Source organism: Gouania willdenowi, chromosome 16 (assembly GCF_900634775.1).
Source record: "Gouania willdenowi chromosome 16, fGouWil2.1, whole genome shotgun sequence".
NCBI lineage: Eukaryota > Metazoa > Chordata > Actinopteri > Blenniiformes > Gobiesocidae > Gouania > Gouania willdenowi.
Window position 1 is genome coordinate 16602423 of NC_041059.1, and position 61481 is coordinate 16663903.

The following is a 61481-nucleotide window of genomic DNA, read 5'->3' on the forward strand; positions in this document are numbered from 1 at the left end:
ACCCGTTGCCCTGACCGCAACAGGAAGTAGATTTCCACTGCGAATATGTATTTATGATACAAATAATTGGAAGTTGTGGAAAAGGTCAATGTCTGTTGACCATTTTAGAACAAATAATTTACTCAGTAATGCTTGGGTGTAGAAATGTAACAAATGATGTTACTTCTTTTAAAACATACTTAAGTACAGGTCAGATAGTAGAGCCCAGAGTGCACAGTAAACATGATGATGCTGCGTTTAGTTGTTATGCTGCAAAGAAGTGGAACAAACTGAAGTCAGCATCCAATGTGAACAATTTTAAATCAAAGTTAAAGGCACTCTTTTTCTCTACTGCGTATGATTGAAAGGGAGATTTTTGGTCATGTTGTTTGTTGATTTTAAATGATTTACTGATGATTTTAAATGTTTTGTTGCCTACTTCAATGTTGTTATTGATTTTAAGCTGTTGTCTGTTGCACTTTTTGATCATGTAAAGCACATTGAGTTGCCTTGTGTATGAAATGCACTATTTAAATAAATCTGCCTTACCTTACAAGTAAAATTACTGATTTAGAAATATACTAAAAAGTAAAAGCACACAAAAAGCAACTCAATTACAGTATTGTGAGTACTTGTAATCAATTACTTTCACCTCTGATCATTTCTATGACTGTCCCTTAGAAAGTTTGTCATCAATTAATCAAACCTAATAACTATATAGTTCTTCAGTAATGTCTGAGCAGGAAACAGCCCTTAAACAACCCATTCAAAGCATGTACTGGAATACCAGGGGCTATGTGAATACTCCTGCTGTAACCCGAAACCCTCACAGTATAACTGAGGGACTGCCGGGGCCCCATCGAGTCAATCTTAGCCTGACCCACACAGAGCCCCATACTCACTCCATCCACAGCCCCTCACAGCAGGATCCAGCCATCTGGACTTATTTCTGCTCTGACAGGGTGACTCTCAGGGCCCATCTGTATTCAGCCTATATGTTCACAGTAAGTTCAAGGAATGTGCTCGTCTGAAAGGAAACATGGTAGATTTAGGGGATGACGGCATACAGCGATTTATCTTTTCACCCTGTACACCGGAGCATGTCGTTTCATCAACATCTGTATTTCATTTTTAGTGCCCTGGTCAATCTTGGGTTTAGTTGGTTTGCTTAGAGAGGCTTCAAATCACCTAATTATTGCCTGTTGCTATTATTCCAGACATTAGGGGCCATGAACTATATTTATAAAACATCTTAGCTGTTTTCCCTGGTCAAAGCCTTGTGATTCAGGCACCAATTAACTGTTGAAAATGTTATGTAATGATTCGAAAACTCAGAATTATAAGGTTTTCCCATTAGATTTTAAATTATCCTAATAATAATAATAATACATCAGTTTTATATAGTGCTTTTTAAGGGGCTTAAAGTTGCTTTACAGAATACAGGAAAAAAAATAAAGAAATAACAATGAAAGTAAAAGAAAGTTTAAGGAAAAACAAGTTTTAAAAGGAGAGTTTCAAAGTACTGTAATGAGTCTGCGTTCTTGATGGGTTGAGGGAGTGAGTTCCAGAGGGCGGGGGCCTTTATTATCCTTTATTTATCCCTTATCCTTTATATTTATCATTATTATTATTATTATTGTTGTTGGTTTTTTGTTCCACGCACCAACTACCAAGTCAAATTCCCTGTTCTGTTTTAAAACTGTACTTGGCAAATAAAACGTTTCTGATTCTGATCAATATTCTATACCGGCAAATAAATTTGCACTCATAAGCTAAAAGAGTGTAGGCTTTTCCACTGCTGTTGTTCATTCATTAACTTTTATGAACTTTAAGGTCAAAACATAGCCTTTAAGGGTTATTCATAATACTAACCTCCATGTTTCTTTGCTGAAATAACACACTTCCTGTGTTGAAGTCATATGAAAACTAGTCATACTGTAAATCCACATATGCCCTCACTGCATGGTATGCATCACAACATTTCTGTGCCTAAAGAAACACCTCGGCCCTATCTGCTATTCAGTTACTATGACAACCAGTACTAAAGCTCAGAGGACAGGAAGAGGTCAGGCTCTGAAACACGTCCCATTGCTTTAAACCTAAACCTATCATGCTTTAGCATTGACATGTAGCTTGAGGTACACAGTGTTACTTATTATTTAAAGTGAAACTACACTGAAAACTTTTGGTAAAAAAAACAATAATAATCTAACAATGAGCTACCAAGTATACAGATAAGTCAATTCACACATGTCAGATCATGCAAGAAAAAGCAACAAGATGTGAGCCCACAACATTCTTGTCATGAAAACTATTGCTAGCCACTATACGCAGCTCATTGGATTGTTTCCTTAAAAGCATTTAAAAAATAATAATAATAATACTTATCACATCACAACAAAATCTTCTTCCATAAGTTTTGACTTCAATGGATTTTAATTTGACACCATTAAAAAGCTTAAATAGCCCAAGTTAATGTCATCTTGGATCTTTATTTATTCTACCATTGCATGTACCTGCCAGCCTTTTAACTGGAACTTTATAATTTTCAATCATTTAATGCAATCCCATATCCCTGTAAAGTGCAAATAATGGTAAATTATACTTTGCATACATGTATAAAGCCTATACAGCATGACACAGAAAGCAGTAATGGATTCTGCTACATTGAGCTTTGACCTGTTGGTCATTCTCTATTGGCACACAGCGCCCCCTGTCTGTAAAACGTACAACTGTGTTTTACAGTTGAAAAAAACAAAAAACAAAAAGTCTGACCAATCAGCAGCTTTGAGGTTTCTCATTGGTTCAAATGTAGCTGTCAATCAAACCCACTGTGGGCTGTTCTCCACAAACTGCCTCAGTTTGAGTTTGAGTTTGAGGAGAGCAGAGCTCCATTAGGAAAACATTGTCTGAAGACGTATTGAATATAAGACTGAACAACTTTACAAGAGAAAAAGTATTATCAATAAAATATAACCAGAAAAAGCACAATCAAGCCTGCTTTCATTTTTATTATTTGGCTTATAAATAGAAAAAAAATTTCAATAAGAAATTTGCATGCAGTATTTTTAACTTTGTATATTGATTGTTGTGATCAATTAAAATTTAAATATATATTATATTATTTGTAAAACACTTGATTAATATTATACGTTATTATTTAAAGTCATGGACAACATATAACGTTGTGGTTAAAGCAATATATGAAAAATAGAAAATTATGCAAATTTAAGAAAAATGAATTTACAAGAATAAAAGTAAGAAATATAAATTAGTGAAAAAACGCTATCAAAAATATATTAATAAAAAATATTTACAAACAATTATGGAGAAAAATACACTTTATATTTAATTAATTACTTCATTCGTGCATTTTATTGTAGATACAAAAATAATTAACCTATTGGCTTTGAAAGAAGATGATCATAATTAAAATAATACCCGAATAAAAAAAATTTAAACATCGTGAAATTGACTGAATTGAAGCGTCTTTCGTTCCTATTGTGTCGACATTTTTTAGCCCAATTTGTTGATCTGTATGTATTATTTAGTATCTATGATCTAAAATATTTGACTTATTTTAATAACTTTTAACTGCAGGTGTTTAAATGTCAGACATGACCTAAAAACATGTGTTCCTGTCCTCCTCCTCCTCCTGCCATAGCCTGCAGACACCCAGGGGTGGCGGGGCTGGTCGGAGCCGGAGGAGCGGACTGCGCTCTGATTGGTCGCTACTGTGCGCGTCCCCGTCGTCTCCTCCCGGTTTTCCTGGCATGACCTTTTCCCTTGGCAACCACTTCCTCCGAGCATCAACGGCCATCTTTAATGTGAACTCATTCATGAAAAGTTCTCCGGGGCTCGTTTGAAGCTCACACACCGACACGGAGACGCACACAGGGGGACCTGGTCCGCGGTGTGTCCGGCGACGAGCAGCGGCTGTCCGCAGAGACTCACTGAACACCGGGCGCGTACGTGCACGTTGTTTTGTTCCTGTCTTTGTGCGTCACTCGCTCACCTACGTCTCGACGAGTGTTGTTGTTGTTGTTGTCGTCTGTGAACGTGCGTGTGTGCGCCTCGTGAGCTGCGGTAATCACTCACAGGTGTGTGCGTGTGTGTGTTAACACGTGCTGTGCGCGCGAGAGGGGAGCCAGCAGGTGGACGCAGACTGACTGATGTCTGAAGGACACCGAGGCACCTCTGCCATGTTGGTCCTGTCAACGTCACAGCAGCACGGCCTCCAAAGTCTTCCTCCTGGTTCTGGGCCAAAAACACAACAATACACGGAACTGGTTCAAGCCCCAAAACACCACAATATGAGTAAACACGTGTCTAGTTAAATTACAGGGAGGTGTTCATGCATATAACGAGTTAAACACGTGTTTTCAAGCTTTTATTTACAATCAGAGGTTTATAAAGAGTACTGATATATCCTACTCAATGGATTGAAATGGTACTCAAGTACAAGGTAATAAATCTTGCCACGGTTCCCTTAGATACAGTAAACACCTCATGTATAAACTTAAAATGGAAGAGACCCAATCTTGCACAATTGGAACTTAAGTTATTTTCCATGAAGTCCTAATAGAATAAACCTTCATTGATCCGCATAGGGGAAATGCCCACGTTGCTGCAACACCATAGGTCAAAATGTACAATTCTTTTATAAAGAGATTTTCACTTCTCTTTTGGCGCAGTGCATTCCTTTTAATCTGATTGGTCGGCTATGATGTGATGCATGTGATTGTTGTCTGGTCATTTCATTTGTTTGTAGTTTCACAATGTCCGTTGATCATTTTAAAACAAAAAATAATAATAATTTACTCAGTAACGGTTTGATGTAGAAATGTAACAAACTACTTGTTTTAAAATGCACAAGTAACATGATTTATTTAGAAATATACTGAAATAACTATCCATAAAAGCAACGCAGTTACAGTAATGTGAGTACTTGTAACTTGAGTACTTTCACCTCTGTTTACAATATAGGCTGATATTTTCTAACGTGAGCAACACTAAACCTTATTGGTTCCACCACGACTCGTTACCAAACATTAGCGATGCACTGTTATGGATATTTACGTGTCTCACATATTGACATGTATTAGAAAATGAATTTAATTTGTTGCATTCAATCAACAAGCATTTACAATAGATAGTTTTTTTTTTTAAAGGTCAATAAAGTCTCACTGTCAATATGAAACCAATCAAAACATGAAAACAAAGTGGCTTCCCTAAAAATGGACTTTCCTAATGCAGAACTGGACGTGTTCTGTCAAACAAATATCAACAAAAACATGCCTATTGCTAGTAGGTGTATGTGACAGGAAGCTGTTAAAATGTAGAGTAGAGAACAGCAATGACTGCATGTTTTCTGAAACAAAAGCGTTTGATTATTTAGGAAATGTAAATATGTTTTTCCTTTTTCTGGAAACCTATGTATGACGTGTTGCAATGTCAGTAAATGTGTTGTGTTCTTCTGAAACTGTGAAAAAACTACACACCAACAAATGGCCATAGAGCAGGTTTATGCACATTATATATATACATATGTTAATGCTGGGCGATATATCGATATTTAGATTTTTATTATATAATTTTAAAAACAATATCACACGGGGCAATATCGCTTATATCGATTTTGCGTTAAAATAGCAATACATTTATTTCCATTGGCCGCAAATCTGCATCTATTTCTCCTCTCCCTCTCCCGTGTCCATGTCTCATACTCACAGCCACTAGGCTCCGCCTCCCTCGCGCTGACAAAACAGCCCCTCCTCCCGCACTGTCTGACCACTGACTCTCCGCGGGTCGACAATGTTGTCAACAGGACTGAAAACAACCCGTTATAAGTAAGCAGGCGAAGCTCAAACACTGCATATGTCATTTCAGACGGGACGGTAACAGAAAAGTTACATAAAAAAGTCATGTGTGTTGTGTGTGTGTGTGCGTGTTAGTAGTGGTAACTGATTATATATTGTGTGTGCCACTTTGGATAATAGTATCTGATAAATTCACAATTGTCAGTAATAATAAATAAATAATTGATAGTTAATTATAATAATAATAAGCTGAAGTTGTTTTTGAAATGTGCACAAATGCCCATCATTTGTTTTCCACATGTTGATATTGTTCTCTACACCTCTGTTAATAAATGTCCCTGTGTGGCTTTAACTCACCTACCTTATTTTAAGCCTCTGAAAAAAAGGAACTAACAGGTACGCTATGCTATTATTGTTAGGGGAAACCAACCAATGACATCACAGAGAAAACATCAATTTATACAGTATATAGATTATTGCCATTCTGGTTCGATTGTATGCATCAAAGCATCATCTCAAGGCAAGGGCAAAATATCGAGATATATATCGTATATCGAGATAGGTCCTAATGCCCAGCCCTAATATATATATATATATATATATATATATATATATATATATATATGATGTCATCACATAGTTGCTTGCACCTCTTTTAAGTTTAAAACTGAGCATGAAAATGGAGAAGACTTCTTAAATCTTCTGATCTCTTAAAGGAGAATAAAAAACAGTTGCATGGACTGCGTTTTGAATGCCAGAGGTCAGAGACAACATGTCAGAATAGTAACTAATAACTACTTGTTAAAACACAGGAATGCAGAAAACCATGTGTGATCTGACAGTATATCATGGTATGTGTAGCTTCATGTGGATGAGCTACAGTCGTCCACGCTGAGTTCAGAGCTGCATATCACACAGTAACCAAATTTACCCAAGATTAAAAACACCCAGCATTTCGGTTTCTGATATTCAGATTTTAGGCTCAGAATTTCTGGTGTATATTACATTTAAAAGATATACTATTGGAAGTTGGGACACGTTTTAAAGAGCTAGACTAACCAATAGGAGCTGCAGTCTTTAAAATGTATCCTATATTTTGGTTCATAGCTGGTTTTACTTTGATTTTTAAATGACTGAAAACCAACAACACTTTCTGTTCCTTCTGACTCATGTTTATGTCCTTCTTATCACATCAGAATGAGAAAAAAGCAGACTGCCAAACAGAGGAAGACAGAGGATACTGCAGTGGTCCAGGAGTTTGCAGTTGAAAAGATAATGCGTCGCAGAGTCTATAATGGAAGAGTGGAGTACTTCCTCAAGTGGAAAGGCTTTACAGAGTGAGTGAAACATTGCCCGAGTTTCCCCTCTGTTGTTACTGTGAAAAGTCCACGTGAACTCCGTGCGCTCTCTTCTCCCTTTGATGTCCCAGCAGTGCAGAAAACACATGGGAACCCGAAGACAATCTGGACTGTCCTGAACTGATTGAGGATTATTTGAAAAACGGCCACAACTTGGAGAACGAAGACGATCAATGCAACGAGTTCACACCCAAAGAGGAAATCTCCATGCAGGAGACGGAAATTGTGAGTGTGTGGATGAGTGTGCGTGATTCACAGCATGTCTGCACCTTATTTTGGAAAATAAAGCTATGTGATCAGATTTAGATCCAGCACAATGATTCAGGTTGGCAGAGCTGCTACAGTTAAACTCAGAGGGTTGAAGTGAAACTGAAATGAACTGCTGTGTGGATGTGGGTCTTTCTGCAATACAAATGAAAAAAGCTAGCCAAATTTCCCTCTTTGCAAACAGGCGTGGACACAAAAAAAAACCACATGCACTCTTGTTTGCCTAATATCACCACACTTCCTCTTGGGTTTTTGTCATCCCTGCTGCAGGCCCATTCTCAAGATGTGAAGAGCGACAGCGTCGCTCTCCAGCCGCTAAACGACCCCACTGACCTCAGCACCTACCTCGAACCTGAGTGCATCATCGGCTCCACGGACAGAAAGGGAGAACTGATGTTTTTAGTCAAATGGTAATTTCCTCACTGCGTTTCACGTTGGCGTGCTGCAAACCTACATCATTAGCGGCATTTCCGTTACCCTTCACTCATTCACTGCCAGCCATTTTCAGAACAGCTACCCCCGCCTCTGCCAGCCATTTTAGAGCACTTTGACTGGTTTTTAAAGAATATTTTGTACTATGACAATCTGAAATCTGAAACCAGATTATGAAAGATTAGAGTCTCTACTTTCATTAGAAAAAAAAGTTGTTTTTAGCTTGTTTCGTTCTTCCGTAGTCAGCAGTTGAATAGAGACAAGTTTCGCCAGTTTCTGAGCAAAAAGCTGAAAAAACAGACTTTTTCTGAAAAAACCTGTCTGACTTTGAAACGGATAATTTTTTTTTTGCTTTAGTGACACCTCAACATTTGTTTCCTTCTATAAAACAACAAAAACAACACTGAGGCCGAGCGTTTGATGGCAAATTTATTATTATTATTATTATTTTGTCAGTTCCCACACACGCCACTTCCTGCTCCTCCGCGACATCCGAGTCCGCCGTTCGGCCCGGTTTGTTGATACTTTTCTCTCATCATTGAGATTCTCTCAATAGTCCACTTAGTTCCACATGCTCTGCTTGACTGTGAGCTGTTTTGAGCTGCTGGATACTTCACAATATCCCTTCGTAGCGCCATTTTCTGCCTCGTCCCTGGTTTCTCCCTCCCCATTGATGGAGTTAATCATGGCTAATCTCTCAACCAAATGTGCGCTGCTGCCACCAACATGGCACCAGTTGGTCACTACATCACACTAAAGCCCTGATACTCTATTCATAAGAGACCTCCACCAGAGTGATTCCTAGCAACCAGCGTCGAAAAACACAATTGATGTAAAATTAGGTCAATGGCAGCGAGGGAGTTAAAACTGCACAAAATCTAAATAGTGCAATAATAAAGCTGGTAATGGAAACACCTGTATTTCAAAAAAGCACTCATATATTGCTAAAAAGTTTTTACGCTTTCATGAGGGGGTATTTCAGACGTTTCAATATTGAAATGTGTCTCAAAAGCAACATGGAAACGCTTTTTTCGCAAATAAACGTCACAGAACGTGATGTATCTGGTCACATGACCACTTCTCGCTATGAAAACATGGTGCAGTACGTGTAAACAGAGGAGACTGGGACATTTTGTCGTGTTATACTTATAACGCTACAAAATTTTACATAGAATTGTTACTGCCAACTTTAGTCGGAAACAACAAAGGAATGTTATAGGGAGGTTCTGAGCGTCTGTCTTTCTGTAGCGAAGTCTCGCGGGATGAGATTTCACTGGAGTTATGAGGCTCTTATCCAAGGTTCAATGGAAACACGTTCAAAGCTCAATTACACTTTGTCAACATTTGGAAATATTGCTTTTATTTTGCCAAATTCTGTAATGGAAACGCAGCAACTAATTGACTTCTAAAACAAAGCCTAACCAAAGCGCTTCAGAGCACTTGAGGAGTAACAGACCATGGAGAGCACCTCCAACCACAGCAGATGCACTTTATTACTGTCGATACACTCATCCATAAAGTTATACTGTGCGCCCTATTTATTATCAGCTTCTCAGCAGTTAAACGTGTCTTTACAGCCACAGCTGGCCAACATCCACCTGTTGGAAACATGGGATGTACAGGAACCTTTACACATGCATGAAAAGTGTGTGAATAGAGTTTTACAATCGGGTTTAAGTGTTAAAAAAAAAACAATTGAAAAATCTGAATTCATGCTGTTCGAACTGTAAAAAGCCAGTTTTACTAGAATTCAGGGTTGGAGTCAATTATATTTTTCAGTTACAATTATGTTTTCAATTACCCATGTTCAATTACAATTCAATTATGAATATAGTGACCAGCATTTTTTCCAATTACAATTATTTTTTTATTTTCAGAAAGTTACAATTAATAATAATTACTGAGCCTGAAATAAATAACCTAATAAAAGTTAACTTTCCTCTTGTGTTAGCTTTCTGTTAGCATCTCGTATGATAATGGGTCCTAAATTAGCTGTAAAATACAGTAAAAACAAATAAATATCATTTCATTTCTTTCCTATCTATTGGTTACTTTGTTAGGCTTCCTAATCAATGAAAATATAGGTTTTTATATTTTTGGTGTAGGAGTCTGAGCCTTTTTTGTGTCAGTATACCCCTCTATATTTCTTTTAAATAGTAAAATGTGGGAAAGCTTGATATGAAACATGTTTTAATAATTGTTAACTACATATGTGTAGAACTGTAACATGGTTCCCCAGTTTTACGTTAAAATGTAATTGTAATTTTTATAGAATTTTTGTGTCAATTACAATTTAATTACGATTACGACAGCATCAGATTTTTAAAATTACAATTACAATTATACTTATGCCATAATTATAATTAATTATCAATTACACGATTACAGTTATAATTGACCCCAACCCTGCTAGAAATAGGTTGTCTTTGCGCTCTTGGTCAAAAATATGTAATTACATTGATTGTAGGAAAAAATATATTATAAATCTAATTCCAGCAAGTTAATTTTGTTTTGTTTTTTAAATAAAATGTTAAGGTTTCCTTAAAAATAGTTGTCGGAATAAATTAAACCTTAACATTTTATTCAAAAAGAAGACAAAAAGAACTTGTGACTGAAATTATTACGCGGAAGTCAAGGACGCATCAAAGCAATCACCAGACGCCTCTGAAGAAGACTGGCAGTTGACAGACGAAACATGTCGGGGGATCAAAGTCAATTTTCTGAAAAACAGTTGTCTGAATAAATGACACCTTAGCATACATTACAAAGCTGTTTAAAAAAGGAAATAGATATTTATTTTTATTCCACTGGAGGATTTGTTAAAAACTCTTTAAAAAGAAAAAAACACTTCTTTATTCTGCTCCGTTTTAAAGGTTAACGTTGTCCTGTGTTTTTTGTTCAGCAGTAACACCACATTTCATCGGGATGATCACAGCATTATACTCGACACTAGTAAATCTTTGGACTCACGACATCACGTAGTCCTTTGAGCATGGAGTTAAATACTATTTCACTTCTCTGCAGTTGTCTGACTCCGACAATGAGTAATCAGATTAAAAATAGTCCTGATGTATTTGTGCTTGTGTGCCCGTTAATCAGATTTGTTTTTCTTACGTCTGGGCTTGTGTATTCAAAAATATAGCAGCATTTTTAGGAAGAAGGTGACAATTTTGCCTAATTCAAAGCTGGATGTTGAAAGATAAACATTATTTTTTTTTTCGCGTAAATTTATTCTTCTACAGTTTGTTAGCCCCTGGATTAACACGTCCATTATCAACAAGACCTTGTGTAATACTGGTAATAATGAAAAGAAAGCATTTCCTCAATTTATTTGATTACCAAAGTTTATTGAAGCAAAGTGTCTGTTAAAATAATCAATGCAGAGCCCTAATCAGATGGGATTGTATATATATTCCATTTATTTAATTTAGTTTAAAAAAAAAAGCATTGCTGCAGATCGATACAGGTGAGAAGTTACCAGAACAACCTGTGTTCTCGTAACTTTTCGTTAAAGAAACACAAATCTACTGTAGATACTGACATGGGTATTTAATGATTATTTATGAATTCATTATTGTTAAATTGAAATTAGATTTAGATTTAAATACATATTTCAACAGAATGATTCAAAGCACCTGTGTCAAACTTAAAGCCCGGGGGCCAAATTAAGCCCTTACCAATGTGTTCCGCATGAGAAAGTAAAAAATGACAAAACACGACTCATTGTGTAAATTACAAACCAAACCCCTCCAATACAAATACACACATTCAGTGACACTCCAAGGGCCCAGTATCCCCATGTTTATATCACATGATGGCAGTCATTTTTAAGATGAAATTGTTGAACAAACTGTTTTTCCAAAATCCTGCAAATTTCCACAAAATATTTTACAAAATCTTCCAAAATTAATTTTAAAAAATTGGTCACAAAATCAAGGAAAATATAGGTGAAGGATCCTGAAGGGACTGATACAGTGGGTACGGAAAGTATTCAGACCCCTTTAAATTTTTCACTCTTTGTTTCATTGCAGTCATTTGCTAAAATCAAAAAAGTTCGTTTTATTTCTCATTAATGTACATTCAGCACCACATCTTGACAGAAAATCAGAAATGTAGATTTTTTTGCAAATTTATTAAAAAAGAAAAACTGAAATATCACAAGGTTGGTCGTAAGTGCTCATATTTAACTCACATGCTGTCCATTTCTGCTGATCCTCCTTGAGATGGTTCTGCTCCTTCATTGGAGTCCAGCTGTGTTTAATTAAACTGATTGGACTTGGTTAGGAAAGGCACACACCTGTCTATATAAGACCTTACAGTGGATGTCAGAGCAAATGAGAATCATGAAGTCAAAAGAACTGCCCAAGGAGCTCAGAGACAGAATTGTGGCAAGGCACAGATCTGGCCAAGGTTACAAAAGAATTTCTGCAGCATTCAAAGTTCCTCAGAGCACAGGGGCCACAATAATCCTTAAATGGAAGAAGTCTGGGACAACCAGAACTCTTCCTAGACCTGGCCGTCCAGCCAAACTGAGCAATCGTGGGAGAGGAGACTTGGTGAGAGAGGTAAAGAGGAACCCAAAGATCACTGTGGCTGAGCTCCAGAGATGCAGTAGGGAGTGGAAAAAAGTTCTGGAGAGGATCTGCAAGAAAGAATGGCAGAGGATCCCCAAATAAAGGTGTGAAAAACTTGTTGCATCGTTCCCAAGAAGACTCATGCTGTACGAGCTCAAAAGGATATTTCTACTCAGTACTGAGCAAAGGGTCTGAATACTTATGACCATGTGATATTTCAGTTTTTCTTTTTTCATAAATTTAATACATTTCTGTTTATTTCTGTCAAGATGGGGTTCTGAGTGTACATTAATGAGAAATAAAATGAACTTATTTGATTTTAGCAAACAAAGAGTGAAAAATTTAAAGGGGTCTGAATACTTTCCGTATCCACTGTATGTCACTTATTGCTTAGAATATTGTCGGTTTCTTACATATGTTGCGTATCTATTATTTTTTGGAAGTGTGAACTTGGGCCAAATAATGTTAAAATTGCAAAAAATCTGCAGCCCACTTTAGATAAAACTGGCCCATATTTGGCCCCTGAACTAAAATGAGTTTGAAGAAACTAATAAACCTACCCTGAATGAAATTATTTAGTTACACAACCTGAATCTGGAATTCACTGGAAGACTCAGTGCAGATCATTTCAGGGAGAAATTCTGCATTTAAAAAAGAAATCTGATATTGAATAATGTCTCCCTGTTCTGTCTACGGTGGGTTTTCCTTTATTTAACGTAAAAGCAGCAACAAATTCCTCCACTTCTATGCCTAATAAAGGCTTTTTAACTGGTGCATATATTAACATATTAAGCATTGCAACGGGCTTAATTTCCTGTGGTCACTTCACAAAGGAACGTCTTGAGTGTTCATTAACAGTGTTTAGTTAGCTGCAGGGATCAACACCCAGTCTGAGTAAACAGTTGGTTAAGTATTGTTCTACGGCTCTAAGGAGCGTTGGTAGGTCTGTCTAACAAAATAAACACAAGCCTGCAGCGGTGGATTTTTTGATTGAAGGTGTAGTTTTTAAACCAAACAGGAGGTGTGACGTTTGAGAGTCCTTGGCTATTATCAAATCGCTAATGGCAACGGCATTAAATAAAAAAAATAAATTAAAAAAAAGCCTGATCGTTGTTTAAACACAGTGAGTAGAAGGCAAAAACAAATGGTGTGAAGGAGAAGCACTTAGTCAGATCTGTACAGCCCAATCCATCTGTTTCATTTCCTTTATTGTTGTGGGGTTTTTGTTCACATTTCTCTGAACTAAAATGATGCAATGATGTGGAAGGGAGAACATTTGCAGAAATGAATCAAGCCTCAGAGTCTATGACTGTCCTTTAACACCACATTAGTATTAACCTACTCATCAGTTTAGGTTAAACTCATTCCAAATCTTTGGACCATATTAACAGGGTTCCCGTGGATCCTTAAAAATTCTTAAAAGGCATTAAATTCATGAATTTAAAAATAAGGCCTTAATTGCATTAAAAAAAAGTCTTAAATGTTAACACATACTGTAAGTATGATTTTATGATTGTAATTAGTTTCACATTTCAAAATAAATGGTAACATTCGTTTTAAATATATAATTTACCGTAACATTGCGCAATCACGACAGCGGAACCAACTACAAAACAGTGACGTGGTTACAGAGGGACAGATGCGTGTCATGTTTGTAGCAACTTTAAACAACATGGGGAAATGTAAATTTAAAGAAAATTTCCTGTCCAACAAAGATTTTTCTTAATGGTTTTAATTTTTTGTATTTTTTGTTTTATAGATTTCTGGCTATTTTTCTAGTCATCTCGTGTGTTTTAAGTGATTTTGATTATTTTAGTCTGTTTTTTTGTGTGTGCATTTTACTGTCATTTTGTGTATTTTTACATGTTCATTTTTTTCCATTTCATTTATTTATTTAGCACTCATTAAAAAAAAACACACAACATTTAAGATGCAAGGAGGGAACGAAGCCCAAAGAGCTTGTATAGGAGCTCCACCCCTTTTCTATAAACACAAACAATTTAAAATAAAGGCTAACAAGCAATTATAGAATCATGAGACAAAATACACAAATAATCTTTGTTATATGAGGAAATCTAATATATGAGCTAAGTTCACCCTGGCAGAGCTCGAGAAGTGCGCTGGCTTTTGTGCAGCTACCAGAACCACTTCTGTTTTGTTTTTGTTTTTTATATACATATGGTGATGTACATATCAGAAGTAGTGATATACATATCAAAAAAAAAAGCAGAAGTGGTGATTTACATATAAAAAAAAAAAACAGAAGTGGTTCTGGTAGCTGCACAAATGCCAGCGCACTTCCTGAGCTCTACCGAGGTGCCCTTGAGCAAAGCACCAAACCCCAACACTGTTCCCTTCATTGTAAAGTGACTTTGGGTACCCAGAAAAGCGCTATCTAAAATTGATGTATAATAATAATAACAAAATATTAATTGAAGTTCAAAAAAGAAATACAAATTTAAAACATATAAACATACACATGTGATTGTAATCATGGTGGCATAGCGTAAAGTGAGAGAGGGTATTAAGTAATTAGGTGTAATGTAGGAGGGGGCCGCCAGTTGCACGTCGGCACTAGACACTAGAAAAAATTGATCATAACGCTATGTAATCGATGCAACATTTTTCCCCCCAATTGTGTTCACTGTGAAGTCGGTCTTAAATTTCATTTCAAATGGCATTAAAAAGTCCTAAAAAGTTGTGAATGTAATTTGACTGAAGATGTAGGAACCCTGAATAAGCGTTTTCATTGGTGTTTTGTCACCACTAGTTTGTAATCATGGTCGCTTACATCCTCTTTTCTCCCCAGACGTGTTTACAATAATGTGATCTCAATGTTTTTTTTTTTAATCCCACGTCTCCACAGGAAGAACTCAGACGACGTGGCTCTGCTGTCGGCCCGCGAGGCGAGCACCAGGTGTCCCCAGGTGGTCATCGACTTCTATGAGCAGAAGCTGAGCTGGCACTGTGGAGACCAGGAACCATAGAACACCAGAGGACTAGAGGACATAAAGCGTCAGGTGTCACATCTTCAGCCTGGAGGGACTTAATGTTTAACTCCCAGTGCACCGTGCCTTAGAGGACACTGGGATGAAGGCTCAAACTAACCTGTGAATGGACCGACCTGCTGGTGTGAGGGACATTAACGAGTGGCAGCTAGTTCCTTGTTTCCTGATGTAGCAGACTCTAACACTGTGGACGTGGTTCTAGTACTCCTAGTTCTTTCTAGCCTCCTTTCACTGGGTGGATCGTTGTGCTTTGTGATGTGTGTGTGTGTGTGTGTCATGTGATCTACCTGATGTTCAATTAACCAAGTCTTTAGTTAAAGATTTCTAGACGTCTCGTTTGATTCAACGTGTTCTCTGAGGTGTTTACGAGCCGAGGTTTGACTGCGTTTTTACATTTTCTTAAGTTATAATTTAACTATTATGCTTTTTTCCCTTTAATCAGTCATTTCATTTTAATAGTTTGGTTATTTTACACCAAATACTGATTTGAATGAGATTTCTCTTTAGCCTATCTGCTGTGGAAACAATAGGAGTAGATTTTATGAAACATGACTGACTAGATTTTCACAAAATCTTCCCAACCACATGTTTGTGCTACTGGTTTGTTTTGCACTGGTTTTTATTTTTTATTTTTTTTAATTTAAGTTTAAAAGATCAGATGTACTTCATGTTTCAGCACCTTTACTTAAAGTGATGATCCAAGATTGTATATGTGATCAGATGCTGTCTATCTACCTTATTCTTGGGGCTGCCACTTTTGAGATTACATGTGTTTAAATAGACGAGCAACAGCAATTAGACACGTGAATTCACCTGTGCTCACTATCATACCTACAGTAGCAGCACCTGGAATAATAGGCAGGATGATTGGGATGTCACGTTGAAGGTGTATCTGTGTTTATGGAGGGTTTTGTTTTTTCTTTTTAGAATTATTTTTAACCAGGGGTGTCAAACTCATTCAAGTTCACATTTTGGTCATAGGCCGGGATAGAAAAATCCAAGCAATTCAGTAAAAGACACGTGTACTTTTAGCAGTTTATGTGTATGTTCCATTTTGATGAAAACTGCCACCTGCAGATCACAGAAAAACAGCTCGAAAGCAAAGCGTTCAATATAGATATATAGAACTAATCAAGGTGACAGATAATATGTTATGATGGGAGTTTGACACGTATGTATGCTTTATGTATTGTAGTCTCCATTGGATCCTGATGTCACTCTCCTCACAATGACCACTGTGGAACACTCAGATAAACCTATCACCTATACTTAACTACTGTACCTGTTGACCGTGGATCTGTGAAGTCTGTGAATGAAAAAAAAAAAAAAAACATCTTTTGTGACACTTTAGAGAAAGCTGTGCTTTTTTAAAACCCTTCATCTATTAAAAGTTGAGTCCTGCTATGCTTGGTTGTTCTCTTCCTTGAATTTGCAGCGTAGCAGCTTATCTTGGTCTTGTGATTTTGTTTTGTAACCTTTGAACCCTTACAGTGAAAGTGTGAAGTGAAAAGCCTCGGGAGCAACGTGAAGCTCCACATTATCTGTGAAGACTTCAGACTGCTGACAATCAGAGAGAGCGGGACATTGTGGACCATGAGAGAAGAAAGTGTCAAGTTTTTACCTCAGGTAGGACTGAAGGAATGTTACAGATGCTTGGTTTCGAACTCGGAAACAGTCACATGTTTATATCAGGATCACAACAGGATCTGTGTGTGATTTTCCGAATGTAGTCTGTCGGTCGCTGAACTTCCTCTAACTCTTTGAATAAAACCCCTTCCTCTTTTCATTAACTCGACACTCATTTTCTCCTCCATGCAGCCGATCAGCAGCGTGTGGGTGCGAGACCCAAAGATGCAAAAGAACGATTTTTGGAATGCTTACATTGACTATGAAGTTTGTTTGCAAGTAAGTAAAAACATGTTACTTTATTCTTTGTTATGATGGATTGTTTTCTTCGAGTGTGTGTTGTAATGATCTTCCTGGTTTGTATAGACGAACAGTGTGTGCTTCACTAAGAAGATCTCCAGTGTGAGGAGGCGATACAGTGAGTTTGTATGGCTAAGGCAGAAACTTCAGGAAAATTCAATGCTCATGTAAGTCCAATAGTGAATATATTAATTTAAAACCTGTTGTGTTTACTTTTCATGAAGTAAAAAAAAAAAAAAATGTTTGGTAACACTTTACTTGAAGTTTTATACATAAAGGCTGACATTACGCTGTCATTAGCATGAATAAGGTGTCATGAAGGCTGTCATTAGGTCAATGGTAATTTAACGCAAAACTGATTAACCATGTTACAGTTCTACTGTGTGTACAGTTCTACACGTGTGTAGTTAACAATTATTAAAACATGTTTCATATCAAGCTTTCCCACAATTTACCATTTAAAAGAAATATAAATAGAGGGGTATACTGACACAAAAAAGGCTCAGACACCCACACCATAAATATTAAAATTGATTAGGAAGCCTAACAAGGTAACCAATAGATAGGAAAGAAATGAAATGATAAATATTTGGTTTTAGTGTATTTTACAGCTGATTTAGGACCCGTTATGATAAAAGATGCTACAGAAAGCTAACACAAGAGGAAGGTTAACTTTTATTAGGTTATTTATTTCAAGCTCAGTAATGGTGATTAATTGTAATTGAACTGTGGTAATTGAGAATGTAATTGTTATTGACTTTCTGAGGATAAAAAACAATTGTAATTTAATTGTTATCAGGGGACAAATCCAGGTCACATGTAATTGTAATTGAACATGGGTAATTGAAAACGTAACTGACCCCAACCCTGACCGTAACTATACCTAACCCCACCATCCCTCCACCTAGCCCAAAAAATGCCAACACAGCTCCAAAGGTGTCATAATTTAGCCAACGACACTTAATGACAGCTTAATGAATGCCTTCATGACACCTTATTAATGCTAATGACCGATAATGTCAGCCTTATGTATAAAAGGTCAAGTAAAGTGTTGCCAAATGTTTGATCGACTGTTGATAACAGTGGAAATATGTGGTTCATTTACAGGGTGGAGCTACCCGCACTTCCCCCAAAAACCCCCTTTTTCAGCATGAACAACGCCCGGCAGGTCTCACACCGGATGAAAGGACTCCAGAGGTTTTTAGAACAGTAAGAAAAAGAAAAAAAACCCCAAAAGATCAGTAAATTATCTGACCTTTGACATCCATTAAACAAACATAACAAAACTCATATGCAGAGTTTCCACCGACGGTGGGAAAAATGTGACGGCATGTTTTCTCATTCACAGGCCATAAACTCTATTGCACACAATAACCCTAATGTGTTTATTGTCTCAATTTTCAGGATCCTTCAGAGCGCTCAACTGCTCTCCGACAGCTGCCTCCATCTTTTCCTGCAGTCCCAGCTCAGCGTGGCCAAGATGGAGGCCTGTGCTGCTGGTAGGACTCATTACAGCGTGGCTCAGGCTGTGAGCTGCTGTGGTCTGAGGAGGTTTCACTCAGAGGAGGAGCTGCACAAACACCTCGACGTGTCATGTGACTCTGAATCCGATTGGTATTTATTATCATTCCACAGAAATGATCCTCTTACTAAGGCTGCACGATTTTAGCTCAAAATAAAATCCCAATTTTTTACTTTGGAAACCCGATTTTTGATTCTGATTTTGATTCCCCCCCCCTTAAAAAAAGACACTGGGTTTAGGTATTGAAAGATTTTTATATTTTTTTATTGACAAAGGTGAAAACAAATTTCCGTATTGAGAATACAGTGCAACTGTAAAGCTTTAACAAAGAATATGGTTTGATAAAATAACCTGCTCAACCAAAAATGATTTTAAGTAATAAAGGTTGTAGTGGGGGTCTATCACGTTAAACATGTGTAAATGGAGAGAGACTCTTGCTGTGATCACTAATGATTAAATGGGAAAATTGATTTTTAAAAAACCCCCTCAATAAATAATCCAATTTCGATTTGATATCGATTAATCGTGCAGCCTTACCTCTTACATAAGAAGAAATCAATCACTTAAGTTCAAAGTACAGTATCTATTTTGTTCATTGATTTAACGCACAAACAGGCTTTTGCATTATGTACGACGTGGCAGTTCCAAATCTGAACACTACATTCATACGTCACTCTTTGTTGTCGTCTCTTGTTACAGCTCAGACTGCAAACATCCAGAAGACCAGAATGAGAATTCCAGTGAAGAGAAAGCAGAGGAGCCTGTTTTGTTTGATCTACTGCAGAACAGCCAGGAGGAAACGCTGAGCTGCTCCTCTGGTTCTACATGAGAACCTCATTTTCTGTTGGCTCCCATCCCTTAAAAGCCTGATGGACTGAGAAGATTGAAAAGCTGAACGTTACTCCATCACAAAGGTCCTTTCTCTGACATGATAGCCCCTCCTCAACAGCTTCTAAGGACACTTTACCTTGAAGGCAGAATTTATCCATCCCTGACACATGATGGTGGGAATCAGCATGTCAGTCTGTTGCAGTGGTAAATACATGTATGTATCAATAACTGTTCAAATGTCTTTGCTAGTGTTTCTCATATGGGGGTACACTGGGGCACTACAGGGGGTACTTGAGAGAGACAGAGAGGGGAAAATTAACAAATGAAAGCATTAAAATATGAGGTTTTATAATGATAAGAATACTAAATATTAACAGCAATTCACAAAATGACAACAAAACAAGAGAAAAATAATAAAAAGACAGACAATCAACAAAATACACAAAATGACACACACACAGAGAGAGAGAGAGAGAGAAAAATACTATTACCAGCAACACACAAAACGACAACAAAGACACACTTAATGAGAGAAAAACACACACAATCAAGACACAATACACAAAAATAAAAGAGAAACATACAAAATGACACCAAAATAATTTCAATAATACCAACAACAAACAAAATAAGAGAAAAATATACTGAAAAATAAAAAGAACAGACAAAAAACAAAAGACACAAAATGATATTTTCTATCAATATTTTGATTAGAACATGAGCTAAAAATACAAGAATCAGTTTTGGTTACTTGAGGGTACTTGAGCCAAAAAAAAGTTTGAGAACCACTGGTATGTGCTATCACTTTCAGCTACAATCCACCTGAGGAGGGCAGTGTTGCTACATTAGTTTGCTTTGTGCACTCACTGATCTCCTCAATGTATTTGCTTCATAAACAAGCAGAACAAAGCATTGTGTATAGTGCTCCTCCTACACTATGAGACTGGGAGTGTGACATGTGCAGATAACACTGCAGTACCCAGACAGTGGTGTGCATCTTCCCATTGTTCCCTCTGCTAATGATATATAGTCATGTGCTGCTGCTGCTGCTGCTGCTGGCCACTGCAGTGCTGAGATGTGTAACATGTGTAATAGGCTCTCTGCAGAGGTTACACACACACACACACACACACACACACACACACACACACACACACACACACACACACACTCCTGTGGGAACCCCAATGGCCTTGCTCATGGCTCCCAGGTGGACAGGTGACATTGTTCCCTGCTGAGCAAAATTCCAGCTGCATTGTCAGGACAACATCTCATCTCAGTTTCTTTGTGTTTGCATTGACCTATTCACTACAGCTGGAGCTTCTACGTGCACGTGTGATGTGTCTTCTCCACATATAGACGCCTATATGAGCTCCCACAGTGAGCAGCATCACACTTATGCAGAAGTAATGACCACTAAGCAGAATGAATGATGAACTGAGCTTCTGCACACATAATTAGATGAGTGGTGTCTCTGCGGCATGAGTGGGATTCATAATGAATTCAGAAAAAGAAGCAGACAAAAGGCTGGTGTTGTAGAGAACAGAGAGGTGATGTCACCTCACCGTGGAGCAGCTTCACTGAGATATATACATTCAACTGTCCTTCATATTAATGCTGCGTGTCTATCACTGTTGATTTTGTCAAATATTTTATAAATAATGAGGCTAAAATACATAAATAAAAGAGAACCTATTAGAACTCATGTGGTCTTGTGCATTGATCACCTCAAATCTGTCTGTGTTGTATTTACAAACATTAATACCATCCCATATCAGGTTAATCAATGGTAATTGAATCTTTAAATGATGCATAAACTTTTGTACTTAATATTTTAGTCGACTATATCATAACTGATTTAGTCAGCTAACATATTAATGTTGTTTAGTTGAGTAAAACTACGACATAACTGAAATGGTACTGATGACTACATTTTGATTAAAACTAAAGTTGCATTTTAGTCAGAAATCTGAAGGGGGACGAGGTGTTTTAATTATGATAATATTATGTATTATTAATATTTATTTATTTTATTTATTCAGTTTATCTTCGACATGGTTGCATTCACAGAAGTTTTGTTATTCCTTTTTTTTTTGTTTTGTCCATGCCGAAAAAGGAGACGAGAGAAGCAGTTTGCTTATCCAAGTCCCGTCCCCTATACTATATATATATATATATATATATATATATATATATATTACATTAACATTTGCCAAGGTGCCATTTAAGAATGAGTTATATAGTGTCTTGACTTAGATCACTGAACGAGTTATTAATACCTTGTCATTCAGGGTGTGAATTAATGTCAAACTGTCTACTCTTCAATAGCGAGCCATATTATCCATGAATAGTTGAGTTTAAACATGTATTAATCAAACAAGTTTACACAAACACACTGAAAGTATTATGTGCATGTTTGTCGATGTGGTACACGTGTATTCTTTCTGTCGGTGTTTGAAGTGAAAGCTCAGCACATACTGTCACTGCTGCATTGGGTTTGGACGGAAGTGGATTAAGGCCAATTTTGATGGAGAAAATGATTTTGGGCAAATCAAGAAGAAAGTCAAAATGTTGAGAATAAAGTAAAAATACAAAAATCGTGATACAAGCTGAAGGTTTGATGATGAAGTCAAAAACTACGGAAACTGACGTAGGCCAATTCACCATAAGTCAACAAGCAGTAGATCGTGGCCATCTACAATATGCAGTGTTTAACAACAAAGAGATTCTTCGCTTTTAGATCATAAACACAGCGTTGTAATCTCTTTAAGATGAATCTGTTCAGAAGTTAAAAACAGCCAAGTTTGGAAGAGGTGGAGCATTCAGTGCCGTCTGTGGCTATTGAGGAACTACGAGAACAGATTAGGGCCAGTTTGGATTAAGACTGTTGTTGTATATGGTGAATTGGCCCTAGTCTGTTTTTGTAGATTTGACTTCAGTACTTTGACTTTTATTACGATATTGTATTTTTAGTTTATTTTCAAAATTTCGACTTTATTCTCAACGTTTCAATTTACATTTTGATTTGCTCAAAATTATTTTCTTCATCAGATTTGGCCCTAATCTGCTTATCTGTTTCCCTAATTCGTAGATTTGCATAGGTTTACAGCTGAAATGGAACATATTTTACATGCGAGTACAGAAAACAGGAAAGCATTTCACAAACTCTTTCATTTCCTTATTCTCTGCTTCATTCAAATGTAAATTATTTATGAACAAACTCCAGATTGGAAACTCTAGCACCTTATATCTACAGACTCCCATCTGTCCTGCCCCATGAACCACTTTCCTATGACAATTCAGCAAAAATGTTCAATCTTCAGCAGAAAATGTCACCGAGAAGGTTTCCCGTGGTGATTTCCAGCAGCCTGTTTAAATCCTTAATCCATCGACACAAAAGAAAATTTGATGAATAGATGTGTTGGCATTCATTAATCACCCAAAGAGTTTTATGGAAAATTTATAGCACATGAACAGTTAATGAAATAATAAAATTCATAAATTTCAAGTAATTAAAACCCTTTAGACACCTTTGGTTTCTGCTCACACATTTATGACAGTGATGAGGGGTGTGTTTGGAAGACTCATAAAAATCCTGGCAATATTACAACCCTGGGGGGGCGAATGTGAGAGGTTGTTAAACCTGCTAAAAATGTACAAGCAAGGCAGTAATCTTGTCAGGCTCTGACACTAATAATGCCTCTTGTCTTTGTAATGCAAATCACACATATCACCAACGTGGTTCGTGACAGTGGTTGGTCAGGGATGGATTGGAACACTTAATGTTTAATGTTCAAAGTGGACTCCACTTGGTGTTCACTTTGTGCAGTTGGACCTGAGCTAGTCTGCGGTCCGACTGTCATTCAAGCTGAGAATTGGTGGTTTGGACACAGTGGTTCCGTCTACGGCCCCATGCACACAAGAACACATATATTTGCAATTTCATCAAAGATTGTATCACTTTAAAATTTTCACTCAATGAAAACTAAACAGAAATCAAGGTAAACGAACACAGGACGGCCACAATTAAGTCAAAATTGTTAAAAAAAAAAAATTCTGTGTGGTGTTTCCCCCTGCTTGTGTGGGTTTTCTCACACTATCCAAAAACCATAACATCAGGTGGATTAGAGTCCCTTTAAAGAGTGTGAGTGGTAGGGGTGTCCCGATTTCAATTCAATTCAACTTTATCTATAGCGCAAATTACAACAAAGTCATCTCAAAGCGCTTAACAAAAAATAGAGTCCATAGTAAGAAAGAAAGAACCCAACAAGATCCACATGAACAAGCATTTAGCGACAGTGGGAAGAAAAAAGTCCCTTTTTTTTTATAGGAAGAAATCTCCAACGGAACCAGGTTCAGAGGTGGCAGCCATCCGATATTCATATCGGTCCGATATCACCCAGAAAACACATCTAAAATCTCCGATATATATCATATTATATTTATTCAATTGTAGAATACCATAAATATTATGTTGAATTTTAAAATTCATGTAACCAATTGGTTAATAATAAATGGGTCAGTTTTTCTCATACCTACTGTTGCTCACTATTGGTCTCTGTTTGAGTAACATCACTTGATCAAGCCTTTTCTAACATTCCACACTACAAAATAAGTCATAAAAGTACGTATGATTCGTGCTGTTATAGTATCTAATCGATGTCGGTGACTGTCAATACTCAAGGCTGCAATATCGGTATCGTATTGGAAGTGGAAAAGTTGTATGGATACATCCATAGTGAGTGGTTGTCTGTCCACTTATGTTTGTCTTACAATGGACTGGCGCCCTGACCAGGGTGCTCTGCCATTGGCACCAGCAGACCTGAAAATGAACAAGCGAGTCAGAAAAAACTGAATGAACGAATTCACAATTTTTTATTATTTACTAAAAGCTGGGTGAAAATGCTCTCAGACTAAAAATGATCAACATTTTCAAAAACGATCAACGCTAGATTTAAAAAAAAAAATGATGTGATGTTTTTTGTTTTTCTGAGGTAAAGGGAAAGTTAGTGTGACATGAAAGTAAAGTAGCTACGCAAAGGCAAGCATGCTGTTTCGTGAGCTGTGAAAGTGTGTTTCTGCTGTAATAAGCAAAATAAAATATCAAAGTATGTCTGTAACATATTTAAAGCCATACCAAAACATACATCTCATTCATATTTAGTGTTTGTTAAATTTAGTCAAATATATCTAAAACATTTCAGATGCTTAAGGGTAAAAAAATTGCATTTACACAGAAGTTTTTAAACTATGCTGGTTTTTAATATAAAGACAGCACGTGGAAGAGTCTGAACAGCTTTGTGAGGAGAAATGCATTTTTCAAAAAAACTATGTTGACTGAATGATTCATACTTTGTCCCCAAAATGACTTCATGAAAACATTGCCTGTCATTCTGCCTCTGCAGCTCAAACCACATCTGTTATGTGAAGCATTTACAATCCCCTCTGCTCTGTAATCACCTCAGAATCTAAAAAAAAAAAAAAAATCAATGAAAGGTGTTGAAAACATCCAAATTAGCAATCAGGTAACAATATGAAATCCCCACCAGGGTTAAAACAAAGGGCTGCATTGAGGAAGGTTTGCTTCAGTGGAGACAAATCACTGATAAATCAGGGGCTGCTCATGCATTTTAAGTGCCACATTATACAAAATCCATTAGTAGCAATAGGAGCTCAGCACCATTGAGATATTAAATCTCTGTGGCTGCAAGTGTGCAGGATGAGTCGATATCAGACAGACAGGAGAGCCCATGGATGCTCTGTCACCGGATGAAAACAGGAACTGGTTTTAGAAGAATGATGCTAGATTTATATACCATAATAGCACAAGCTGGTGTGCAGACATGCAGCGAAATAGCAACACCCCTCAAAGCGGCTAAATGAGAAGGGCAATACCTGATGTAGAAATTACAACCTATTTGACTCTGAACATTTGTCAAACTCTGCCACATTTCATGCCAACTCTGAGCACTGATTTACATGGCCAGAGCAATTGTGCCACCTGACAGCCAGAACAGGACTTAAATTTGCTGCGTTTGTCCTTGTGGATGTGTGTCTGTGTCATTTATCTTTGGCTGTGCATTGAAAACCCAACCCTTTCTCTAAACCTACCCTCTTTGGCAGATAAAAAAAATGTAGCTGAAACATTTGTGGTGTCACTCGGGCATTGAGAATGAAGATGAACTGACACCCGTGACATCCATCATTCACCCAGCTTTACTTTCCCATGGTTATGCACAGCCATACCTGCTGCTATATTCACATGTTTGCCCTTCACTGTGTGGATGTTGCAATTACTGAGAACAGGCGTGGCCACTGTACCACAGCCAGCAACAGCTTCCCATCTCCAGGAAAGAGAACACATTATTGTGAAAGTAACACATCTGCATCACAAAAAGAACAGCTTGGAGGCTAAAGAAAAAGGTTGCTTCAAAATAGATATGCTTCCTTAAGTCAGTGTAGCCAGAAACATGCATGTAAGATATTGTGAGAAGTAATTCTTATACGTCTTTACGCATGCTTTCCTTACTGCGTCACAAAATCTGCCATGTTCTAGACCCAGGCAGTTGGGGCAGATTTTGTGCCTGTCCTTAGTGGAGATTTCACACCCACATAGACAGAGGCGAGCCCCATGCATCCCGATCCCTCGGTGAGAGAAGCCATTGCTTCCATCACCGTGTGACGCAGTAAGGAGAGCATACAGTACGTAAACACGTATAAGAATTACTTCTCACAATATCTTACATGCATGTTTCTGGCTACACTGACTTAAGAAAGCATATCTATTTTTACACGACATATTATTGCAGAAAATTTTGAAGCAACCTTTTTCTTTAGCCTCCAAGCTGTTCTTTTTGTGATGCAGATGTGTTACTTTCACAATAATGTGTTCTCTTTCCAGGAGATGGGAAGCTGTTGCTGGCTGTGGTACAGTGGCCACGCCTGTTCTCAGTAATTGCAACATCTACACAGTGAAGGGCAAACATGTGAATATAGCAGCAGGTATGGCTGTGCATAACCATGGGAAAGTAAAACTGGGTGAATGATGGATGGCACCGGTGTCAGTTCATCTCCATTCTCAATGCCCAAGTGACACGACAAATGTTTCAGCCACCTTTGAGGGGTGGTGCCTTCAGAGGAACCACATCCCTTTTCAGTGCCCGGTGGGAGTGATTTTGTCATTTCTGCAGGACTTGATTGACAATAACAAAGCCTTTTCCATTGTGAAAGTGTAGTTGGCGGTGATCGCCACCTATCACGTTGGCTTTGGGGATAAGTCGGCCAGTCAGCGCCCGCTGATCTGCCGGTTTATGTAGGGAGCACGTAGGCTCCTCCTCGTGTCCAGACCACTGGTGCCACCGTGGGATCCGGCGGTGGTCTTGGAGGGACTTAAACATCCTCCTTTCAAACCACTGGAGGAGGTGGGCCTGAAGTTTGCCTCTCTTAAGGCTGTCTTGTTACTGGCTCTGGCTTCAGCCAAGAGGGTCAGTGACATCCGTGCACTCTCGGTTCATTCGTCGTGCGAGCTTTTCTCAGGTGATGCAAGGTTCATTCTGAGACCCAACCCGGCCTTTGTTGCAAAGGTTGTGGGCTTGCGTTCTCCTATTGACCTTATGGCCTTTTCTGCCTCACAGGGTGAGCAGCAGCCAAATGTGTCATGTCCAGTTTGTACGATTCGCACTTATATGGATATGATGAGGTGCCTCAGGAGGAGAGATCAGCTGTTCGTCTCCTGGGTCAATACCCGCATTTGGCCTACTCGTGTCAGGGTCTGCAGCCGACTATGGGTCTGCGTGCACACACAACTCGGGGTCTTGCCACATCCTGGGCTTTGTTCAGGGGAGTGTCTGTTCAGGACATTAGTGCAGCAGTATCATTTACACATTGTTTGTGAGTTACAATTATTTTTTTTTTTTTCATGTCTAATCTGAGTCCATGTTGGTCACTACCTGTCAGAGCTGTGCCCTGGCATCTCACAGGTGATCAGCTGACCTCTGAGGAACAGTCTGAACACTAACACTTTCAGCCCAGCCATCATTAGCAGCCACACACACACTGCAACGGACTGATCATCGCGACCGACCGACCGTTGCGGTGCTCGTGTGTTTGTGTGACGGGGTCATTGTAATAATTATGTATGTAAAAAATATCTTCTTTCCTGTGTTACTGGTGGTGAGAGTGCAGCCTTTTCTTGTCAAGCTGAGGAGAATCTCCGGTGTTGATCTAATTTAAATATGATTTGCATATGTAAATGGGGTGTGGACATATGTGTGTTACCATCCATGGTGGTCCTGGACCAGGGGCTTTATGTACAAAGCCTTGCGTATAAAATGGTGTGGAAAAAAGCGTATGTCTCAATCCAGAGACAGGCGTACGCACGTAAAAATCTGTACGTAGGACGAGATCCACGCACCTATCCTTTAAACATCTGAATCAACGCGGATGTAAGTGCACATGTGTCCCCTTCCTCACATTTACAGATGTAAATCATATTGAAATGAGATCTTCAAGGGATGTATGTATGCCACCTCAGGACTTGTTGTGGATTTTGACGTACGCACGTTTTTGGGCGTACGTACCTTTTGTACATGAGGCCCCTGCGGAGGGAGACCAGGTGCAGTCTAATTTCCCTGCAAATATCCATATATCACAAAAACAGAACAAGATTTAACAAAAAATTTTTAAGAAAAACGCTGTTTATTTGGTTTTTGATTTTTCTGTAGTTTTAAAACTGTAAAAAAAAAAAATAAATAACCACACCATTTATTTGTTATTTTGATTTGGTTTTAAAATGAAACAACCAAAGAACGAAGCGTACACAGATTAATAATGTAATTTTCTTCATAATATTTATTCATTTCAAATCCAATCTTCAGGTTCATGGCAAAATTCTTGATGTGATAATAGCAGGAATGGAAGTTGGACTTTTTGCGAAAGTCGATCAGCATCTCTTTTGTTTTAAATACATTGAGATCCACTTCCTCCTGTTTCCACAGGTCCAACCTTTTTCAATGCAGGTTCTTTGAATTTCTACACCATCTTTAAAGAAGCATCTGTTTCAGCTTTTTGAACAAGCTTTTCTTCTTCTGTGAGATCAGTTCTTGGAGCTTGTCCTCCATCTCACGCAGCCTCTCCACTTGTCGGTGTTCTTCCACCTCCCACTTCTCACATTCTTCTGCCAGGAGTTCCACTTTCTCCACTATGTTCTTCAGCTCCTCTTTTTGCTCCTGCAACCTCAGCTCTCTCTGATTGATCTCTTTTAGCTTCACGCGTGTCTGCAGAAGGTGCTGCTGCTGCAGCTGCTCCATGTTCTTCCGGCTGTCTTGCTCAAAGCAACGGACGGCCTCCTTCAGGAGTTGTTGCTTCTGTCTCTTATGATTAAGCTGATCCTCCATCTGTTCCATTTCCTGCTGCTCCTCCTCCTGCTTCTTCTGCATTTCCTGCAGGAACAGTGAAATCTCCTGCTGTTGGAGTTCCACCTGCTGCAGATACTCTTGTTTCTCAGCCAGCTCTTGTGAGGCCTCCTGGTGGATCTTCTCCTCACCTCTCAGCTGCTCGTTTTGCTTTTTAAGTCTATCCTTCATCTGCTCAATTTGCTGCCACTCCAATTTCTGCAGTGCCTGTGAAACCCCCTGTAGTTTGAGTTTCTCCTGCTGCAGATAGTCTTGTTTCTTAATCGGCTGCTTGTTCTTTAGCTTTAGCTCCAACCGCTGTAGTCGCTTCTGTTCCAGCTGTATTTTCTTCTCCTCCTTCAGCAGCGAGATGAAGTACTGGTGCAGTTGGACCTCCTCCTGCTGCAGTTCTTCTTTTCGGTTCCGCTGCTCTTCTTCAACTGGCTGCTGCCCCTCCTCCACATTCTCCAGAATCCTACTTTTCTGCTCCATGGTCTCCTCATACCTCTCCAATGTCACCTGCGGTTGCTGATCCACCGTGACAAAATTAGAATCTTCAGCTTCCTTACGCATAAAGAACTTCTTAATTCTGTTCAGAGCCATTTTGAAGCTGTCTCTGTCTGAGAAACCCCAACAAAAATGTGGAAACTGTGCAAACTATGATCTTTGTGTGGATGTGGTTCTTATTCTTCTGTGTAGTTTTATGACAGTTTGCAACCGAGGCAAGGAGCACTACCTTCCAAGTGTGTGGATGTTCTTTTAATTATTCAAAGGTTATCTCAGAAATGGAAGCATCCCTGCCATGTGATGATGACATCAACCAGGAGGCTTCGCCCACAAATAGAACTCTCTGGATGCAGCCAAGCAACCATTGTGTTACAGATGCACTTTCTGTGTTTAAAGGGATCCTCCACTGTTTTTACAAATGTGGCCTAAAACCTTTGAAATGTCTTTATTAGAAGATCTATAACAAAACGCATTATTTTGCACCATATTCATTTTATTAACTTTTAAAAATGAGACTAGTTTACCGCTTGAGAGCCTGTGCGCCGCCATGTTGAAATCACGTCATTGATGACATGAATTGCACCTTTCAGGTCATTGAGTTCTATAGACTTTACACCAGTCATTTTCAACCTTGGGGTCATGACCCCATGTGGGGTTATCTGATATTTAAATAGGGTCGCCTGGAATGTATTGTTTACGAATAATTACCGATTGAATATATATTTAAAATTGTTTTAATTATTCTTCCTTTTCAAAATGAAACACAATCACAACTGTATTCTATGTGTACACTTTCCCAAATATAAATCTAGTTCAAATAAAATATGGAAAAAATACAATGTAAAAATATCTGACCATGGCACATTGTGTCACTTTGTGCACAGGTCCTGGTTACTCTGTATTTGTTACGCTGTATAACAAACACAATCAAAAACTAATTCTAGAAAAATATTCTTTGGGGTCGCCAGAAATTTGTGAAACCACTGCCTTACGCTATGGTCAGGGCTCAAGAACTGTTTAAAAACACAACACATGTCAACAATCAAGTGTAGAGAGTTTCTTGTTGAAGTCTTTTTGCGACAGCATATGCATGTATTAGGCATGTGGTAAGGGGGGGGGGGGGGGGAGATACAGGGGAAAAGGAGTTAGGGAGGTGCTGTTTGTACACCGTGATGTACAGTAGCTATTGTGTAGAGGAGTTAAATCTGCTGTGAGCATGTACTAATACAATTTTTTATTATCACCTGTATGACACACAAAACCTTCAAGTTATATCCACTGCTAGCGTCTTGATGGCAGGAGATTACACAACGAAACTTTCAAGTTCTTGTGAAGTTCATGCCTCGATGGGTTTAGAGCTATTTCAACTATGGAATGAGCTCTTTAGTGGTCACCCAAAAGGAGACAACAGAACAGGTGAGGAAAAGGGGGGAAATGAAGGGCTAGAGGGCACCATCTCTTGGGGGCCGCTGAGCTTCACTGCCAGTGTGTGTAAATCAGCAGGCAGATCAGGGCAGCAATGAGGTAGAAAATAAAAAAAACATAAAAATGTCCAAGTGAAATAAGAGGCAAGGAGAAATCTTTTATGATGAGCCTAAATTCTCCTCACTCTGCTGTAGATCCACTGACCGCCTAGGCTTGTATTCTCCAGACACCGTCCATCATCTCCATGTCTGCATATACAGCCACAAATTACTCAAATTACCCCACCTGCTACTCATGTAATACATATGTAATGAGTACCCGGAATTGGTAAGATTATTATTCATGGTGCATCAATAAGCCTACATCAAACTCATTAATATGCACCTGAGGATGTAAAGTAAAGCAGGAGTGTCATGTTCACAAAACCCTGCAGAGAACTTTGTCTGTGTGCAAAAATGCTCAGCATTCCGCATGCACTTTCATCTGAGATGATTTCAAACATCAGATCACTCACACTCTGGATATGTGGAAATTAAAAACCTACTAATATTAAATGTACTTGTTTTTTAAAAAAAACAACTTGCAATTATAACAAGTTTGAGAAAAAAATGGAGATTGATGCACCCACCAAATACCCATTTAAACGTTCTAGCCTCAATTTAGCCATCATTTAGTCGTTAAAATTGGAGGGGGGGGGGGGGGATTTTAGCGTCAAAATTTGTTGAAATTTAGCCCAATATTAGTTGATGAATTTATGTTGTTATTGACTATCCAACGTGGTCCAGATTTAGCACATTTGGTCCAATTGTGGTCCAAAAATTGTCATTTGGGGTAAGTAGCTCAACAATTTGAACTCTTTTATTTGGCCTAATTTGGACCAAATTAGCCAAAAAATAAGAAGAAAATATATTGCAACAACTTCAAACATAACAGCCCACAAGCATAAACCAAAAACACAAACGTAATCCTAGTACAAGTTGACTACAAAGGTTCCCACAATTAGGTACAGTATTACATTTTGGGAAGGTAGGATATAACACTTTTAATAAATTGATTAACTAACAAAATTCATACTGAGTGCATCGTACTACGACCAATAAAAGACGGCTTTTTACCTTTCACTTTTTGACAAAATTTTGACGTTGTTTAGACAAGTGGCAAAAATGACTTTTCAATGTTTTTTCAACCATATTTTCCAACCACATTTTGCCTGGTAGGGCAGATTACCATCCACAGTGTTATTTATTGTTGTATGTGGTGAGCTCTCCACTCATTTGGATACAAGTACAATTCAAACACATTCTTCAAGTTACTCTGGTGCTTTGGAAGAGCTGAGGTCCCAAACAGAATTCTTGGAAGGCCACAGTAGCTCAGATATTGCAGGTATGTGTGGAGGGGTCTAAAGAACGTGGTATCATGCAGCTTTGCAGAAGTACCCGATCACCAGCTGCTGCTTACGATCAGGCGTGATCAATAATGTCCATGTTTTTAATCGGTCAAGCATTTTACTTGGGATTTTTATAGCTAAATTTTTTTTAATCCATTATAAGGCAAGGCATTGCATACACAAGGCAATTCAATGTCCTTTATGTGATTAAAAAGTGCAACAGAAAACATTCAACGGTTTTAAAATAAATGAGAAAATTAAAATCAGCAATAAAAACATTAAATCAACAATAAAATGATTTTTTTTTTTTTTAAAGCGCCCTCTTAATCATATGCAGTAGAGAAAAATAGTGCCTTTAACCTGGATTTAAAAATGTTACATTGGATGCTGACTTCAGCTCTGCTGCCAGTTTGTTCCACTTCTTTGCAGCATAACAACTAAAAGCAGCAACACCATGTTTGCAATGAACTCTGGGCTCCACTATTTGACCTGTGTCCATAGATCTGAGAGACCTGCTGGGTTCATACCTCACTAACATCTCACTGATGTATTCTGGACCAAACCCATTCACAGATTTATACACCAGCAGCAGAACATTAAAGTCTATTCTGAGGCTGACTGGGAGCCAGTGTAAAGACTTTAAAACTAGACTAATGTGTTCTCACCTCTTTGTTCTGGTTCAGACCCGAGCTGCAGCTGTTTGATGAAGACCATTACAATAGTCCAGTCTGCTGGAGAAAAAAGCATGGACCAGTTTCTCCTGATCTTTCTGAGTCATTAAACCTTTTTGTAATTGTTTTGATCTATTACAAAATGTATTATCTAAATATAAAACAATAAACCAGGATTAATGTTGATATATCTGAATCAATCAATCCGATACATCCACATAATGACAGCGTCACAATCCTCAGTGGTAACCACTGGCCCCACGGTGTGAATATGTCACTATGTATTGATGAGCAGCTCCATGTGAAGCCATGGGCACTAAATTAGCTCGGGTTTGGATTCATACCAAAGCTGACACTAAGTGGGAATGATGGCAACAATCTGCCATCCAGTGACTCGGTTAGCTCTTGTAACTCATACCTTTTCTTTTCTTAGACAGAAAGAAAGAAGCCATCATATAAAGAAGGGGAGACCGAGCTCTTTTCCTGTCAGAGGAAACAGGAGAACGCAGCCAGCCGCTGTCTAACAGGGCAAAGAAGGCTGTAATTACAGTTAAAGCATCACTTGCATTTCTAAGAGCTACGACTACAAAACTACCCCCACAAACCACGCAGGGTCATTACTTACCTCGCTAACTAGTGTAGTAAATCAGCAGCCGAGCCCTGACCTGATATTAGAGCCACAGCGAGAGAGTAAACAGGGCCAGATTACAGAGGCTTCATCCTTATAAATAATCCACACAGGGAAGGAGCGGCGCTGAGGTGAGGGAGATGTTTATAGCAGGTGGACAAACACTTGTCACTTGAATAAGCCTGATTTATCCTGAATGACATGCCAGCTCATAGCTCTCTCTGTCTGACAGCTCGGACCCGCCAAAAAGCCTCGTGCACACTCGCAGCACCAGACGAAATGGCGGTGAAGTGTTGAGAGTGAAATAGCGAGTCTCTCCGTAGCAATAAAAGCTTTATCAATTTAAAAACATCAACCTGGACGGTGGTGTTTTTTCGGGCCACGAGACATGACCTTCAGCCCAAACCTTTGACCTTGTAACTCCAGCTCTGAGGATGTGCAGGCCCCGCTTTGACATCACTGTCTGTGGCTCTCTCTGGGCTATTAGGAAGAAAACAGAGCGGATGACATGTGAGAGAAGAGGGCGTGGGGCTCGTGATAGATGACCCGTCTGGACCTGTATTTACTAGCATGCCACTAACCTTCGCCCACAGCTCATAACATTGCACATAAGATATTGGAAAATCACTAAAATAATAACTAATCTAAGCTGCAAATCTCACAAATGTTAATTTTTTCAGAACAGCCCCTGTCGCGGTTTGCTTTTAGTTTTCACTTTTAATACTCAATGTCTCCTCGCAATGTCACATGCTAGCAGCGGAAGGCCTAATTTGTCAGCTCGCCGTGAGTTATGCTAACGGTAACTGACCTCAATTAAGAGTGACTTACATTTAAAACGTGTCTATAACAGATTTCAAGATTTAGACCCAGAGGAAGAGGCTTTAATGGAACGCTGACACAGAGCCAGTTGGACGGGGTGATACATTTCCCGCAAAATGCCAGGCGTTGCCACATAAATAAAGCTATGTTATTCCTGACAGAAACTCTCTGTGAAGGTGCGCTGTGATCTATTGAGTGAGTGACCTGGTTAAGGAGCAGATGAAAACGCTGACATATTGATCAGGACTGCTTTTCTAAAGTGCTGCAGATTGGGCATTTAGCTGATGGAGAGGATAGAAATGACAATTACTAAAAACAAAAAAAACATGCAGCTTATCGTCTTTTGAAATTCTACATTTTCTGATGGGTTTAATTTTTACTTGAGTTCCAAGGATATCTCATGTGTTTTGTCCTTCATATAATATTTCCCTCATCTTTCTACTGTATCTCTCTTTCCTTCTGCAAATCCATTTTTTTTTTTTTTATTATTGCTCAGCAGCTCAATCTCTATATATTTGGCTGATAAAAGCATGTCTTTACGCAAGAAAGTATTAATTAGCGATATTCTGGTTTCATTAGTGTAATTTATCGCTGGGTTGATTAATGACACCGTGGCATTTATCTTTGAAACATTATATCTTGATGTTAAATTGCTGTTTCAAAAAAAAAAAAAAAAAAAAAAAAAGCCTGTATATTCTGAGGATGTGGCTGTCCAATTCTAGCAGGGAGATGGGGGTGAAGTTGACATCCATTAAGGAAATCCTTTATTGGCACATAAAAATGAGAGGAAACATTTACCCTCACTTGCCTCTGGCAACCTAAGCCACTGCCAAACATTAACAAGAAGGTCGAAATACCAAACAGTAAAAGAACCAACAAATCAGGAGTTGAAATGTATTGTATTATCTTTATGCAATACAAAACACAAGGAAGTCTTTTATAATAAACGTCACAGGCTGAGACTATCATCATAACATTGTATTGTATTATTCCAGTGCTTGTACCTTATTCTCTGTGTATGTCCCATAGCAAGTGTTTCTCCTCTATATCCACTGTAGTATAACTAATTATGGTAATTCATTACATCCCCAATTAGTAGAGGAGCTTTATTACTGCTCTATACCACAAAGCTGAGGATTTATAATGGCTTTGAATGTCACCCAGAGGACGAGAACCAGCGCATCACTCAGTAGCAGCAAAACATTGAGGGAAAACATGAGCGAAGAAGGACAAAAAGACAGTTATCGGATTCTGTGTGCGTATTTCTTACGATCATCCAACAGAATTAACCGTATCACAGCAAATCTGGTAAGATTTGTGGTCCAACTGTGGTGTTTGAGTGTGAGACTGTACACAGATATATATGTACAGTAGGAGTGTAACCTCGGTGGGATACAATGGCACGTCGCCTGCTGTCTAACAGCCCCTCAGAGGGCTGTAAGCATCCCTGTAAGCATCCCTGCCATCTCTGGATTATTATTAGTGAACCTCATGCGTTTCACTCAGGCATGCAGCACAGCACAGCACACACACCATCTGCTGCACCCAGGAAAAAGTCTCCCAGGTCTCATAAAAATGTGCCTCTGCTCAACACACAACATATCTATAAGCTAATATTTAAAAGTAAATAAGTAAATTTTTAATGAGGAGGTCTGATTGATAGTGTTATTAGAGGCCTAACAGAGAAGTAATGAAGAAGCAATGTGAGTAATTACTTTGGTTGAATGAGAGAACGATTTCTGTGTTTCCTCCACTGCCCATAGGATGAGTTCACTACTGTGTTGTCTCCTAAGACCATCATGAGACAGGGGTTGTCTCAATAGAATAGAAACTATTGCCACCTTGTGGTTCAAGGTTAATGCAGAGGTTTTCAACATATGTATTGGGACCAAAAAATGGGTCGTAGGCCATTCTGTGATGGATGATGGCCTTTGCTTGATCAACGAACAATAACTATTTTTTTTTTTAGTGTGTTTGCTATTTTAAGGAATGTAGGCGGCAACAATTTGGTACTTAAAATATTCACATCTCAATGTTTTTATAGAATGATCAAAATAAAAACTAAGTTTGGATGCTTTTCGTAGAGACGATTTCTTTGTCCTTTTATAAACAACACTAAAGAAGAATTTTGAAATTCAAAAAAATTAGGGGTATCCCAATCAGGTATTGATATAGGATATTGATTCAACATTAGCAAAAATAAATAAATAAATAAAATAATGAGTATTCATTATATCGACCAGCATCTAAAATCTCCAAAATAAGCATTCCAATACATATTTTGTTCTTATTGGATTTATTGAGGATATTTGTAAAGGTATTTTTATTTTATTCTACCTAATTATAGAATATGATTATTAGTTAAATTAGTGGTTATTTTGCACATTAAAATTATATATATATTTTTTTATTACTGATATATCAGGGTTATTTTTCAGGGTTTTCTAATTAATTTTTTATTCATTTACATAAATTGTAGAAAATTCGAAAGGTTTAAAAAATGTACTCATTAACCGATCAGTTAATGGGTCCGCTATTATTGTGGACTACTGTTCACTGTTGAAGTAATGAAACGTTCTAAAGCAGGAACAGTCGAGAACTGGGGGCTTAAATAATCCAAACAAGAAAGGGTCAGAAAAATAAACATTTTAATATTGAAATGCAATGTTCATGGATAGAAAATAAATACAAAAAGCAGAACAAAACATTTAGAAAACACGTTAAGCCTCTTTTGATAGAATTCTAAGAGACAGTTGTATAAATCATCTTTTTTTAACTTCAGCCTTAAAGGAATGTGTAATAAAGAGAAGAAAAGCACAGAGTCATTGCAATGCATTAGTTATATCTACAACACATACAGCTCTATCAGGTATTCTTTGGGAACGATGCCGACAGCTCCGTTCTTCTCTCCAATCCACCAGCCAAAGCTGTGGTATTTCTGAGATGAGGAAAAACAGACAAATGATATTATTAGAATCATGTTTATTTTAGAAACACCTGAGGAAAAAGTGACACTATTATCTGATCAAAAAAAATAGAGCAGAGGGAGGCGACTTTTATCACAGCGGGGCCACAAAGATGTGCTTGTTTGTTCGGAGGGCCACATGTTCAACATTCATGTCAGCAAATAGAATAATGATCAATCTAAGGGTTAACACAAGAAACAACCAAGAGTCTTTATAGTTATTTTGTGTGTTCTTCTGTCACTCTGTGTATATTTGTTGTTATCTTGCTCATTATGAGGCATTTTGTGCATTTCTGTTGTCATTTTGCCTGCAGAGTCATTTGTCATGCTTTTCCTGTCATTTTGTGTATTACTGTTGTCATTTTGTTCACTTTTGGAGACGTTTTATATAGTATTTTCTGTGTTTTTCTCTTGTCTTTTACTGTATTTTCCTGCAATGTTGTAATTCTATGTATTTTTTAATGTACTCTTGCGTTTTTTTTTTTTGGTTTTTTTTAATCATTTTGTACATTTACTTTGGGGACTGCATAAAATTAGACAGAGGGCTGCCATTTGCCTATGTCTGTAATAAAGGTTCTGACTTGGTGGTTCTTAACCATGAAAGCTTCATCAGTCCAATCACTGAAACCCTTCGTAATGGGATAAATAGAATAAATGGTAGAATTATTTCTTTAAAAAACATACATATATATTTTATCTGGACTAAAACTAAAACCTGGGTCGATTTAAAAAACTTAATTCTAATTTGTGTGAATAATATTTTAACATATTTTTACTGTGCGTGTCTCGATCGCTGCCGAAACCCTGAGACTGACTCAACTAACCCAGGTTTAGAAGCACTGTGTTGGATTCTGCACTTCACACTGACGCTGCCTCCCTACCTGGTGTCAAGTTTGATAGCGGCACATTCATCCTTCCACTCCAGCAAACCCCTCAGTGTGCATAGAGCACATTGTGCATAAATCTGTCACAGCACAACAAGTAATAGCTCCAAATGGCTGTCAGCATGCAGAGATGTGAGGAAGACACTGGGAGGAGAGATCTGAGCCAGGAGAGGATAGAAACCCCCTCCTCTCTCTCTCCCTCTCTCTCTTTTTGGACAACAGCCTGACCTCACATCAAAGTCTTCCGAGGACATGAATCAACAGTGGAACGCTTTCTGACAAGGCTGCAGGAAGACGGAGCTGCACAGCATTTTCAACCTCAGCCGGCGTTTTTGGCATGAACGCCACATCTGTGTCTGCTTAATTCCAAGCCAGAGTAATGGATGTAAGTGATCAGACAGTAACAATAGCACAGGCTGACATCGACAGTAAGGGCTGTTTGTCATGTCAGATAGAGACAGTCATGTCAGCATCAACACCTCCAAGTGATAACGTAAAAAAATTAAAAAGTGATCATGTTTTTAAAGGTAATCACGTCAAACTCGAGGCCTGTGGGAATAATCTAGCCTGGGAGACCATCCAATCTGGCCCACAAAGCAGTGACACCCTCCTCACTTCCACATTACAAAAAGTAATGAGCGCAAAAGTGAGAGTGGCAATTTTCAAAATAAAATCACTGGAAAATAAAAATATGTTAATTAATTAAATTTGAATTAATCAATTTTTCATTCTTTTGTTGTGGCTGGAGGTTGGGAACCATTGCAATAAAGGATTTTGCAGAGTAACTTTAGAAGCAAAATGTTCATCTTTACATAAAAAGTTCAACCCTTAGCTGATTGGAAATATGATTCTAAATATAAAGTTAGTTGAATATAAATACAGCTCAAAAAGTATCAGACTACAAATATTATAAATATTATAAACTAGATTATTCTAATCCAGTCCACGTGACAATAGGTAGTTTGAAACCCCTGATCTAACATTTAAAACATTAGCTTATTATTATTTATCACAAATAATACGCAGAGAATATGGGATTTAACTTTTGTTGCTTCCACATTTTTAAATAAGATGACATATTTATAGTATACCTACGTGTGTGTGTGTGTGTGTGTGTAGTTAGTCAGCATGTCTGCAAAGCTATATGAGGACACCACGCATTGGCAACACACACTTTTTTTTACCTAATATCTCTTGAAGGGAAAAAAGTTTTTGTCTCTTTTGGTTGAAAAATTATTCAAAAAAATAAAATAAAGAAAGTTTGTTTCAACAAACCAGCTGCATTTTATTACCAGGTTTTACTTTACAAAGCTTCTCATGTTCATTGATTCATTTGCCATTTACTGAAGTGTGTGTGTGTGTGTGTGTGTGTGTGTGTTTGGGGGGGGATTCATATCCGGAGTCAGGCCCTCTGATCAGCCCACAGGTCCTAACTGGGGGGTCTCAGAGCTGTAACACTACAGCTATTTCTGGACTGTGGAATGGGGGAGGGACACGCAGAGAAGAGAGAGAATGGAGAACAGTGGAGGGGAAGGAGATGGCCGTCCCTTTAGCTGCAGCTGGCTGCTGCAGTCCAGACAGGTTTTATGATCATTGCCCTCGCAGCAGGGCCACAACCCCCAACACCAAGGTTTCAGCTAATGGCACTCTCAGTCTAAGTGAAAGGGCAACTTGATTCTTGGTCCTTTCCACACACACTAAGAAGGAGTAATAAACAGGCATTTGGTCAATAAGCATTGATAGGTCCGTCTGCTTTGTGCATTTGGGAGCTTCCATTAAAGGTCTGAAGGAACGACCAGTTAATCAATCAACAGAAAATGTAACTATTCTGATAGTTTACAACTCGACATATGTCATCCAACGGTGACTGCTGCTTGTCTTTTTCAATAAGGGAAGAAAGCTAATTAAAATCAGCCTTAATTTGTAATAGCAACTACAAAAGCTAGGAACTTTATCATTCTTATTTCTTATTGAGCTGGAGACTCCGAGCCAGACAGCTGCTGTTTATAAAGACCTGTTTCTAATTTAACAAGTGTGAAACTTTGGATATAAAGCAGCCAAAGATTTAAAAAAAAAAACAAAAAAAAACAAAAACATGTTGCTTCCATCTGCCACTAGATGGCAGGCTTGAGCTAAAACCTGGCTAAGTGACAGCAGCTCTACCAACCAAAGCAGACCAAGAAAAACATGGAATATGAGTGAAAGGAGCACATTTCACACTATTTTCTTTGCACCAAATACACATGTTTTGATGAAACATGAAATAGTTGATGAAACAAGTTTATAGTATCAAAACAAAAAGCAAGAAGAAGAAAAAAAACTCCTTGCACATTTGACTCAGGTCTAACAAAAAGACTCCTGTTTTGGGGGACACAGCCCCTCAGTTCACCCATCCATGAATGGCTGACAAGCCTCGGAAATTGTGCATGCACGACACGTCCTCACCTGCTCTGAATGGAGTGGCGGAGTAAGCTGGGTTTCCTGAAAACACACTTTCCTATTTGTGGAGGTGAGAGAGACGTATGTGGGAGGTGTGTGTGGGCTGGGGGCTGCTCGCTGTCTGGCATGCAGCAGCAGCAGCGACAGTGCTGAAACAGTGCAGATGGAAGTGAAGGAATGGAGCGTGTGCCAGCTGAGCTTTGCTTCCACAAACAGTTTCCAATGTGACACAACCAATCGTTGTCAGCACACCAGAGCGAGCACCATCAGCAGAGATCACCTCTCAGCAACAGGCCAGAGTCTGTCCAGACCAGTTCCTCTAAGGGACTCCAAGGTGGTTTGCAACCCCTAAAAAACATTCAGCCTGTGTGGGACATTTATCTCTACCTTGCTCAGGATGTAGATGACCTCTCCCCGTTTGAAGGACAGCTCATCAGATTGATCTGCTATGCAATCCCATAAGCCTTGGTAGTAGTTGGGGTAGTCAGTGCTCTTATCAACTGAAGAGAGAGAGCAAGGATTAGAACATGTTGGCTGTGTTTGAAATTGCATATTAACGTACTCCTCATTCTAATTCTGACGCCAAAATGGAACGATTGAGTATGCGAGAAATACCCAGATGTATACTATATCGAGACATTTCCTAAGTTTGCATGGGCACACTACTCATACTCAACTGCCCCACTATGCATTGCGGGCAGAATATAAAATTGTCCTGGGACCTGCTTCAAGCTAAAAATCAAACAATCCCTTTTCAAAACAAAAGCATTTCTTCTTTTATTTTTTAACCCTTTTGTAAATAGGGCTCTTGTTTTGAAGTTAACTGGAAGTTTCGTCAGTAGCACAACGGCGGGTGTCCGAAAATCTTTAAAATGTCGGCATGAAATGTGTTTTCCACAGATTTTATGGATCAAATGACCACATGTTGATATTCTACTAAGTCACTTTCTGTCTCAAAATGTTTTCAGAACTTTTAAAGGAGAATCAACGGAGATATTTAGCATCCGTGAGCTTCAGGTTTTTGTTATTATAGGTTCAAAATGCATCTTGGGAAACCTCAAAGTACAGTTCAGAGGGAATGGTCATCGTCCTAATCATACTTATAGCATATTAGTATATACTCCTTGAGTTTGTAATGCATAATACGGTGTATGCCATTTCAAACACAGCCATTGTTTACTTCAGTTTAGCTGCAACAATTGTTGTTAGCATGCAAGGGAAAAAACAATAGGAAACAGTAGTAAGCCTTAAGTCTCAAGACTTTTTAATGAGCAACTAAACCCGGACGTTTTGGCCGACGTGCGTCTAGGCTGGAAATAAAAAGAAATGCCTTGATTATGGGCGTGGCTCCTGGAGCAGTTAAGACTCGACCAGTCTTTACTAGAAAATCTACAAAGAACAATTTATGCTATGTTAACTATATCTACTCAATACTCACGATTCACAATTCTCTCAATCTTACTGGCCACAGATTGGACAGGTGCTAGTTTTTATAGGAGGACAGTCACTCTTACATTTTTACAAGAAAATAGGCCAAACTTAAAAACTTAGACTGATAAGTCAAGAAGAGTTGGACAAGAATACCTCAAACCAAACACATTTGTTTTGGTATTTAGATGAAAATGATCTAAATAAATAGACATTTGAAATAATCCATTTTTGTGACTTAGAGTGAATGGCCATGACATGACAAAACACCAATCATTTGGTTTGCTGTGAGCACATTTCAGCACACTTCATGTGAAAAAGGAAGCGAAACAGCTCGGTTTAAGTTATTTCCAGCATTGCATTAAGTGTCAGTTACACTAGGTTGCAAGAACTTCCTCTGAATGTTTCTTCTTCTTTTAAACTATTACCGTCACAATGACGCGTGTCAATTTGAAAGTAGAAACAAATATCAACAGAGCTTACCTGCAGCAGGGGGAATGGGTTTGCTCGAGGGTTCCACTTTAGGAGGGGGTTTGGGTGGAGTGGGCTCCTCATCTGTGGATTGATATGAAACGGACTAACTTCTGTGCAGTTAGGGGGCAGGTAAATGTGCAGCGGCAGAAGTAAAACTCTACCACTGGTGAAGACATGAATGTTATTGCTGCAGCATACTGATGATGATGATGATGTAATTTGTTAATCAGACCTGGAAGTTCTTCATAAATGTCTTCATCATCATCATCATCTGGCTCATCTGTCTTGGGCATCTGTATGACATCATCATACGTTTCCTGATCCTCATCGTCATCCTCAGGGATGTAGCCCGTCATATCTAAAAAAAAAAAAAAAAAACAGGCATCCCAATAAATGCTGGTTTGTTTCCACTTGCATGACATATTTTTATTAAAGATAATTTATAGTAGAAGAAAAAAAAAAGGTATGCATTATAAATGATTTTCTTATTAATAAAAACACACCATTTAATACAAGGTTGATATGTTTCACCCATTCCTCTGCTTCTTTAACCGATGACGCACAAAACTGGGACGAAAGAGACGAGAAGTTAAACCTGCAGTCAGTGCAACAAGCATTTCTATGTATATTAATTAACATAAATAAATAATGTTATGCATTCTTGCATAGTAAAATGTTCTGCATGAACGGGACAGAATATAAGGAACTCTCATTTAGTCTTGGACACATTCAGAACGAAAGGTTTTCTGAACGGAAGTTTTCCTGGTGCTCATACACAGTGTGTAAATTGTGTTAAATGTATTTAAAATGTATTAATTTCATTGGATAAAATCATAGTTTAGGCCTCGATAAATAAATGAAAGATCATTTGCTTGAAAAAAAAAATACTGTAAAGGGTAGAAATTGCTGTTTAAAAGGTTGTTTTCATCTCCATCGTCAACACTTTTCACACATTGCATTGTGGGATGTGAAGTCTGGGAGACGGATGCAAGTATTTTTATTTTATTCAGATATCCATCGGAATACCTCCGTAATTGGCAATGAAAAACAAAACTGTAAAAATGAAGTAAAAACACTTCTATACATCCATTTACAGGACTCCACAACCCACGATGCAATGCGTGGAAAACTGGCAAACGTGTTTTTACGGTGAGATGAAGACAAACTTTAAAGTGGGAAGATAACTGTTTTTTTCCCATTCTTTTGGGGTTAAATTATGATCGATTCATTGATTTATGAGGCAAACACTATGTTTTTATATAATTCAAAGATTTAATTCAGATAAATGATGTAGCTCTAAGTGATGAGAAAAGCAACATTGTGCCAACCTGATAGTCTCGCTTGTCTGCGGTGGAAATTTCAAAGCAGCAGTCTTTTTTCAAGTCCTTTCGTAGCGTGTTGTTCATTTTAACCGAGTAGCCGTTGATATTGAAGTCGCCCTTTTGCTGCTTGTCTGAAAATGAATTTAAAACATGAAGCTTCAGACAATTATAAGACAAACGACTCCATTAAGTCTTTGCTCCGTTATCGATTCTGTGATTCACGGTGAAATCCAACACCACCGTGAACTCAGAGGGATGGACGTATACCTTTCTCAGCACCATAATAGTAGAAGGTGTGATGGCTCAGAGCGCACCATCTCTTCTGCCACTCGGTACCAAAGAAACTGTGATCTGTGAGGTAAAAATTAGAAAAATGCAGAAGTGTAAGACCAAGTTCAACCATACTATGAAGGTTACAAGAGCCGTGCATTATAAATTAGTCCAAAAACTGTCCAGATTGGGCTAAAGTTCATGCTTCAAAAACACTATTTTCAAAGCACAGTCAATAATTCTTTAATTGTTGGCATTAATATGCTATCCTGTGATCTCCTCTGCTAAAATGTAATTTCCAGCCCACTTTAAAAGCCTTTCACCCACAGCTGACCTTGCAGGGCCAAACACTGCATGAATACAGTTTTGAAAGCTTGCATATTTCACTCAGCAAGCAGTTGCTCTCTCTCTCTCTCTCTCTATATATATATATATATATATATATATAAAATTTAAAAAAAACGATCGTATGGTTGCAAAACAGAAATCGTGCTTGTGTGCATTTATCCAGTGAAACACCAACCCTTCCTGCGTTTCTCCAGATATCCTGCTTTGAAGACAGAAGTCAGATCCTGGGCTGCTACAGGTGGAGCATGCTGAGCACCTGGAAAAACCATTAAGTAAACATAAAGACACTGTCAATACTATGGCTAGAATACTATCATAGCAGTTCATGTAAAGGAGCATTTAATATTATTGAATGTGTACTGATGGGCTTTGAGAAACATATGTTAATGTTTGAGTAAATAGAGTAAATTCACAGAGGAAGCCGTGAGTTGCGGTGGCGTCCCTTGAACCGTGCAACTTCAATGCAAATGTTCAACTGCTGTGTCAAAGTTGCTTTGTGTGAAAGAGCCGCCATAAAAGTGGCAGCTGCTTGCAGCCCATAAAGCCCTCCGTCCCCTAATCACCGTTACACAAGGATTTCCTTATTATTCTACTTAAAAAGAAGGTAAACACACAATCTGTGATGATAGCTTAGGCTATAGTGGAACTGAAGCTACTGTACAGTTTATTTGGTCTTAAAAGCATGTGTTTTTTCCCCCCACAACCTACCCCACATCCATGGCAATAACGTTCATTCTCCAAACTGTGGCTGGGAGCAATAAAACATGCTGGAGCTGTCAAAGAGCCCAGGCCAGGGGAAGAGGTGGGAGTATAGCTGTTGTACCCCCGAATTGCTCCTCAAGTATGTTGCCAAGTTACAGTTGGAATGTCTCCCCTATTGTACCCACTCAAAGTCACTTTCTCCGCCGTGCAGACGCATTGAATGGTTTATTTTTATGTTTTCAGGATGTCTGCTAAGTGCTTGTGACTGACTGACCTTCGTAGGTTTCTTCATCTTTGTCCATGCGCTCTGAGTGCAGCGAGCCTCCGTCATTGTTACTGTCCACTTCTTCCTCATCACCAGACTCGTCTCCACCTTCTGACATCAGCAAAACAAGTGAATATTTGAGTATTTGTTTACACTTAAAGTTGCTGAAAGCAACCCTTTGTTTTTTTCTTTAATTAGATAATGAATTATCTGATAATGAATTATCTGAATGATCTGATTTATATCTTTTTTCATTTTGAAAAAAGATTTTCAAAGTTTGAAATTGCCACTCGAAGGTTTGAACACTATTACTGACAAAGGCAAGGGGATGATTGGCTGCTCAAAGTGTTTAAAGTTTAGCAGTTTTGGGTGCTCTTGGAAAAATAGGGTGAAGAAATGTGTCAGAAAACCAGGCACTTAAAAATTGAAAAAAAGCAAAATGAGGAAAGAGATTCTAAGAAGCCTTTGTTATAATGACTAAATCATTAAAAAAAAAAAGCTTTTCAATGATTTAAAGATTCTAAAAAGCCTTATAATAAAAGCTCTTTAGAATCTCTTTCCTCATTTTGATTTTTTAGTGCCTGGTTTCCCCATTTTTTGACGCTCTCTTACTGACATTGTTGGAAAATTTTCGAGCATTGCATTGTGGGATGTGGAGTCCCATAAACAGATGTGTTTTACTACATTCTTATCATGATTTCTTGTATTTCTTCACCAAACAAGGAAGACAGCTTGACGCCATTTTTTTTTTTTTTGTGTGTGTGTCGTTTGTTCCTGATATTCCCCGTGATTTCACCTCATTCTAACAAATATTCAATTTTGGCTGGTTTTTGGTAAAAACACCAAAATTGTGTTGGGAAGTCACTTTTGCAGTGTTTTTGAAGCAAACACACAAGAATTCACGTTATGAAGTAAAAACACTTTATGCATTCATGTGCAGGACTCCACATCCCACAATGCAATGTGCAAAAACTTTTCCAACGATGTCAATAAGAGAATGTTCACAGTGAAGAGAAAAACAAACTTTCAAGTGGCAATTTCAACCTTTCGCATCTTTTTTTAGCGCAAATTATCTTCAATTTATAGATCTATAATATAATTTATCTGATAAATAAAAAAAATTGGTATCCAGCAGCTTAAATGACTGACTTGATACATTCATGTGATGACCTCTCATAGAGTATATGGTTTTAAATCTAAGGTTTGGGACCACTCACTCACAAAATGCTCACCTTTGTCTTTAAAATCCTGTGGAAAACTGGATGAGGAAAGACAAATGGAAAATAGATGATGAATTTGTATTGCAGGAAAGGTTAGAGCCATGGATCATTGAGGAAATCGTACCAAAGTTTGACATCTTTGATTCTTTTAATGAAGGTCTCTCTCTTCTCTTTGGCTTTCTTAGAGAGGTTTTCTCCCTTTAAGCCATGGCTGAGGAATAGCTCCAGATCTACAAAAAACGATGAATTAAATATTTATGCATTCTGAGACAATACAATGTTTATGGACACCCATGAAATTGTATGCAGGCATTATATGTAGAATATTCAAGTTGTGCTTAAAAGGTTTGGTTGCATTACAGAGACACAAAGAAAATCTTTTGTTTACGACAACAACAAAAAAATGTCACGAATGAATTTGGCCAAAACGAGGCTATTTTATGGTACAATTAGTTTCAAGGCTTTTTCTCAATCATGAATTTGGCTGTCAGAGGTGAAAGTCACGGATTACAAGTACTCACACTACTGTATTAAAGTTGCTTTTATGGGTAGTCGTACTTTTTCCAGTAATTTTCTAAATCAGTAATTATACTTGTACTTGCTCCTACTTGTGTGTTTTAAAATAAGTAATTAGTTACATTTCTACACCCAACCGTTACGAAGTAAATTATTTTTTGTTTTAAAATGACCAACGAACATTGTGAAACTACAAAAAAATGAAATGAACAGACAACAATCAAATGATAGCCGACCAATCAGAATCAACGTAATGCACCGCGCCAAAAACAGAATTTTTTTTTATTTTGAATTGAACTTTTTGGTGCAATTTTAGCTTTAAAAATAACTGTACATTTTGTACCTTTTATTTTATACAGATGCCTTCGTGGAAAATAATTTATGTTCCAAATGTGCAAGATTTGGTCTCTTCCTTTGTAAGTTTATATATGAGATGTTTACTGTATGCAAAGGAACCGTGGCAAGATTTATTACCAAAAATAAACGTGGGAGGGTGGAGTAACTAGTACAGTAACTTTTACTTTGAGTCCTATTTAATTGAGCTACTTGTACTTGAGTATTTTTTGTAGGCAGTGGCTATCCGTATGTTGCCGTATCAACCGACATTCTATACGTACGTAGCGCCCTTTATTGACCAGTTTTAGGTAACGTGATAGATCATGTGATGAAGACGCTACGTACTTGTACTTCTGTTTGCTATTGATACGTAGATTCCTAAACTACGTTATAGACTAACTAACCCTAACTGTAACCCTAAACTATGTTACGGACTAACTAACCCTAACCCTAAAGTACGTTACAGACTAACTAACCCTAACTGTAACTCTAAACTATATTACAGACTAACTAACCCTAACTGTAACCCTAAACTACGTTATAGACTAACTAACCCTAACTGTAACCCTAAACTATGTTACGGACTAACTAACCCTAACCCTAAAGTACGTTACAGACTAACTAACCCTAACTGTAACTCTAAACTATATTACAGACTAACTAACCCTAACTGTAACCCTAAACTACGTTATAGACTAACTAACCCTAACTGTAACCCTAAACTATGTTACGGACTAACTAACCCTAACCCTAAAGTACGTTACAGACTAACTAACCCTAACTGTAACTCTAAACTATATTACAGACTAACTAGCCTTAACTGTAACCTAAACTATGTTACAGACTAACTAACCCTAACCGTAACTCTAAACTATATTACAGACTAACTAACCCGAACTGTAACTCTAAACTACGTTACGAACTAACTAACCCTAACTGTAACCCTAAACTACGTTACGAACTAACTAACTCTAACCCTAAAGTACGTTACAGACTAACTAACCCTAACTGTAACCCTAAACTACGTTACGGACTAACTAACCCTAATGTACGTTACGAATAAACTAACCCCAACCGTAACACTAAAACATGTTACGGACTAACTAACTCTAACCCTCAACTACGTTACGGACTAACTAATCCTAACCTAACCATAACCCTAAACTACGTTACGGACTAAATAAACCTAACCTAATTGTAACCATAACCCTAAACTACGTTACGGACTAAATAAACCTAACCTAATTGTAACCCTAACCCTAAACTACGTTACGAACTAACTAACTCTAACCCTAAAGTACGTTACAGACTAACTAACCCTAACTGTAACCCTAAACTACGTTACGGACTAACTAACCCTAATGTACGTTACGAATAAACTAACCCCAACCGTAACACTAAAACATGTTACGGACTAACTAACTCTAACCCTCAACTACGTTACGGACTAACTAATCCTAACCTAACCATAACCCTAAACTACGTTACGGACTAAATAAACCTAACCTAATTGTAACCATAACCCTAAACTACGTTACGGACTAACTAATTCTAACCTAACCATAACCCTAAACTACGTTACGGACTAACTAGTCCTAACCTTAACTCTAACCCCAACCCTTAACCCTAACCTTCTTAAATGGATTTGAAGTTCTACGGTATGGTCACATGACTTCCGGTCACGTCCGAATAGCACCGAAAGTTGTCTGTACAGATAGCCACTTTGTTTTATGTATGACTTACTTATATTTAAGTACAATTTAAATCAAGTAACAGCACGTGTACTTGAGTAGGATATCAGTCCTCTTTACACCTGTGAATGGAGCTTCTAAAACAATTCCGTCTGTTTATGACAGCTACAGAATTAGTGCTGAAGATAATCAACATTTAAAGCTGATTTCATGTCATTTTGTGCTGAACTGAGCAGCGTCACACTGCGGCACACACACAATAACCTATAAAAAGTCAGAGCTTCCTCTTTGGTTGAAGTGTCTAAAACCAAACTAAACTAAACAAACGGAGGTGTTTTACCTGAGATGAGCGTGGTTAACTCGTCGGGAATGGCTCTCATGGTGCCACTTGTTGTTGGTCCAACAGAGAAACTTTGCGGCTCTGCAGGACACGGAAGCAGCTGAGGCTCAGACACACGGAAGTCCATCTACTAATGATTTATCAAAGCTGCAGAACCAAAGAGTCCCACTCTGCACCGACGTTTATCGCTCTTTATTCTCCTGTGCAGACAGCTCACTGATGCTTTAATGGAGCTGCACTCACATTTAAAGCCTGGCTGTAGCACTAATAACATTTATTTGATTCATTTTAAGTACTAGCCTGCTATACCTTCATTAACCATTTGACTGAAATATTCACCTTATTCCTGGGGCTGTCACTTTCTGATTATGGGTGCAACTTCCACTGATAAATAAATAAATAAATAAATCATCTGTTGTTTTTTGCTAATGTTATTAGCACTAATAACATTTATTTGATTCATTTTAAGTACTAGCCTGCTATACCTTCATTAACCATTTGACTGAAATATTCACCTTATTCCTGGGGCTGTCACTTTCTGATTATGGGTGCAACTTCCACTGATAAATAAATAAATAAATCATCTGTTGTTTTTTTCTCTCTTTTTTCTCTTTTTTTTTCTCTTACGAGATTTTTTGTCCATTCTGACTCCTTGAGTATTCCTAATACATGTACATGCTTTTGCCATTGTTGTGCAATTAATATTTTTCAACAAAACAAAACTTCCTGTGATAAAAGCATGAATAAAGCAGAATGTACAGGCTTTGTTGTGTTGAACATGCTAAACTCTCTCTCTCTCTTTTTATACTTCGCCTATATGGTAATACCTTCAATGAAGTTTATTTATTTATTTGTGAGTCTGTAAGCAAGATTACATCAAAAGTATTTAATGGATTTTGACTAAATTTTAAACACATTTTTTGATAAACAAAGATAGACCTTATGCCACAAAGGATTTCATTAAATTAATTAAATACTGATTCTGGAGAGTTTTAAAAAAATAAATAACTAATCCATATCTCTCGTCATTGGCAAAATTTCCCAAATTCAAATTAATTGACGGGTCTTTATGAAATCCATTTTTTTTACTTTTAACGGAGTCAAAAATTCTGTAGAAATTTTGTCGGCTTGGTTTGGATCAGATTCAGATTGTGTATTTTACTATTGTTGTTTTCTTTTAATAAAATGAGGGTACGCATACATTTGGATCTATAATATTGTTATTAATGGGGATAGAGTGCTCTTGCTTAGTTTTTTTTTTTTTTTTTTTTTTGCTGTGCACACAGCCAAGTGGCGAACACGCAAAACATTAACCCCAAATAGTTTTCAATATCAACTTCTCATACATTTTTATCTTATGCAGCAGTTAGACTTTTTGTTTTTCAAATTATGCATAGCCCATCACATCACACATACTATATCACATTTATTATGTTTATGCTGTCCCCTCTCTATCCTAGATCTACTGCATTCGCTAATGATTTACGCTGTTTATTTAATTTTATTTTAAATACAAAAAATTGTTGCACCCTGAGAGAAAGGACTCCATTGTCCAAATGTACAATATTTGAAATAAAGTCAAGGAATGCTGTTTTATTTTTCTTACAAGTTGATTGAATATTTCTATGTAAATGTGGATGACTAACAGGTTTACGCCAATAACCTAAACTCTTGTTCCCTGATAGAACATCACAAAAAAGCATCAATGTGTAAAGTAATCCCAATGATTCACTTCATCATTATGTTTTAGTCGATAACTAACTAGAAATTCTTCCATGACACATGAATGTTGTGCCCATAATAACCACTGGTAAAGCTCTGTGGATTAAATGCGGAAAGATTGGAAAACAACCCTGTTATTTGGAGGGAGGGAGATTGTAGAGGGAAACCACAAGTGCTCAGGAAGGAAACATTTAGCATTGGTAGCCCTACATATGTCTTCCTTATTCTATATTCAACAAAACATTCAGTTTGAAAAAGCAGTAGAAGTTATAACGCTAAACCACAGTCCAAAAACAGGAATGCAGACGTTTATTTATTAGTATCCAAAATGACCATAGCAGCAGTTGTATGTCATTGACTGCCTTGTCTATGGGAATAATGATCATTATTATGAAGTGGGTGTATCCAGTGTTTGCTCATATTGGGTTCAGCATTGTGACCCTGAATAAGACATGAAGTCAAATAAGAAGGATAGGTGTAAACAACTGGAATTTCCATTACATTTATACCCATTTGTCATGTATACTCACAGAAAACAACTTTCAGTCATAGATCATCTAACAATGTTATGAGTTGATTTAACCCAGTGGTTTCCAAACTGGGGTCCGCACACCCAGAGGGGGAGTGACGTCATGACAAGGGGTGAATGGGTGGGTGCTAGAATGGCCTTGCTGAATAATGAGCATGAAAAGCAATATATTAATAAAGAGCTTTATTAGGTTTCTAAAATATGTGATGGCAAATGTTTTTCTGAGATTTGAATAAGAACAGTCAAAATGTGTATTATTTTCAGAAAAGGTCACACTTATTTTACCCTTTTTTTTTTAGTCATGATGGGGAAGCACCAAGAGTTTTTCATTCTTCAAGGAGGGGCACGGCAGAAATAGTTTACACTATGAGCCTTTTATTTAATATTTATTAAAGCTTGTGATGAATTTGTCTCTTAAACCAATTACTCAAACCTGACAATTCAACAAAAAGACTTGTTTTCCCAGTAGTACAAAAACAGCAACTATATCCTCTTACACAAAGATTATTGTTTTGTTTTTTAGAGAATAGCATTCTGTCATATAGTTTATAAAGATGTCAATCACTTATTAGTCATTGTCTGAAAGGCAATTTAAGCCAAACCAGGTGACATTTCTGAGCCTTTGAAGTGAGTCACAGAGGAAAGAAACAGAGATGTGAGTATAGCGCTTTAATAGGGCTTTGTGTCAAGTCTCAGGTTTTATTGTTGCTGCAGGTGTTATGCTCTGTGTGACACAAAAATACAAAAACACCTTCAGCTTCTCTTCAGACAATTTATTATGAGCTGGATAAGTATGATTTAAAAACAGTTCATAAACTATACACTGTCAACTCTAAGCAATAAAAGGCAATGATGTATTAATGTGCAAAAAAATAAATTAAAAAAATCAGAAAGCTCCAGATGTTACAGTTTTTAGGGTGTGTTAAGTCTTTTTATGCTGCAGCCTAATTCTGCGCTTCCTTTTGAATAAATTCACAAAATCCCAGCCTATCAGTCTAAGCTAAACCTGCTTTTCACATCGTGTAGGAGTGTGCATTTTATTCATTGGGCTTTGTCAGGAAAATTTAATGAATATAATTCCATGAGTAAAATGCCAAATTTACTCAGAAGGTCTTGATTCTGGACAGATTTGTGTCTCAGATTTAGCAATGACGCAGCGGGGCTTACACCTCCATCCTTAGGTCATTGTTCACTGTTTCTTACATTTTTTATTTCTTATTCATGCTGGCTTTAGTTGTCCATCTACTACACCCTTTATGAGCCATGGCTTCTCTGTGCCCATTGAAATTCTGACCCCATTATGACCTGGCAGTAGTTCTTCCCGGCTTGGAGAGGAGAGCCAGCTTGACCTCTGACCTGTGGTGTGTGCGTGAGTGAGCGAGTGTGTGCGAGAGAGAGAGAGGGAATGTCAGTGGGCATGTTTGAGGGAGGGCAGGACATATCCAGTTTCCCACACGGCTCCATTCTCTGTCCTCTCCAAACGAATCGTTTCCATTCTTCATATGATAAATGTTCTACTTTCTCACGGATGGAGCAATAAGGTCCAGTATCTGTACCAGATATTGCATTGACCCTACACACACATTGCACTAATTATGGTTATCTATTGGTTTTAGAAAGGTTCATGAATTATCAGTGACTATTGCATCTCCCCCTTAGCCATATTTTAACTATATTTCCATAATTAACATTACTCCATTGATTTTGCTTAAGTTTAATTTGCAGTTGAAAACTGCTGTTCAGATACAAGCTCACTGTCCCATATAGTGAGATTTATCGTATCCATTTGGAACAGTTTCCAGAATCATGTCACGTGGTTTTCATTTTTTCAGTGAGGCTTTAAACACGTGCTGTAGGCAACAGTTATTAAAAACTGAATAAAAGCAATTATATTTCAGATGTATCACTGAAAAAAGTGGAGTTAAATGTTTTAAATTATACTAAACATCTCTGTCCAGTTGAGGAAAAGTTTATAGCAGCCACTGCACTTTACTTTTAAGGAAAAATTGAAATAAAATAGGTTAACTATGCAAATTCACCCCGTGCAGTTTCTTGTTAAATTATAAAATCTATTAAAATTAATAAAAAAAAATTTTTTTAAACAATTGCATGCTGATGCAATTACAATTAATTAACATTGTTTTGTGAATGACAACACCAATTCAGAATTTAAGGATATTACATCATAGATCAGGCTGTAAATTACCTGCTCATTTTATTGGTGGTAACTTTAATTCACAAAGTAAAAAAAAATAAAATAAAAAATCGGCCAGTAAAAAGGCCATTACTAACAGAAAACGCTGTTTTTCTTACATTTAAACGTGCTGTGATGAAAATAATTTATATTTTACTGATATGGACCTTATGAATAATATGCCAAAATCATTTAAACCACATTTTCTTAAATTTAGGTGTACAGTAGATATACAACCTAACTATTGTTTTCCCCTTCATTTGTGGTCAGATATATTTGTCTTATATGGAGATGTTGGGGATTCAAAGATCTATGAAAATCTAAAAGTTTATAATTTATGAGCGAAAAAACTAATTCCTGTAAAAAAAGAAAGAAAGAAAAGAAAGAAAAAAGAGAGACAATAGTGGTGCAAGTTTCATTCAATGTAATGGTTTATTTCCAGAAAAAAAAAATGGAATATACTCTTACAAAAATAAACGTGTTTGTTCACCAAATATGCATGACACAAAAAAGCCATATTAGACTATTTAACTTACCTTAACTATTTTCTCGTCAAGCTAAAATATCAGAGTGAATAAAATATGGATAAAATAATGTCAGTAGCTCATGTTCGTTAGGTCCATTGTAGTGAGTGTTTCTGAGAATAGGTCCAAAGTGTTGGATAATAAGGGAGACGCACTTTGAGCTGAGTCTGACCAGTTTGGACAGAAAAAGGACGAGAAGACGTGGAGATCCGGTGAAGAGGCGTCCAACCCGGGGGAGTCCTCCTCATTGTGGGGGCCTATTGTTGACACGCAGGGTGGAAGATGCTTCAGATTTTTCTCATTTCTGCTCAAAGAATGGACGAAACCCTGGCTTTGGTTCTCATTGTGTCCACCCTGACAGTGCTGTGGGTGGAAATATCTTAGTGTGGCACATGCCCTGCTGTCCTCCTCCTCTGGCCCCACGTCCCGGTTCTCCTTACTGTGGCTCTGCCTTTTGTGCTTCATGCGCCTGTTCTGAAACCACACCTTCACCTGTTTCTCCGTTAAATCCAACAACGTGGCTATTTCCACTCTTCTGGGTCTGCACAGGTACTTGTTAAAGTGGAACTCCTTCTCCAGCTCCAGGAGCTGAGTGTTACTGTACGCGGTCCTCAGCCTCCTGGACGCGCCTGCAGCTCCGCTGTCCGCTGGCTCCGGGGAACCTATAGAATAAAACACAAACTATCATGTAAATTGGGAGGAAAAAAAAACATACCAAGAAAAATGTGTAAATGAGTGTGTGGGTCAGAGTGAAGCTCTGCAAACAAGCAATAAGCAACAGGACGGATTGGGGGGGGGGGGGGGGGGGGGGGGGGGGAGAGATTTATGGGGCCCCAGCAGAATATGATGGGCCTGCGTGGACAGGACAGGACGCAGGGTGAAGATTAATGAACATGCCAGCTGCTGGACCGTGTAAGAATAATCTATCACTCTCCATTACTGTCAAACATTAACACTCGCACACTGTATCTCAAGTCAGTGCGTTACTTGATGAGATTAAGCATGCTTAAATCAAATTCCTATGCGCGCGCTCCAAGGCCGGGGGATGCATGAGCTCCTGGAGGAGAACCCTCAGACACCCAGGAGCCGTTTTATACATGGAGGACATTAATCATTGTGTGTCTTGCCTTGGGGGGAGAAGTGAAGTGGTGAGAAGTCGGCCGTGGTCAACAGAGCAGCAGATGAAGCAGTGGATGAAGCAGTATTGAGCTGCTGGGTTCTCCTGGTGCTCTTCTTCTCCTTCATCCACGGATACTCCGGGGCCAGAGATGCAGCCTGTGGCGGACTGCAGCCTGTCCGCGCCCCCCCCTCCTCCTCCTCCTCTTCCTCTTCCTCCGTGCTGGTGGTGGTGGTGGTGGAGGTGGTGTGTGGAGGGTGGATCAGTGTCGTTAGTGAGAGCTCTGCGCTCTTCTTGATTGATGAACTTTGAAACGCATCACCAGGGTTAGAGAAGGATGTCAGACACTCAGCGAGCGACGGCTGGCTGTTGATGAAACCACTTTCTCTCCCAAATGCGTAATTCATCTCCTCCTTCTTTGGTCCTGATGTAGCCCCACAGGTGGCCAGCAATCATACAAAAATTAATAAGCAGTTTATTTTCATAAATTAGCTATGGTCGTGGTGGGACCTCTTTTCCATAAACCATTGGTTGAATCATGAGGACATGGTGGGATTCAGACCCTTCTGCTGCTGCTGCTGCATGTCACATGATCACCTCTGACCAATGACAATTTGGGGCTTTTGGCAGAAGAAGAAGAAACCACTGTCCCCGGCCTGTGATTGATCGAGAAATCCTGAGTGGTAACGCCTCATTCAGACGCCTTTATTTACACATTTCTGGGAGGTCAGTTTGCTCACCACTGCCCACCTCTCCACCCTACACCCCCCACCCTACACCCCCACCTCAACCCTTCAACACAAACTACAAAGTCGTGCTGCATTTTTTCCCCCCTCTCTCTTTTTTTTTCACGCCCACGCAGCACAGAGAGAGGTGGAATGCGCATGCGTAATTATTCCCTCACAAAAGTTTTTTTCTCATTAGACAAAAAATATATATACTTTATTGTTACAAGTCTTTTTTTGGTTGTTTGTTTGTTTGTTTGTTTTAAAACATATTCAGCTTTTTTCTATTAGTCATTTTGTTCATTTTATTCTTCCAAAGTACAGTATATGCTGTATATATATATATATATATATATATATATATATGTTTTGGCATATCCTCGGCATTAAGCAAAAACCATTCATTCATTAATTTATGAATTGTTCCAAAACTAAATGTAACATGATAGTCATCTTTGTTTTTATCTTATTTTATTTAGATTTTTGTCCATTGTTTGTTTCTCTTGTGTTAAGTATGGATTAACTATTTTGTTTGAACTGTGTTCCTGTTTTAGTCCTGGCTTTGGTGCTTTGTATCAGTAAATATCAGTGATTGTTTTTGTGTTATTTGTCATAACTGTTCTCTGTTGTCATGTTGTATTCTGTGTTGTACTCTGTGTTTTCATGCCTTTTAAATTTTTAGGTTGCCTTTTAAAATCTGGCCAGGGACACCAGATAAAAACTATAGCCTCAGGCTCATTTACAGCATGTCTGTTTATTAATGTGCATTGTCCCTTTTAAATAAACAATAAAGTCAAATTCAAAATTCAAATTCAATCCAAAATTTCTTGTGTGGCTTGAACATGTATCAGAGTGATGTTTTCTTTAAATATTTTATTGTTATATTCTAACCAAAAAATGAAAAGCAATTATTTTAATGTCAAAGAAATAATAAATATAATAAAATAAAATATGTCTAAAGAACACTGTCATTTTGTACTCCTTTTAATTTCATTCATATTTTTTCAGTCTAAGCAGCTACTCTTCACTATTATTTAGCTATTTAGCTGATGTTATAGTTTGTCTGCACTGTGGCCACAGGCTGTTTATTGCCCAGGCTCTAAACAAAGAGCCCTGGTAGCCTGTGTGTCATCAATCTTTCTCACCAAAAGCTCTGACAGCTCTCTGCCCCAACAACACGTTTAAACCACCTACTTGCTTAGATCTCATAGCACACGGTCAGGAAGAGGATAGTGTGTCTGCTGGAGGAGGAATTTAGATTTACAAAAGAGGATACCATAGTATTACCAACTGTTGTTGCTAAAACATTCCATAAAAACAGAAAATAATTCCAAAACGTTTTTCTTTTTCTTCTTTTTTTTTGTCCTGATTGCTCAAAGGATTTTCCGAAGAAAAACTAAATAGGAAAAAACGACTTAGCTACTTTGTTTTATATATATATATAGATATATAATTTTTGTGTGTGTTTTGAGGGAATTAATTGTTCGCTAAGGTGAGTGGGTGTCGTCGGCATTCTTTGAAAATCCTTTTCAGAGGAAGTAAATAAGGTTCTGCTCTGTGTCAAAGAAAGTTTGTTTCTCATAGCATTTGCTTGAATTCAGTGTATAGCAGATTTGCAAGAATAAAAACGGAATATTTGGTTATTTCTATGATCCGAGATGTATGTTTGAAAAGGAATATGTCCAGCTTACATTAAAATGTTTCATTTTGATTTCTGATCAATTTTAATGAACATATATGTATTATTTGCTAAGAAAGGGGATTAGTAAAAAAATGTATTAAAGGAAAGATGAATAAAATACTTTGCATGCTACAAACCCCAATCTTTAAACAGAGCAGAAGAAACACATTTGTTTTATTATTTTTATTTTTTTTCATTCAATTCTTTACATTTAATATTGATCCCATGATACACTGTTCCACTGCGTTTTGCCTGATGCTGTTCTTGCTCTGGATGAGAGGACGGCATTTGCTCTTCGTCTGTTGCCGCGCCATGCACGAGACATCTTTGTGTAATCAAGGAACTATATTTTCAGCTGCGTATACAATTATTATTTCATGGGTGTAATGCGAGAAAATGTGACCTGAAAATAAACGATTGAGCAACTGAAGACTGATTGTTTTTTGTTGTTGTTCTGTTTTTTTTTTTTTTTTTTTTTTGCATAAAATTCTAATATATTTATTGTTCAATTTAGTGCTAGTAGTATAGCAGCAGCAGTAGTAGCAGTAGTAGTAGTAGTAGTAGTAGTAGTAGTAGTAGTAGTAGTAGTAGTAGTAATTTTCTTTTGGGAGTAAGGAAACATGGAAATATACTTCTCTTCCAAAGTTTCATTGTGGTATGTTTTATTTATTAGGGCACCTGGGGTTTATGGGAGGATCTGACTGATATTCCAAGAACGCGTTGTACATCACACAACTGCAAATCACGCAGTTTTGCAAGCCGACGTTCACACACACACACACACACACACACACAAAAAAAAAAAAAAAAAAAAAAAAAAAGGGGGGGGGGGGGGGGGGGGGGGGGAGAGGAGAGAGAGAGAAAAAAGAAAACCGGTGACAACATACACAGATTTTTCCCAAGAAGATTAATTACGGAATGACAGCCAAAAAAATGGTAGCCTATTTGTGAATAAAATATGTGATTGATATTCCAGCTGTTGGATAAAGCAAGAGTTTAAACTTTATTCCCTCCACTAAAAAAAAAAAAAAAAGAACATCGACCACGAGCATGAATCAGGATGCAGCTCACGTGTCCGTTTTATTTATTTATTTATTTTTCATATATGCATGCTTTTCTCATTAATACAGAAAAAATAATGGTCATTATAAGTGTTATTTGAACAAAACAATAAGGTTTATCTTTGCCCTGTAATTTGAGATGCGACCTTCCTCCACCACAGACGTCGGTGTACATGGTATGATGTACGTAGCCGTACCTGCACATTTCATCCACGTTTCACTCCCAGTCCTCACGTTGGCTTTCGTCCAAAACAGCAGCAGAAGTTAAGTGAAACAGACTCTGACTTTACTTTCCTGAACTTCTCCCCCTGTGCAGGCTCTTGGCCTTCTCTGTCATGGGTTTGATGTATGAGGGTCACTAAAGGTTGGTTCAGACAACAGCACCTTTCTGTCCTTCAGCTGGAGCTCCTTCTCCTCAGTCATGTATAAGCGTACATATATTCATCACACACACGTCGTCTTCACTGATTAAATTGTGTCCCTGAATATGGTTTTAAACAATAGGAATATGATTTGGCTTTGAGTGTGTACTTTTTGCCTCTGGGGCCTAATGGGATACATGTGCGACCCTTTAGGGTGTCAGAAGAGGAAAGGGGTAGAAAAGAAGTCTGGGAGGGGTTTAGGCTTTTGTCTAACTGATATAAGTCAACAAGTTTGTCAATTTGGATATATATACAGTAATTAAATGAATGTTTGAGTCACTTTGCCAGATCTCAATCAGGGATATGGTCTAAATAGGCCAATGAAGAAAAACATCAACACAAGTACAGGCTAATGCACTATTTTGGTTCAAATCCCCCCTTTTTCTCTGACATCTGAATCCAACGGCCCTTTGTCAGACTACAACATTTTGCTCAGAATACTGTGAAAAACAACTATAGAGCAAAATGATGGAATGAATGAATGATAACACACATTTTGAAGAATCCCGTTATGTAAATAAGTGGAATCAAACAGTATTTAGTGCCTCCATAGATTTAGTTCTATAGTTTTTATCATTTCTGGTCATACCGCGATCTATAGGACCAAGACTGATCCTTGTATTTTCTGTTCCTGTTTTAATAAAGATAATTTCTATCAAAATGATTATGATTATCTTTTTTTAACTAAAAATAAACATAATAAAACTCCATATTTTTAATGCTTTGTTAACTTTCCACTCTCTCTTTCTCAATGACCCAATGCCATTGCTTACCCCCTTTTGAGAAACACAGGGTTGATGCACATATGTCAAACTCAAGGCCCGAGGGCCAAATCCTCGTGTAAATTAAACTCAACAATGTGCAGGGGCTCACAGTTTTTCCAGTGCTTCTATCACAAGATGGCCGTAATTTTTTTATTAGATAACATTTTACTTACTTAAATAGAATCTGGTCAGAAATCTAGGAAATTTAAAGCAAAGACCCTGTTGGGACTGATAGCTGTCACTCATTGCTTGCATATTGTTGGTTTATTACATATTTTGTATTTTATGTATTGTATGTGCAAACTAGGCCACATTATGTGGAAATTACTCATTATTCATGCATAAAAAATGACCTTCATGAGATCGAACTGCTCCGTATTTGGCCCCTGAACATTGAGTTTGACATCCGCTAATGGATACTTATATGCTGTTTTAACCTAAACAATGAACAAAGTAAACAAAAGGCTCAGATCATGTAGCAATACATGCAGGGACGTCAAACTCAATTTAGTTCAGGGGCCAAATACGGATAAGTTTGATCTCAAGTGGGCCAAAGAGGTGGGGAATCGAACAATTTCAACATTAGTGCTACTTTGCATTTCTTTGTATGATATACAAGTATGTATGTAAGGCACCGACAATATCCAAGCAATAGCTGACAGGTGGTGACTATGTTTGTTCAATTTGGGGAAATATTGTCAAATAATGTAAGGATTGAGCAGGATTTTGTAAAAATTATATTTCGAACAATTGGAGAGTAAAATGACTTCCATTGTGTTATACAAGCATGATGGTGAAACTCTAGAGCGTCATTGAATTTGTGACAAATTCAGTGGAATTCCACTTGAATAAATGTAAAGTTCCACTTCCAAATAAATCTGTTGAAATGTTAGTTTTTTATTTATTTTTCTTAAGTGTTGTATTTTTGCATGAATGCAAAATGTAGAATGCCGAATGTTTAGATATGATGCAGTGATTTAAAATTACCCCCAATTTC

General features: G+C 37.9%; 5 protein-coding genes across 6 annotated transcripts; 2 read left to right on the top strand and 3 right to left on the bottom strand.

Moving 5' to 3' along the window:
* Window positions 1-3750: 3750 nt before the first annotated feature.
* cbx3b (chromobox homolog 3b) lies at window positions 3751-16843 on the top strand. Of its 2 annotated transcripts, none has more exons than XM_028471283.1 (5): window positions 3751-3947; window positions 6995-7135; window positions 7228-7381; window positions 7694-7833; window positions 15296-16843. In XM_028471283.1, the coding sequence occupies exons 2-5, from the start codon at window positions 6996-6998 to the stop codon at window positions 15414-15416; spliced, it is 555 nt and encodes a 184-aa protein (XP_028327084.1). In that variant the 5' UTR covers window positions 3751-3947; window position 6995; the 3' UTR covers window positions 15417-16843. The 2 variants fall into 2 exon arrangements, with proteins under 2 accessions (XP_028327084.1, XP_028327085.1); XM_028471284.1 differs by having other exon boundaries at window positions 3752-3947; window positions 7231-7381.
* snx10b (sorting nexin 10b) lies at window positions 15765-19947 on the top strand. The gene is made up of 7 exons (XM_028471282.1): window positions 15765-15812; window positions 16929-17063; window positions 17256-17342; window positions 17430-17530; window positions 18471-18572; window positions 18768-18977; window positions 19585-19947. The coding sequence occupies exons 2-7, from the start codon at window positions 17031-17033 to the stop codon at window positions 19712-19714; spliced, it is 663 nt and encodes a 220-aa protein (XP_028327083.1). The 5' UTR covers window positions 15765-15812; window positions 16929-17030; the 3' UTR covers window positions 19715-19947.
* An 8810-nt stretch (window positions 19948-28757) lies between these two features.
* On the bottom strand, window positions 28758-29856 carry LOC114477848 (golgin subfamily A member 6-like protein 22). The gene has a single exon (XM_028470486.1). The coding sequence runs from the start codon at window positions 29709-29711 to the stop codon at window positions 28758-28760; it is 954 nt and encodes a 317-aa protein (XP_028326287.1). The 5' UTR covers window positions 29712-29856.
* Window positions 29857-37176: 7320 nt separating this feature from the next.
* On the bottom strand, window positions 37177-49886 carry skap2 (src kinase associated phosphoprotein 2). The gene is made up of 12 exons (XM_028470723.1): window positions 49746-49886; window positions 46987-47092; window positions 46875-46900; window positions 45652-45753; window positions 44851-44931; window positions 44325-44408; window positions 44064-44188; window positions 43239-43302; window positions 42968-43093; window positions 42745-42816; window positions 41221-41333; window positions 37177-37483 (listed from the first exon to the last, which is right to left on the bottom strand). Exons 1-12 carry the CDS (start codon window positions 49870-49872, stop codon window positions 37391-37393), a joined length of 1119 nt encoding a protein of 372 aa, XP_028326524.1. The 5' UTR covers window positions 49873-49886; the 3' UTR covers window positions 37177-37390.
* Window positions 49887-54786: 4900 nt separating this feature from the next.
* hoxa2b (homeobox A2b) lies at window positions 54787-56417 on the bottom strand. The gene is made up of 2 exons (XM_028470488.1): window positions 55842-56417; window positions 54787-55376 (listed from the first exon to the last, which is right to left on the bottom strand). The coding sequence occupies exons 1-2, from the start codon at window positions 56236-56238 to the stop codon at window positions 54787-54789; spliced, it is 987 nt and encodes a 328-aa protein (XP_028326289.1). The 5' UTR covers window positions 56239-56417.
* Window positions 56418-61481: the final 5064 nt, after the last annotated feature.

Excerpts from the sequence above, each read along its gene's own strand:
- skap2 (XM_028470723.1), bottom strand. The coding sequence starts at position 49,872 with ATGGACTTCCGTGTGTCTGAGCCTCAGCTGCTTCCGTGTCCTGCAGAG. Across the intron at positions 45,754-46,874 it reads ACAGGATTTTAAAGACAAAG|AAGGTGGAGACGAGTCTGGT; the intron begins GTGAGCATTTTG and ends TGCTGATGTCAG. Across the intron at positions 44,409-44,850 it reads TCTGGAGAAACGCAGGAAGG|ATCACAGTTTCTTTGGTACC; the intron begins GTTGGTGTTTCA and ends TTTACCTCACAG.
- snx10b (XM_028471282.1), top strand. The coding sequence starts at position 17,031 with ATGAGAGAAGAAAGTGTCAAGTTTTTACCTCAG. Across the intron at positions 18,573-18,767 it reads CTCCAGAGGTTTTTAGAACA|GATCCTTCAGAGCGCTCAAC; the intron begins GTAAGAAAAAGA and ends CTCAATTTTCAG. Across the intron at positions 18,978-19,584 it reads TGTGACTCTGAATCCGATTG|CTCAGACTGCAAACATCCAG; the intron begins GTATTTATTATC and ends CTCTTGTTACAG.
- LOC114477848 (XM_028470486.1), bottom strand. The coding sequence starts at position 29,711 with ATGGCTCTGAACAGAATTAAGAAGTTCTTTATGCGTAAGGAAGCTGAA.
- hoxa2b (XM_028470488.1), bottom strand. The coding sequence starts at position 56,238 with ATGAATTACGCATTTGGGAGAGAAAGTGGTTTCATCAACAGCCAGCCG. Across the intron at positions 55,377-55,841 it reads ACTTCACTTCTCCCCCCAAG|GTTCCCCGGAGCCAGCGGAC; the intron begins GCAAGACACACA and ends TTTATTCTATAG.
- cbx3b (XM_028471283.1), top strand. The coding sequence starts at position 6,996 with ATGAGAAAAAAGCAGACTGCCAAACAGAGGAAGACAGAGGATACTGCA. Across the intron at positions 7,382-7,693 it reads CCATGCAGGAGACGGAAATT|GCCCATTCTCAAGATGTGAA; the intron begins GTGAGTGTGTGG and ends TCCCTGCTGCAG. Across the intron at positions 7,834-15,295 it reads CTGATGTTTTTAGTCAAATG|GAAGAACTCAGACGACGTGG; the intron begins GTAATTTCCTCA and ends ACGTCTCCACAG.